This window comes from Cydia fagiglandana, chromosome Z (assembly GCF_963556715.1).
Source record: "Cydia fagiglandana chromosome Z, ilCydFagi1.1, whole genome shotgun sequence".
NCBI classification, from domain to species: Eukaryota; Metazoa; Arthropoda; class Insecta; order Lepidoptera; family Tortricidae; genus Cydia; species Cydia fagiglandana.
Window position 1 is genome coordinate 17,943,499 of NC_085959.1, and position 72,089 is coordinate 18,015,587.

A 72,089-nucleotide genomic window follows, 5' to 3' on the forward strand; every position below is an offset into this window, starting at 1 on the left:
ATCTTAGAAATCTTCGAGATGAATGTTTATTGCAAGCAGTCTATGTAGAATGGCAATTGTAAGATACGGTTCCTGAACACATCAAAGAGAGCTCAAGCAATGTATGCATGAATTCTATAACAATCACATAAACTACTAATACCTTACTACCTATAGCTTGAAGAATAAAGTAAACCTTTATGAGCTAGTGTGATGAAAAGTTATAGATATCAAAAATATATAGTATTCGTATGCATCAATAGTAAGAAAGCTCGAGTCGGTTTAAGCTTAATTGCACCTACTTGGCAGCAATGAACTGTGGCAGCAGCAGATGTACCTCTATGTCTTATTTTCATAAAAAAAAATACGTATGCGATGGCGCTGCTACACCCTGTCGCTTGCCGAGTCGGCGGGTATTTTAACATTTTTATCATATGTTCGCTTTTGACAACAATGTACCAGTGCCGTGCAGTTCGACATAGATTAGTGTGTATCCCTGAGTGAACAAGGGAAAAATGGGACTTAATTATTTTTTATATATGTATAGGAAAAAAGGGGCAAGATTAAATTTTAATCCCTAGTAGTAGTATAGTGGAGATATTATTGAACGAAATACATTAAATCAAACGGTAGAAATTAAAAAATTAACACTGGTTTACATACACAATTAATGGGCAACTATTTAATAATTACGGCGCGCCATGTTATTTACCTAACTTGTTTTACCTTGTTAAAATTCTATCAATAAGGTCCGGTAGTCCGCACAGGGAACGAACTAATCGACGTTAAATAATGTTAAATATGGAGGTAGCAGCTGTCAAACCATAGACAACTGTCAACATTTTCATACAAGCAAATTTTAACGAACCATACGATGACGATGACATTGGCAGATAGTTTGGTGGCTTGAGCCTTTAACTGTTGCGTATATGACTGTTGACTCGTAGAAAATGCCTTATAGTCCGCCTCACTTTAACGTGGAATGTATTGAACCGCTTTTACGCAACGAACTAGAATAACTATCTAATAAAATAAAGTGTCTTGAAAATTTATATTTATATATATTTTATAGGAAAATGAATTAGGATAATTTCGCTCAGATTCCCAAGTACTTTCAGGGCCCACTCAATATTCCCTCGCAACCCACCAATGGGTCGCTAGTTTGGGAAATGCTGCACTAGTATACATATAGTTCAGTTCGTCAGGCTCGGCGTCAGGTTTGCCGGGTCCAGACGCATTGCTAACACGACTGAGGTGAGTGAGGGCTGCGTTTACAGCATTCCGAGGATATTAGGCAGGGGGCCTATTTATGAATTTCGTCACTAGAAAATCGGTGGAAAACGGCGAAATGCTAATTTTTGAAATACGAGCGATCAAAACTTGGGATCTAGTGGTATTGACCACTGGATTTCAAGTCTATTAGTAGATTTTAAATGCCTAGTAGTAGTATAGTGGAGATATTATTGAACGAAATACACTACGTCGAGCGGTAGAAATCGCCCCCTTGGAAGCCTTGACTGCCTTTAATAATTACAACACTATAATTAAAACTTACATAAAGTTGCAAAATAGTTATACATAGTTCCTTTTTTTAGCATTAGTAAGAAGGTGAGCGATCTTGACATGTCTTTTAATTTAATAACGCTTTTTTTTAATCAGTTACTATTACTTATGAAAGCAGAAGAATATAAAAGATCGTATTTATTAGATTCATAATTGTTAAATATTTGCCGTAACTTATATTTAAAACGTGTTTTTCAATAAAAAGGCACATCAAGATTTTTACCTTATTCCTAATGCTAAAAAAACGAACTATAGGACTTAATGATGTATTTTTTAGGGTTCCGTACCTCAAAAGGAAAAACAGGAACCCTTATACATAATATCACTCGTGCGTCTGTCTGTCTGTCCGTCTGTCACAGCCTATTTTCTCGAAAACTACTGGACCAATTGAGTTGAATTTTGGTACACATATGTAAATTAGTGACCTAAAGTTGGACATATTTATTTATTATTTGAAAATACATAAGTTCGAAGTTATTTAAGAAAATAGCCGAAAAATTACCACTTACCCCCCTTTATCTCCGAAACTACTGGGACTAAAATTTTGAAATAAATACACAAAATAGCTTTACCTATAGATGACTGGAAAGCCTATTAGAAGCGTGCAGTCAAGCGTGAGTAGGACTTATGTACGGAACCCTAAAAACGCCAGTCCGACTTGGCCGGTTTTTTCTTAATTTTGCTCGAGGCTTTGCTATGAAGCTTATTCTTCAATAATGTGGCACGTGGCTGAATTTAACAGCTTTTAAGAAATCATTTTGCTTATCTTGCCTTATTATTACATACTCCGGTTTTTCGGGGCTTATAACGTACCAGTGCTAGTGATTAATTAAATATCGACTAAGTACCTAAATACTTATACGAATACCGCGGTTTCGGTGCCGAATACAGGTTCCTTTCGGCGTCTAGACCCTGCGTCCGCGGGGGCCGCGCGCTCTGAGTATCTGGACACCTTTCAAAGAGGCACATGTCACACATGGACGCAACTGGGAACCGGAGAGCTGGCAGCTACCTTGCTTAACGCATCAGTCTGGCAGTACAGCAGGATTAACGCAGGCAGCATCTTCTGGACCTTGTCGCAGGGGCCTTTTTTAAATGTAGTTTAGTTTAGTGTAGTTTTATTTTGAATGGTCTGTATTTAGATTAATTGTTGTTTTTATTTATGGTTTTTGTCGTGTTTTTGTCCCTTATAAATATAAGGTAAACGTAATAATGCTCGTCACGGTCCTAAGCACATGACATCTTTAAACTTGAGTCATTGTTAATAGAGGTGACAGCAGGGTGTCATCTATTGGGCATTAGCATGTCGAGCACTAGTACGTTTACCTTTTAAATAAAGTCAATTGCTTGGTATCGATCGCTATCTGAATACATGAATTGCTAAATCATAATAGTACATATATATAGTTCATCCTTGAATGAACTTTCTTAATTAAGAGCGTGAGCTCTTTCATTTGCAAACCGCTTTCATTTATTTCTTATCGCGACTGTAAATATCCACCACGTGACATTGACCGAATCATTGTGTCAATCATAAAAATTACAACGAGTAATTAATTTTGCACAAACTAGGATATGCATTAATAGCACAGAATAACTAATTGTTAATAGTATTTGTTTTTTTAGTAAGAAATTCGAAATTCGGGTTAATTAGCTTATGTAATAAGACAAAGTGTGATAAACGTTCAACGCAGATGACGCTGCAATCATTTCGGTTGAGCCTCCATAAGCTCAAGTTCTAGGTTTAGAATTGACCAATTTCTTGTTTCTGGATTGATTGCCAACTGAGCGAAGTAGGCTACTACCTACCTTCCGTAGGCTACATACTTTTTTTAGGTTTCAAAATAAAAGACAGTTCAAAACATATTTAATCTCTAGGTTTTTTTTAATCCAACTGGATTGGAGTAACATTTGTGCATTACTTTGACAGTAAAATGATGCAGATAGCTCAAGATTAAGTAAGTAGTTGAGAGAGGGGGAGGCCTTGCCCAGCAGCACTAGGCAAGCAGCTAACTCACAACCTTCGAAATTAACGCAATTAAAATAAAATCTGCCAGAAGCCTTCTTAAGATATCTTGATTTAATTGTCATACAGTTGTTCATTAACTGCGGGACACTTTTGGTAAAATACCTCTATCTCACTGCCTCTATCACATTTTAGTTACCTACTTTTTATAATGCACCGTTTGCATAGAATCATGAGCTAATCTAATGTCGTTGACCTAATGATAAATTGAATTTCGTTATCTAATGTAACATTCCGGACAAATGGTTGTCTATATTTTGTATAACTCGAATTAATGAACGTTTATTTTTGTATCTGTTACAAATAATTAATTAATTAGTCTTCGTTATGGTCTTCCTACGCGTTACGCGTAGGTGTACAAATTACGACTTAAGTCGAAAACAAGGTACTCGTACAAATTCATTTTACTTTGCTATAGTTCGTTTTTTCAGCATGCATTATGTAGAAAGAAGGTAAGCGATTATGATAAGTCTTTTAATTGAAAAACGCTTTATAAAAATCTGTATCTATTACTTATGAAAGCAGAAGAATATAAATGATCGTAGAAATTTGCCGTGACTTATTTTTAAAAAGCGTTTCTTAATCAATCAAGTCAATTAAAAGACACATCAGTATTGTTTACCTAAATATGCGACGCGAGAGGTAGATAAAATATATGTATTATTATACATATTTCTATTCAGCGTAGGCATCTGTCTTCTAGATTGTAACTTCAGTGTAGGATGATAGCTTTATAACAATGTAGTACCTACTTCTATTTAATAATAGTAATTCATATTGATAAGTGCTTACGTAGGCGGATTTACGCTCTAAGAATGTTTTTAAGTTTATATACCTTTATATATACATATTTATTGTATTCAATATTAATATACCTACCTAGTCTTAGCTTCTTAGATAATTTAGTTGCAGACATTAAGTAGTATTTACGGATATATTTAGTGGGGGATGGGCCGGATGGGATGGAGGGTGTGGGCAGTAAGAATAATAAGTAGAATAGTATTTTGTCGATGTTTTTAACACCTTGAGCAGATGTAACTGAATTTTTTTATCGGTAAAACTTTATATTTAATTCTCCTACGTATTACCGATGTAACTTTTACAGTTTAAAAATTGATTTTAGGTACTATACTGCAAAACGTAATACAAGACCAAAAAAAGTAAGACAATTAATGTTGCCACATTTACTATCGCGTCTTGTATTTATGTAAAAATAAGTAAATAAAAGTACTTTTTTTTAATCGTAGGAGTAACATTACTTATAAAAAAAATATCTAAGCAGGATTATTTATCAAAAGGAATTTACTATTCTACAAACAAATTATTGCAGTGGCAACATTGTGTTACTTTTTTTGGTGTTGAATTACGTTTTGCAGTATATGTATTTAGCGTGCTCAATACCCGTTCGTATGCATATTGGCTACTTATAAATAATTTATCATAAATTGCAATTGATCGCGGGACTGCTTCTGTGTAATATGAGTCAGCTATTGTATTGTGATTCAATTTTTCGAATGAATTTAACTTTTCTGGATGATTTTAATGCGCAAGATTAACAATTTTCAATTTATTTATGTAATCTAGTGGTTTTTAGAGTGGGGTAAATACGTGCAAAATTACACAGGCGGGTTATTTTGGATTCAGCGGATTAAGTTTAATAAAATTACACGAAACTGAGAGTACGCGGCTATAACGGCATAAATAATCTGCCAAATTTTGAACGCAACAATTTCATTCGTCTCGGTGTCATGCCCGATTACTTACAGGTATTCACACGCTACGTGTTTTTTTCATACCGACAAAGTTTTTGTTCAAATGGTAAGTTTTTTGCTATTGTACCTAGTAATGTAGCATTTGTTTAATTCTTTAAATGTTCCTTAAACAATTTTTAGAAAAAGAGTTTTTTGTATAATTATTTTTTTTAAACGCTATAAGGAATATTAGGCAAAAGCTCTGCGACGGTGGCACCTTAGTGGCACATACAGTAAACAAACCACATTGACACATCACACGTCACGTCAATCACATGGCCTATCGCGAAACAATAAAATCGAAATTTCGTTATCTAATTTCTCTATTACTCTTGCATATTCGAGCGATAAAGAGGCAGATAACTAAATTTCGATTTTCGCGTTTACCGATAGGCCCTTGTTAACAAACCGCCTTGATGCATCAATGTCATATTTTATTGTCTGTGAAAACGTGTCAAAAAACAGTTTAAGGCACAGTTATATAAGTTAGTCTATAAATTTACTGAGTCGGTAGTGCCCTTAGAGGATATAACCAACGGAGACGCCATGTCTATAATTTTCGGTCCAAAATAGTCTGCCGTTTTTTTGCGGGGGAGGGGCACATCAAATGTATACGTAACGTCAACATAGCCATGTCAGATAAACGTCAGTCCATACATGTGTTTGACATGTGGTTGACCATTGGCCGCCTTTTTTCGACAGAGGGGAACGCCTGTTAATGACCACTCCGTTTGGTTATATTCTCCAAGGTAGTGCCGCACTCTGGCAGCAGAACATTGCAGTATTAATATCCCTATTCGGAGAAAACAACATTCCTGCATAAGTACTTAATACATTTACCGGACAAAATGGCAACTTAAGTCATAATATGGTAGGTACTCGTAGGTAGGTAGTTTTTGTTCATAGATTTTATTAATGTTTCTCATGACGCTGAAGACGACTGGTTGCGTTGTTTATAATGTTCGCTTTGAGCCCACGCTTCTCGCGCCGATGTTCCAAGAACGAAGCGTTTCATTTGCGAACTATAAATAATTATGTAGCTTTTATGTACCTACAGTCACCACACGGGATTGCTATGCCATGTAGGGTTCTTACTACTTATATTGGAAATTCTATAGCGTAAGTAGGAATTGAACAACCACTTTAACTAGGACCCTAAATGGCGCAACAATCGCGGAGCGATTGTAGGTAGGTATATATCATTTTGTCCGAAGCATATGGATAACACGAATTATGACTGATATCAGTTAAATATTAAATATTAATAGTTTGCCCGTTTTTAAGAACAAAGTTCGGCATATTTTGTTTTCTAGTAATTGATAAATTGTTTCTAGTTACTTGTATATTTTGCATTGTTTTCTTACTTTATTTGTGTGTAGTATTCACAACTATACCTTCGGGTAATTTATAATTAAGTAACCTACTACCTTTATTGTAATAGTCAACCTAGTAACATATGAAACTTTAGGCCTATTAGGTAATAATTTTTGTAAGACTTATTTGTAAAAGGCTGTTTGTTTTCTAATAAATAAAAAAAAAATATTGTTTTCTTTGTGTTGATTGTTGGCTTAAAATATTTAATAGTTTAAGGATCAAAGATAGTTGACATAAGCAGACCCGGTTATCAGTGGTGAAATTTTATTGAAATGCAAGCACTCACTCCCCGACCGTGCGGGTAAAATTCCGCAAGCTATTTGGGTAAAAGTACGCATGTGTGGTAATTGTTCGCATCAAGAAAATTTCAATGGAACTGTCAATTAAAAATAAAGTTTAACGAATATTTATTAAATCTTCTGATCAATATCCACGTACTAATTTAAGAATATTAAATAACTATTATACTTTACTTAAGATATTAAATAGTGCTTGATTATTGCATCAAAACTTGATTTAAATTAACTATAGGGGTCATAAATATACATCAATAATGCGAAGTGTGTCGAACTGCTTTCACTTTGTTCCACGTGCTCACGTGGTTCCAAAATTTCGACACAAAGGACATTAAATCCTGCTAGTAAGCACTTCGCTCCCATCACCTTTGCCGGTGAACAGCACACCGCGATCTCTTACCCACAGCGTACTTTTACCCCGAATGTTAAATATGTGCAGTGCCAACTTTTGCATTTTCAATAAAATTTCACTACTGAATCTGATGGGGTCTGGACGTAAGATTTATGGCTATGGTGTGAACTACCAATAAAAAGTTATGATTCAATACTTCGAGCAACAGCGGCTTCCGACACGTCATTCAAAAACAATACTATATGTAATTTTGTACGTATTTCCCTAATTCTTGCAAAAGTAAAATGAGATTTGATCAAGCAAAGTCGAATAATTGGATAACATGTCAATGAAAATGTTAATCGCTCCGCTACCATATTAAAATTCATCTCTTTAAATCCTTAAATGCTTTAAGTAGTTAGGATGCAGCATACATATAGGTACATATAAGTGACATTTGATATTATTTAATTTCATTAAATTTGCACAAGAAATACTAAGTAATGTTCATATTTACAATCGTATTAACTAAAGTTACTTTAGCGGGCCTGTAAGAAATAGAAAAGCGGCCAAGTGTTAGTCGGACTTATGCAGGGTTTAGTATAACTGGGTAAAATACCAGAATATCATAGCTATGGGCCCCTATTCGACATGTACAACTGTCAGATTTCGCGTCCACTTCAATTCAACAGTTGAAGGAATCGCATGTTCATCAAGTGCGGATTATATCCTTTGGTACAACCAATAATTCAACAAATATCAACTTTATTTTATTGCTACTTTAAGGTTTATAATGGTTTGGTCTGGTTGTCACCTAATTGTGGATTGCTAATGTCAAATTTTGACACAGGATGGTTCAGATTCAACGGAAGTCCAACACGGGACATCAAACGTCGCTTGTCGAATAAGGCACCTGTATAAATACGAAAAATAACCCTCCTTTTGCGTTGCCGTAGTCAGGTAAAAACTAATCTTGAGTAGGTACCTACCTAATTAAAAGGTACAAAATTAACTTTGTCTTGGAAACCTTTATCTCTACCCACATAGCAATTACCCTAAATAAGCTGTTATACACAAACATGAGTTTTGATGGTTTTTTTTAAATTATTTCGGTATAAATTTTCAATATTTAATTTTTTTAATGTATTTATATAATGCCATTATAAATAACGTAAATTCCCTTTAATTCTGTAAAAATGCCATATGAACATTACTAAGCTAGGTACCTATAACTGATGACACTATATTTTCGTAACCATTAGGATGTAAGCCAATTCCAGCCAGTTTAACACATTCAGCACCAAGAACCCGACTGCCGGGTACACTGGTTGCAACTACGCGCTCCATACGGCAAAGACTTGGCTACGCGCTACGAGCGTAACCCGTAGCACTTAGTGGCAATGAACGTGTTAATTAACGCTATTTTTAAATTTAGGACGAAAATGTGTATGGGTATTACTGGGCTGCGATTACCCGTAGTAGGTACTGGAATTTTCTTTTTTATATTGGTTTTTAAGTAATTTACCAAGAAATTATCACCGGCGGGAATAGGATTTTTTATGCTTTAAATATTAATTGATGTTGCAAACAGTGAAAGACGTTTTTATTTTTAGATAATTTTACGTAAAATTTAATCGAAAGTTATTTATTTAGTTATTCGGGTTATAAAAATACAGGGGTTAAGGATTTAAATGTTATTAAAACGCATATATATATCCTTATATCATACCATATAGTGTACATTTTTATTTATAGGTTTTGTGCTATGGATTATTAATGTAATAACGGTGGTGACGCAGTTTATTCATCGCTGTGCTCTGCTGATTTGTCAATTTACCCCCTCATGAAACTTTACGGACCTGATTTAGTTAAATTAGGTTTTATCCCTTTCTTACAAATACCATATGTTATGATTCAAAATGACAGATAAAGACAAACGATTCATAGCTAATTCAGGCCAGAGCTATAACCGCGAAAATCGAAGTTCGCAAATTGCGGGGATTTCTCTGTCACTCTAATAACGCCTTCATTGGAGCAATAGAGAAAGATCCCCGCAATTTGCGAATTTCGGTTTTCGCGGTGGCCGCTCAGTAACGCGTTTATAAATAACGCCATTAACCTTTATACAACATGGATGGATTATGCATTTGTATTTATAAATGCAAAAAAAAAATAGAAATAAATAAATATTTATTATAAATAAGACAATTTTATTTTACACAGATCGACCTACATATCTACTCGTAGTCCCACATACTGTGGGCATAGCTCAATAAGGCTTGTGTTGTGGGTACTACTTAGAAGACGACAGACATTACGTAAGATATAGTAATATCTTCGAGCAACACCGGCTTCCGACACGTCGGAAAGTAATATACTTAGTTATACAAATATTTGTGATAATTGTTAGCTTTTCGGTTGCAATGCCTCTCATTGGCCTACCACGAATTTTTTGATGTGTTAAATTGTTTATTTATACCTTTAATATGCATTAACTTATATAAACAAATCAGAGTAGCCATTAACAGGCGTTCCCCTCTGTCGAAAATAGGCGGCGAATGGTCATACAGAAAATATTGATTTACCTTTATCTGACATGGCTATTTTTACGTTTCGTATACATTTGACGTGACCCTCCCCCGCAAAAATCGGCAGACTGTTATGTACCAAAAATTACAGACCCTGGCGTCTCCGTTTGGTTATATTATAAATCGTCTAAGTTTATGCTACATAAAATTGTAGAAATTAAACAAAAATTAACTAAAGGCGAAAGATAGTGATAACGTCTGATATCACCAGTGGCATCATAGGGTTAGAAAGAGACTTGAATGATCTTGTATGAAGCATATTATGCTCGAATTGCTATTAGATTTTACCCAGGCGCTGTACGTACTCCATCTGCTGGTACTAATTCCACGCAGACGAAGTCGCGGGCAAAAGCTAGTATATAATATATAAAGAGCATTAAGTAGTTCTCGAAGCTACAAAATAAATGTAACGAGTACAAATCATATGGGCTCCTTAAGAATCACCGTTTAAAACTGGACCAATAAGTTGTACTTAAGGACTACAGTTACCTAATTTTATGGTAGGTACAGGAACTAAAAAAAATACTGCAAATATTTCAACTGTGTAGTACAGGTAGGTTGTAGATACAGTCAGCGTCATATAGTAGGTATTAGCATCCTAAGTCTTCAAATACTTCGGTACACCATATAATTTGTATGTCGTACCGAACTACATAATTTAATACTTTGGATGCTACGTACTACACGACGCTGACTGTACAGTTGACGTCAAAGATATGTTTACACTTTTGCTCCTCACTCCTTTTTATTAAGGCGAAAAATGTAAACATATCTTTGACGTCGACTGTACAATATTTCGGAGCCCGCTGACAGATAGACAGATTAGACAGGTTTTCGTCTGTTCTTTTGAAATGAAAGACAGCATAAGGTTAATACATAAAAATTAAATATTAATTAACCCTTCAAGTGGCGCCACCGAAAATGCGAAAAGTAGTCAAGTGGCGGGGCCCCGGTGGGTGGTCAGCGCAGATTAAGAAAATTTTACAAAATCGTCCATTTATGCTTTTCTATGTTTGAAAGTATATTAAATCACATATTGTTAGAATCAGCGTTATATAGGCTATTTGAATATAGCAATTAAATTATTCAAATGTTTATACATTTGGCCAGACGTAATCAAACTCCGGAAGAATGACAGTTTTCCAGCTTCCTTGACCATAAAACTAATTGATTATTGGAGGTAATTGCTATTTAATTATCAAAGAAAGACTTTTATCTTTAAGATTAAATCAATAAAAAAGACCTAAGATACAATTTATTTTAAAAACAACCTCTTAAAAAACGAGATTGACCTCGGACTAGGCGGTCGCGCCCGAATCAATGGTCCTCACCAACAAATTTTATACCAAGTGTTTTTGTGTTTCTTATGGTAAGCTATCCTTCTCTAACTCGCTACCTAATTTTGGGCGCTAGAAGAGCGTAACTATACTTAAATGCGTTCAATTTTACCTCTAATTACGTCAACACCTCATTAACCACTCACTGGTGGATGACAGTTTACTGGTTTTCGCATCGACCATTCACGGGTTGACCGCCACTTGAAGGGATAAGTATTTTTTGGAACAATTAAATTCATTCCGTAGAATCAGTAGCATTTTGTAAATGTTGGCCCACGTCGGGCTACGGCAATAATAATTCACAACTGACAGGGAACTTGCAAATAAATATAGCGATTCTCGTGTGCCGGGATTGTTTTTTTCTACTTAATATAATAGTTTCCTCGTACGCGAATCCGCGTTCCGTCATTCGGGGGCTTACACCAGTAGTGTAATTATAATTATGATTAAATTGCTCGGGAGTGCTCACGGCATCTTTGACTAATTGACACATTCTAAAGAGCAAGAAAGAGAACGTGTCATATCAAATATCGGTTTTGTTCGAAAAAAGAGTAAGTTATATTTAAGTGATTTAGTTATTAAGCATGATTAAATTCAAACGAGTCTGCCATCTATTTACCTACATTCAATATGGGGCATTATCTATAAAAACCGGGCAAGTGCGAGTCGAACTCGCGCACGAAGGGTTCCGTACCATAAAGCATAAAACGGAAAAAAATGCAAAATGAAAACGGTCACCCATCCAAGTACTGACCACGCCCGACATTGCTTAACTTTGGTCAAAAACCACGTTTGTTGTATGGGAGCCCCATTTAAATCTTTATTTTATTCTGTGTTTAGTATTTGTTGTTATAGCGGCAACAGAAATACATCATCTGTGAAAATTTCAACTGTCTAGCTATAACGGTTCGTGAGATACAGCCTGGTGACAGACGGACGGACGGACGGACGGACGGACGGACAGCGAAGTCTTAGTAATAGAGGGTCCCGTTTTACCCTTTGGGTACGGAACCCTAAAAAGAGTAAGTTATATTTAAGTGATTTAGTTATTAAGCCAGGATTAAATTGATACGAGTCTGCCATCTATTTACCTACATTCAATATGGGGCATTCTCTATAAAAAGGGACCTTATTGTCGATGGCTCTTACGCCGCACAGCGTCACGCGGCATTGTAGTTATATCGGAGCATAGTTAATAATGGCGTAAGCGTCACCTACAATTAGGTCCCTTTTCATAGATAACGTCACATTAGTATATGTCACACTAAGACGATATGACGACCGTAAATCAGTTTAGTATGTGGTTATAACTATGACTGTCTTCTATATCTAGATAAAGATAAAACACATGCTATAATCTGTGCACCTATTAAAGGTAATTTTATTGCCACATTTTATGTTTCAATCAGTATCTGCTGCAAGAAGTTATTAAAAATGAATTCGTGTCTCTTGTTACCAAGGAGCTGTAAGCATTACGGAGTATAGGTACCCGCGGCACGCTTCGAGGAACTCGGCGAAAGTTAGTCCCCAGCGCATTTCAGTGTCAATATTGCGCCGCTGCTGGGTATAAGTTGTCGACATGGATAAACTTATTATGATATGTCCTGGACTCAACTCACGGTGCATCTCACGCACACAGTGTATTTCACTCGCACCAATCATCGTGAGCTATCGTCACGGTCGTATCAAAACAAGTTGAAAACCGTAACAAGAACTTAAATCTGAATCAGCCTCACGGTATTACGTTTACCCAAAGGTAAAATGAAAAACCGAACGATTACCTATAAATAAGGTAGGTATAAAGAATACAGCTTTCTTGTAGGACTACAATACTTGACCAGTGAGGAACTTTCTCGATGCGTTTTAGATGCTATTCATTGTATAGTCAGCAACTCTTTCCCACCTCACCAAAACCAGTAATGAAGTAGGTTCGGTGGTAAATGTTTAGATATTTTCTTTAGATATTTTGGAATATTCGTTTTTAGTTAAATTTAGTTTTATTCTAGAGATAACTTGTTTTTTTTATGTACCTAGGTAGGTACTACCTATTTACAATAATTGAGGTTGTCTGTTTTGTGTATATTAACAATATTTTGTTGTTTATTGAAATATATGAATTGAATTGATAATCGAAATGATATTCACTAATAGGGCTATATATAATATCAAATCGATGGAAAAAAGAAGAACAAACTTGCGCTTATGTGCAGTAAATGCAGATAAACTGCGGCTTAAGTATAAAAACAAAGAGGTTAACTAACACAAAAATCAAGTTTATTGGAACATCCTTCATATTATATTTTTAAGAAGTTTCCGTGTGTTTTTGCGTCGTTTGTATTTAACTATATCTTTATAAATAGGTAATTTTGATAGGCAGGTCTGTCCTGGGGCCCTAGCCAAGTGACAATCGTTGTTAGGAAAAGCCAGTAGAAATGAAAATAGTCCTGTGACTTTCCGTAGCATCTGTCTCGTATATTTTTATTTTCGATCGGCATTTTATCGATGTACGATTGTCGTCTGGACTAGGCTTCATGAATCCGAAAGTTACGGTGATTGCAGTTTTTAAACCGAAATATATTGCTGGGACTTTGTATGGGTTTGGGTTGGCGTATGCAAACAAGGAGTTTGTGTTCGCCTGTATGAAACTTGTTGGTATTTTATATATGCTCACGTTTTCATAACAGTCAGCCACAGACTACAATTTTGACAAACAAATACATGTAACACTTAGTTTTACGTTGTACGTTGGTGAGTAGACAGAAATGTTTAGCAAAGAGTATTGTACGATGCCCGCCGACCGGCCGGTGTCAAGCCGAGCCACATAGCAGCACATTTTCATGGCAGAAGCGATGGAGTCCGACAGGACGGCTCCTCTACACGATGGACCAACGCCGGCCACTACAAGGGACGCATTTATGCGTTAGAGGGAGCAAGTGATATTGCTATCTCATTCTACCGCATGGCTGCGTCCCTTGGAGTGGCCGGCGTTGGCCCATCGTGTAGAGGAGCCAGGAGAAGTGCACGCGCGCGCCGACTCCGCCAGTTCGGTTGGTATCGTACATATGTTTGCAATAATTTATAATCGAGTTACAATAAAAATCGCATTGCATTCCTCTGTAAAAAACACAATCCAGTCAAAACAAAGAAACAGGTAAATATAGTAAATCATAAACAAAAAATATTATTCTCAAACATGCGCGGAAATATAAGTAGTGATTACGTTGAGGTTAATAGAATGCTAAACATCATTTTTGAGGCGCTTCAGAGAGATGCGCCGGTATTGTACATTAATACAACATTACCGGCCCACTTCGGCAATGACATTATACCTGCGCGTGGTTCAGCGCTGTACTTTTACATGGAACTTTTCGGTTATTAACTATAGAAGTTGTGCTTCCGCGCGTTTTTTGAGAAATATCGGAATAGCGATTGCTATGCAGCCCTGTGGTACAAGACTGCCTCTACACTCGCCTATTTATTTCTCTCAGCTGGCAACCCTACAATCTGACCTTCATGATACCTAATGCAGGCAACTACTATAAATGAGAAAGTCACAGAAATCGAAAGTAACCGTAACAGTGGTGATAATAATTTATGTACTACTAGACGAACAATATGCAAGGATTGTAAGGATAAATTAAATTAAAATTGTTTTACTGTGATGTGTACCCATCCCCATCTTGCCCAAAGGAAAATAAAATTACTTAGATAGCTTTAAGTAGGTTCAAATCCTGTATCAATAAGTACTTATACATATTTAGTAGGCGAGACGAGGCTACAGGGACAGTTTGACAACATTCACCGTACCTGCGACGTGGTGTTAGTGTTAGTATCGGGGCGCGGATGGTATTGGGGTAGCGAGACGAGGGGCCTACCTGAGCGAGCCGCTGCCGAGGCGCAACCGCGCGCCGCCGCGCCGCTCCTTCCGCGCCACGCTGACCGCGTCGTCTCGCCAGCTGTCGAAATCCATTACAAAACCCATTCAAATACCTTGTCTTTATCATATTAACGTCAGATTATATGTAAATCTAATTCAGTCGCTGCACATGACATACAATATAAACCCTTCCGTATAGATTTCGATGAAGTTACTTGTTGCACTTGTTATAAAAAATCAAAAATAGTTGAAGTGTTTTTGTTAGTTTCTAAGTCCGTTTTTCTAAGAATTCCTAACCCTAGCTATCTGATGACGTTAGAAAGTTATATTAAATATTTGTTTATTCGGAACCATTGTCTACGTTTAAATATAAAACTTCAAACAGTAGGTATGTTAAATTTAACTATAAGGTACATCGCATGAAAGATACACAATCGCAATTGCAAAAATGAATATTCAATTCGCACGATAAGTAAAACACAAATCTTAACACATAATCTTATTATATAGTTAGTTAAAAGTATTATACGTTAGTAAATGAATGCAATGAGAATAAAGAATAATAATTACCTGTAGAGTGTTGTGGCCATGATGGTGTCGGTGGTGCTAGACCAGGACCGGCTCGCCGCTGTCCTCGTGGACTCGCGCCGACAGAATGCGGATTATATCTGTAACAACCAAAGCGCAACCTTTACACACCTGCTGGACAAACCCTTTACACTACACATTTCATGATAACGGTCTCAATTACACATAAATACGCATGGCAAATGCAGCGGCTGAGCATAGACAGTAACACTATTATAAGAACAATTCGCATTGAGCAATAACTTAAATATCAAAATAATTTTGTACCACTTATTAACTAAACAGACTATTGTTCTAAAAACACAGTGCAGTAAAACTTACCGATGAGCTCGAATTGGTTTAAGAATATGTCGTAATAGTCAATTTTTGCTATCAGCAGTTCCATACCTGTTGACAGAGAAAAGATCGTTAAACAACTGATCAAACTGAATGACATAGAATTTATGGTTAGCACCAACACGGCACAGTTTCAACAAGTGACCACGCATGAGGTCGCCTACGCCTGGAGGAGGGAGTGAGACAGACGTGGAACGGGGGGTGAGTGGAAGGGACGGAGGGAGGAAGCGGTTTGCGAACGCGGCGCTGTCGCTACCCTCATTAAACTCGTAATGTTATTAAATAGCACTTGTCTGCCTACCCTCGCGCATTGCTACAGTGGGTGAATTAGGCTACGTTTTTACATACGTACATAAGTACCTATTATATAATTTTATGTCAATTGTGGATATAATGACAACCGAACCCCTGAATTTTACACTAGGGCTACTTTATTTTTTCCTAATTTAGATTAAATTTATAGTATTATATAACTATAATTACTTGCATGTGGTGTTTACCAGTAATTAGTTATACATTCAGCATGTTGTCATTGTTTGTATAGATGTAAGCTTCAATGTAATAACTGTTGGTGAACCTATAAATAAATAAATAAATAAATAAATAAATAATGTGTATTTACAAAAATAAGGTACCTTCCCATTTTTTTATGCTAGCTTTCCTCTTTATCCACAATGGGCACTTTACTGTAGACTATTACAAACACCGTGGCCGTCACGGTACCTATATATTTAAATGTATACATATGATTGTTGTTTGTTTTCTAAATACATTTGAAAAGTTAGATTCATGTCACTACAGACAAACACATAATACCGTAATAAAAGAAATAAAAACATCACATTGACCTATAAGCTCGCTTACAACCAAAACGTCAATATTTACAAACTAAGCAGTATTAGTGTTTAAATGAAAATATAAGCTCCCGTAAGACAAGTATGCCATTTAATTTCTAAGTTATTAACAATAAAGGTTATGTATCCAAGTTCTGGCGAGTATTGGAAAAGCGTGCGGTTTTTGAAGATCGATCGCAGCGCGCACGCGCGCTCCGGCCGGGCGGCGGCGGCGGCGGCGGCGGCGGCGGTCGCCGCGGAGGCGTTCATCCCGCAATGAGGTTGCCATATTGCTTGCTCATTGTGGCGAAGTCGGTTATTGGAATTATAGGCACAAACTAATGAATGACATTAGACTTCATTTACTTAATTAAAAATACTAGGAATCTATTTTCTTGCTGAGCCATCGAGTAAAGAATAGTTTAAGTTAGGTATGCAATTTAATTAGAATACATAAATAAATACTCGAGTACAATCAAGAAGTTTAATATAAAAACAAGCACCTAAAGTGCTTCGTGGAGTTAAAAACACGTAAATATTTTTCATTTAGAACAAAAGACGCGATAAAAAATTGAGTGTTTATGTAAGTCTTTCTTGGGTAAAGGCCTTCAAAGTTTGAAAATATGTACCTAACTCGCTTTCTCAAACTAAGTTAAAACATATAATAAATAAGTGATTGTTGTTTAAAGAAAAACGTCAACTCAAGTTAGCCAGACACAAAGGGTGTTTCATTTACTTTAGAAAATACTATATACCTATTTTGTCATGCCATTGTGTGTTCGTGTTTTTATTACGTCATATTTTTACGAGTAGAACCTGTTTGCTTTGAAATCAATCACGGGAAGCGTAATTGGGTTGACTCGGGCGCGGATTGAGCAGGGCCTATTCGACTTGCCATAGTGACAGGTACCAAATAGGGATGTTGCTTGTATTTAACCTTTATGGCGTTGATGACACTTTATTAGTTGCATTGACATGGCGGCGAAAAGATTAATAGTTATTTGTTTTACAAGGGGGCAAAGTTGTTGTTTAACCGCTCGTGCTAATATTGATACCCGAGCAAGCGAAAGATTCCAAAATTGAAAAATGAAATCTTGAGCGTTGCGAGAGTTTCAAAGCACGAGGGTTAAACAAAATTTGCCCCCAAGTGAAACACAAAATTTTTCACCACACCAACCCGAACCAAATATTAAATGTGAAATATTAAACAAAATCAAACCAAATCAAATCCAAATGAATGTTATTAAATATTTATCATCCAAAATCATTATTTAAAAGTCAATTCTACCAGCAAACATAAGAAAACAACACAAAATTTGCATTTGATTACTTTGCCTCACATGTGAATAAAATGCAACTTTGCTATCAGTTTTTGAAGTGCAAAGTAAGCCTTTCCGAGCTGGTGTGGTGAAAAATAAATTATTTGTCTGACTAAGCTAGGAGGTCGTTAGTTGGGCCCAATAACCGTGACAAATTTTATTATTGTCACCATTGCTGCATTGCGTTTATCGCTCAAAACAACTGCGCTTTAAGTTGTAAACACCAACGCATGCAAGATAAGGTTATATATAATCATGTACATAAATAATAGCCGTATCATTGACGAGCATGAATGGTCGTAGCAGCCTTCATACACGCTGAGTGGCTAAAGCTCTCTACAGCGATAACCTCCGCCCCGTCCATATCTGACTGAAATATAAGTACATATGCATCAATTCAAGATATGCCTACTCACACCTGGCAAAAACGCTTTTAGTAAAACCACTGTTCAATATATTAAATGGCGAATACTATTTTACTTAAATACCTAGGTTAAAAATTAACCCACAAAATTCGTCATTTAAGTATATAAAATAAATCTTTTGACATTGACACCTGTTACCGAAGCTGGACTTGATACGGGTCCATAAGAAGAAGGCAAGAGCCTAAAGATTGACGTAATTAGGGCATATATTATTTTTTATCTCGTATGGTATACGTGCATTTTTATTAATAAGTTAAAAGCTGCGTAAATACGTTGTTGTATCATGGGCATGCTATTTAGCATAACCAAACAATTGAAAACTTTGACATTATGTAATAATTATCATTTCGAACATCGATCGTCCGGGTTGGTATTTTGCGTTTAGTAGGAAACGAATATACTCATAATTCAACAGTAAATGATAAGCCCTAAGGCAAGAGTACACGTTCATAGGAGCCTTATTAGACAAAATTATGTATATTTTTTATTATCTTATAATTATTATTTAATAATAATTATTATTTAATAATTATCTGTGTTTGAGAAAGTCACTTAATTTTAGCTCAGGAATGCACCCATAAAATTAAAAGAGTTTTAAAAACCACAGTGTATAATTAGATTAGACATTACGTTAGTGGTAGTAGTAGAGTTTGAATGAATGGCTAACACAACGCGTCGATCATCATGAGGAATTGACATTATAACGAGACTAACCCCCTTATTTACTAAAGTTGACTAAAGTTGACAAGCCGATAAGATGAAAAGGACTGGTATGATGGAAAGGGACAAACGATTATTATCGGCTTGTCAACTTTAGTAACCGTTTATGAATATGGGCCTAAGACACTATGCAAATCCTATAAGTCGATTACGATACCCTGACCTCGGGTAAAGCTAACGGGCCTCGGCGGTGCATTCGCCGCGGGTTCAATGCCACTCACTTTTTCGCCAACCTTTACAACCGCCGTCATTCAAGCCCATCTGCCGTGCCGGCTTCATGCAGCGTTTACGCTGACCTTTTTATGAACGTCAAACGTCACCGGAACACAAGTCGAGGTGTGATGCCGCAGGTATATGAGCAGGGCTCTCATGCATGCAGCTCAGCATGTACCTATACGTTTGAAGACATCTTTTAAATACACCATATTTTTTCAAACAATTTATGAATATTGAATGCCTTTAAAATTATAAGTATTTAATGTTAGGCTGATGTTAGGTACGTAGTCGTTTTTTCACGCCGCACGAATAATAATGGCGATACAGTTCTACTAGTATGGTATATTTATTCGAAATCCTCCTCATTTATATTATTAATTTTAGTTTCTTAAATATTTTTACTTTTTAGATATTGGGGAAATAAAAAATACTTATCTACTTTTTTCCCTTTTTTTATAACTTTTGATATTTTTTGTGTGCTCATACACGCTTCGAACACATTTTTCTAGACATCATGACGAATCTAATGAGTTATCACACGTATTTTTAGGAGAAATACCTACCTAGTCTTTATATTTTTCACCGTTTTCAGTTTCTCGAGTAGTCTATTAATTCAAATCAAACTCAATTTGTTAAAAATAGGTACCTACTATCATTGTACTTATTGTCATGTAAGTATAGGTTAATGACTGCTGTATTACATTGTTAAGGTATTTTTTATTGTAAACTGTTTCTCGTTAAGGCCGTGGGTTCAGGTTCTTCTCTTACTCTCATTGAGCGTAAGCGACAGGCGTGTCCGGGAATCGTGGATATCATGTTTTTGAATTGCTTATTTTAGTAAGTTTTTACAAAAAGCAAGTAATCGATGAGTACAATCAAAAATAAAGCTGCTTTTTTTAGAAGCAATTTCATATTTTAGCTTTTGTGCAAAATATAAGGAGCGTTTTAGACCTACATTATTATTATTTTTTAATCGAGCGAAATTCAAGAATTCAGGCCTCGAATCAGATTGTTATTCATATTTTTTCGCAACCGTATTGTGGTCCTAAAAAAGCGCTACGAACTATTAAAAACTCTGCTGTCTGCCCTTAAGAATATAAGTAATAAAAATCATTACTTTTCATTTTTCTAAATTACCAAAGTACTTTTTCTGACGGTACTGTTATGCAGGTTTCTGTAGCAAGCTTGACTTTGGCCTTATCGAGGCAATTGGGAGTGTTGCGTTCATTCACTGCATTTGATAACGTTAGCTTACATGAGATAAGGTTGTTTACAACGCGTCCCGCGATTATTCCAGCACACTCGATGACGCGAACGGGATGATTTAATGGCAACTTGATTGCACAATAACATTTAATAATTAATACTCATATTCACGAGGGCCACAAATACAGTTATACCTTGTGTCCCCGGGGCCCAGGGCCGCAAGATAAATCAGTTTAAAGATGACGTTCGGATGGCAAAGTTGTGCATCTATTCCAGGATTGTCTGGCGGGCCACCTAATGAAACCCAACGGGCTGCATGCGGCCCGCGGGCCGAAAGTTAAGTACCTTATCGCTGAACCTCTCTGACCTGCTAGCATGAGTTGCGTTCTCGCGCGCGAGTCCATACATCTAATGCAACTTCAAGTTGGACTCGTGCGCCGGAACACAACTCATACTAGCCGGTCAGTTCTAACCCTGATAACAAAATGACTGTTCTATTGACCAATCGGTTAGATCGGGCAATCGAACTAAGTACTTACTTCACTATTTAGTTAGGTCAGTATTATTTTTGTTTAAACGTTTTGCATTGTGTAACACATATAGTTTATAAGTGAATAATTAAAAAATGATTAATATTGTCCTTCACTGCCTGAAACACAGGGAATCCTAGTTCAGGCATTTGTAAACTACTTGTCTCTATATAGTCGTTAAAAACAACCACTGTACTATACTTTTCTCAGTAAATTATTTGTATTCGTATTTGTATTGTATTTGTATTGTATTGTCAAAAAGTTTCACGTTAAAATACTCAAGTTCCTGCATATAACTGCAATATAATATAACTACCCAAGACAACTTCTTCTGTAATGGTTATTCAAATGCTGGGTACGAGTACGAGATGGGTGTATTACCTATAACGGACTTGCCATGAATGTTATGAAACTGCGTCGTATCAAACGCATGGAAGACGTCACAGCCGTAATCTATTGACGCACTCGTTGTTTTTATTTAGTAGCTATTAGTAATTGTTCCGACCTACAATAATAATAACTAGGGAGTATTCCTCTGCCGTTGGTTAACATTTTATATTACTTATTTCTTAAAGTACAATGTTTATTACATATTTACTTTAATTACTGTAGGTACCTGCTAATACTCTGTTTAAAACTGTGCATTACATAATAAATGTATATTAATAAATACTAAGAAGGGGGAAAGGTCTTACAGTATGTTACCTGCCACTATGGGGCTGTCCATAAATTACGTCATCGATTTTTGACTCCCCCCCCCCTAAAATCATCCAAAAATCATGCTTCGAATGAACCCGTTTCCTCCTACGTCATGCTACCATCATCCGATGTCCGACCCCCCTAATTTGAAATGACGTAATTTATGAATAGCCCCATTTGTTAAACATTCGTATTAATTTATCTTTATTAATATGTGAGACTATTGAAAAGTCCAAAGCGCATTTATACTTAAATACCTAGTCACCTTTAACTTATTAGTAAATTTTAAGGAAATACCTACTGCTGCAATCTGCTCGTTTGTAAATAGGTACATCTTGTGGTACTTATGTATTATCAAAGACATATGTAACTTCGTATAAGATGAATAAAGTCTAAGAAAAAAACGTGCCTCGGAAATCAAGAAAAAGTCATTCTAGGATAGATGGCGCACAGACCTTTGGGCCCTTTGGCCTATCAGTGAATGAACATGGGTCAAAATGATAATAAAAATAATAAAATCATTTATCCATATACATATATTAATTAGTGTTCCGTACAAAACTTTGTTCACGGAACACTTATGGGATCACTTCGGTCTTGCAAATCAGTTAAATACGTTTTTCTCAGAGACCGTTTGCAATAGATACCTAAAATTTGGAACAGTTATAGCAATTACCACCACTCATATTGTATATAAGTCAAAACTGCTTATTTCTTATTAAAGGGGGAAATTTAGGGGGTTGAGAGGGGTAGGCTGAAACTTTTTTCATTTGTAAGAATCGTGTGGGGTACCATTAGAAAGCTTGCAAAAAATTGAGTCGATGGACTGATTTTGACTTCATTTTAGACTGCAATAGTTTCGTCAAAAAATGCATTTAAAGTTGCAAGTTTTCATACAAAAATTCTCACCTCTGTCCTGGCGATTTTCGCGAAAACTATAGCTAACAGGCAGCTGACCAGTCAATATCCAACTAAAACAAGCATGGAGACGGCGGGAAAATTATCAGGTTAACTCTATCTTTATTAGTTTTTAAACTGCAGCCTGATCTTTGGTTACTTAGTGCTAGCTAACTGATGCTTACACTGGTCATTTATATTAGGCAGTAGTTTTAACGAGAAACATCCTTAGTTAAAACTTTGGCATTGAAATTTATGACTTATGTCATTGACACAAAGTTTAATTCTGCTTGCTTATTTATGTGGGATATTTAAATTTATCTGAATAGCCTACTATAAGTATGAGAGAGATCTACAAAATACGACCTTATTATATTGCAAATAAGTTTAAATTTCGAACGGGCTTTCCAACCAATGGACTAATTATCTCAAAAATCTGAAAAATTCAAATTAAGAATTCCGTTCTTCACTGTCGTTGTTTTTTTTATCACATTAGGACACATAGAGTTAGTAAGGCGTATAGAGATAATAAAGTCATTTAATATTTATTAACAGCTATGGCCTCATCTTATTAGATTTTATAGATTTTATTGAGTGTCTGATTCGTCGAAACAATATATATACACAATATTCCTTTTCATTAAGTACCATTACATTTATGTATTAATTGTATAATTATAATATGTATTAATTATATTTAGTACTTATCAGTGGAGGCGCGTCAAACATATCCAAAGACAAGCTGGGGTTAATTTAGCTTACATATTTCCTTTACAACTCTGCTCAAACGTCCAAAAACAGGGAAGCCGGTGGGAATCGGCTTTTATGGACGCGCCGCCACTGGTACTTATGTATATTTTTGAACGGATCGGTGGGCGAGCAACCGTTTGTATGATTCAGGGCTATAACCACGAAAATAGAAGTTCGCAAATTGCGGGCATTTTTCTCTGTCATTCTAATTACGCCTTCATTGGAGTAAAAGAGAAAGATCCCCGCAAATTGCGAATATCGATTTCGCGGTAGCCCCTCAGTCCTGTTACGAGAAAATAATTATGGAAGACATTAATAGTATATGACAGTTAAATATCACAGTTTTTGGAAACAAAGGTGAAATTGACGAAATATTTAAAGTAAGCCGGACCCGGACCCGGACCCGGGTATGTCCTTAAACTACGTCCAAGACCACCGGTGGACAGGCAGCAGCGTCCCTCAAATTCGGTGTACTCGACTGCGATCGCCAACCCGCCTGCCAAGCGTGGCGATTATGGCATACACCCCCCAAAAGGGGGAGGCCTATGTTCAGCAGTGGACGTCTTATGGCTGAGATGATGATGATGAGATGATAAACGCTACCGTGAGCGTGAACGTAATTTACTTTCTATGCATCTCGCTCGTACTGACATATTAGTGCGAAAGAGATATACCTATAGGAAGTAAATTACGTTCACGATATCGTTTATGTCAATGCCAAACTGATGGTAGCCGTACGGAACACTAAATGCCTCGAGCTATCTCGGGCTTGGCCAAATTATTTTTTTGATAATTTTATACGTGTTTATTTTGAGTTAATAGTCGTGTGTCGATAGATGGCAGTAAAACAGTGACTACAACATTTACTATGACAGGACCCCTCTATACTATCTATTCCTTTTGGTATTATTTTTATGCATTACTTTTCACTTCGTAGCGGATATAGCGTACGTACTATAATTTCAACCAGAAGGTTAACTTTAAGAACACACAGAATATCTGATTGTTATTGCATTGACTCGTTTGGCAGTGGTCCAACATCGTGGAGAGTGACGCCAACACAGTTCTCACTGCCGTCGACTAGTAGAACTTGCCGGAAAACGATATTTTTAACCATGGTAAAATCCACTAGGCATTATATTGTTAAAATGCCGCTTTAGCGGAGTTACCTAAATCTTCAGATGATTTTTAAGGCCAGATAACATTCGCTGCGTTGGCGTACACGCAAGCGACTCTTATAAGCAATGATGGTACATTTCCAGCATTTTTGGTGCAGCAGAGTGGTGTTAACGGAATTGGTATAGATAATTTCAACTGAAATGGTAAATTGAGGTTAATATTAACGTAATTAACGCTAATTAATCATTAGGGTTGAAATTATTTATACCAATTCCGTTAACACCACTCCGCTGCACCAAAAATGCTGGAAAATTTACGATGTCTCTGCTTATATGGATCTGTACCTATATTAGGTACGGATGCCTGAATGTCTACGCACAGGCCCCGGTGTGCACAGGCCTTCAATAAGACGATATAAAGTATTATAAAGCAAAGTGACATGGCTTGCACCCTCGCACTGTTCCAAAACCTATGTGAATGAAATAGTTATATATGGGCGTTTTCAGAAATAAATATCGAAAACCCGATTCTCACAGATCCCGGTGTTTTTGGGTTCTTTCAACTTAGAATCACTAGCATATTCAATTCTGATGATAAAATAAAATGTCCCAAAAATTTGTATGAAAATTATACATTCCACTACGTCACGCACATACAATACAAGTGAAATTTTTTTTCATACTATAACGTGACGTAATGGAATGGACATTTTGGGACATCTTTTTTTAATGGTGGGATGGAGAATGCTGTCGATTCTGAGTAGAATGAGCCCAAGAACGTCCAGATGTGAAAGAATCAGGTTTTCAATATTTATTTGATTTCAGGGCTAGGTTGATCTGTGTATGATGTCCACCAATATAATTAATTAATTAATTTCTGAAAACGCCCATATGTTGCCATTGTTTGGTCCTGAACTGCCCAACAGCAGAGTTTGGATAAGACGGCGTATCGTGCACTCTATGTATAGCAAATCCTATAATATGCCATTTCATTTTATCTCGTTGTTTTTACAATATATCTGATATGGATCCATAGAAACAGTGAGATAAAGTAAATGCTAACCTTAGGCCTTTGCAGATTATGAACGAGAGTTCACGGAAAGTACCATGGATCTCAAGACGCAGTTTTCCTCTAGATAATTACATAAGGCCTTTGTGATACTACAGTCCATGAATACCTACAATAGGGTGCATCTTCTCACACTACAACGAGGATTCTATTATCTTTGTAAGTAAGCGCCATGAGAATTAACCTTCGAATATATATATACACTCAACTTGATTACCTATTTGTTGATTGAGGATAAAATTACATAGTATGCAGTAAATGGTAAGAACAATGATGACAAACATCTCCTTAGAAAGAGCAGTAACCAAAACAAAGTTTGCTGATCATTGATTATAGTTAGTTTTTTAACATTAGAAAGCAGGTAAGCGATTTTGACATGTCTTTTAATTAAAAAGGCTTTTTTAAAAAGCAGGAACTATTACTTATGAAAGCAGAAGAATATAAATGATCGTATTAGATTCATAATTGTTACTAATTTTCCGTGACTTATTTTTAAAACGAGTTTTTCAATAAAAAAACATCAAGATTGTTTACGTTATATCTAAAGCTCACGAAGGGTTCCGTACCATAATGCAAAAAATAGCAAAAAAACGGTCACCCATCCAAGTACTGACCCCGCCCGACGTTGCTTAACTTCGATCAAAAATCACGTTTGTTTGGGAGCCCCACTTAAATCTTTATTTTATTGTTTTTAGTATTTGTTGTTATAGCGGCAACAGAAATATATCATCTGTGAAAATTTCAACTGTCTAGCTATCACGGTTCGTGAGATACAGCCGTGACAGACGGACGGATGGACGGACGGACAGCAAAGTCTTAGTAATAGGGTCCCGTTTTACCCTTTGGGTACGGAACCCTAAAAACGAACTGTAATTTGGTCATTGGTCTCGTACAGGTGCATGCGCTACATTCAATGGCAAAGAAGGACGTGTCACTGAGTTATCGGGTTGCGACAATGGCGGGCTTGTTTTTTTAACGGCTTGTAGTATGATATCAGTCCGCGTGGCTATTGTTCACTACGCTCTCCCTACCTACACCTATCTCCTGTAAATTAACCTTACATTTTAAATTAGTACCGTTTTATAACGTTATGGTGTTAATGATACAAGAAACAGTTTTTAACTTAGCTTCTTCACTATACATTTAGGAAAGAAACAAAGACATTGTAAAATAAGATTACTTAATGTAAAATAAAATTAATTAGTCGGTAGTGACGCTGCCTGCAAAGCAGGAGTTCCCGGGTTCGATCACGGTAAGGGCATTTATTTGTGTGTTTATCACGAATATTTTATTCCTGTGTATCTAAGTGAATAGCGGTCGATCGTAAGGGGGTTCACTCATGGTACGATTCATCTTTACGATCCGGCGTAACAGACTACGAATTAACATGTTAATGAATTACGTACTATTTAATTCGTAGACGATATCGGCAATCGCTACAAAAACCCGCGCGATGAATATCGTAACGTGCGTGTCGCAGCCCACATCCTAATGGCACTTTCTTAGGTGAGCGAAGGTGGCAACATATCGAACGTGGTTCGCGGTAGGCCCTCTGCCCATTGTATAGTGTACGTCAAATATATGTTTACATTTTTCGCCTTATTACAAAGGAGTAATGTCCAAAAGTGTAAACATATTTGACGTCTACTGGACAACATTTGCGTAGTTTGGGTCGATTTGTGTAAGATTGTCCCCAAATATTTATTTATATTCTTTATCAGTTTAGTAAATATTATTATTGTGGGCACTTACCCGTAGACAGTACGTTCTCGAAGAATACTCAATCCGTATTGCGTGACTAGGGCATCTATGTGCAGCGAGTTCTGTGGACAAGATAGAGATACTGTGAAATCATCATAACAAGTTTATGTGCTAGTGTAAATATATATGTGACGAAATTTACGAGAGTAAAAAAAATCGAGTTCTTATAGAAGATGAATTCGGAAAGACCTTAGCTTTATTAATTTTATTGAATTTTAGTCCATGTTTTCAGGTTATCTGGAACGGTTTTGAAAACTAATGCAGCTTGTTATTATTTGTGAAATACAATTCGTAGTGTAATGCGTGTCAAAGAACGGAACAGCACGAGTAGCACTGACATGACAGGTCAGACTATTATGTCCACAATGGGTTTCGTACTCGGCCGTTGTAATTAAGCAGGTTAGGAACAAGTAAGCGTAAACGGATTACACTGGTCGGCCTGTCTGGTGAGTGGTGGGCAAGATTAGTACATTGTGGCTAGGCTTACCAGACGTCAGGAATTTTCCTGACATGTCAGGAATTGGCCGTTTGTCAGGATTGCGGCCAGAATACGAAAATGTCAGGAATTTTAGTGAATTAGCAGACTTTATTATTTGTACCTAAAAAGGGACATTATTCAAATTTACTTACACAAATTCAAAACAAATTAAATATATTAAACAATGTATCAAGCATGTATAGATATCGCTTACGGCTAGCCGCCCAGCCCTCTCCCCAGTCACCCATATGAGCGTCAGGAAAAATGTTCGCAATCAGGAATTTCGTCCGGAAATTCCAAATTTGGATGTGGTAACCCTAATTGTGGTGCAGGGTAGCGGTAGCTTCATGCCATCATGGTCAGCGCACTTTTACAAGTATTATGCCATAACTAGGGCCCGGAATTTTGGGTGCGGCTATTGACGGATTGTAGGGAGAGAGCAACACTTTTTATCGATATTATCAGGCTGTTACTGTATCAATACTTTAAATAGGTTAATTTTGTTAATAAATTCTCCACCACCATCTTTTCTCAAGGTATAAAATTACAGGTACTCACTTCAATAAAGCAATTTAAATGAACTATTACTTTCCGATATTTTTTTATCATCATTGACCGTTGACCCCTCTTGTTACATTGTAATAACGTCTCAGTCGTGTGTTACGAACATTTAAACAAAAAGATATTTTTTATGGATAACGTATGCAACTTATTCTCCTTATTTAGAGTTCGAATTCGTATTTAGTCCGATCTTAGTTTTAAAAGGTTTTCTCTGTTTGGTGTCTTGAAAAACTGTAATTCAACTTTGAGTGTAGATACCTATCTTACTGTAGATTACTCCTAAATTATTATATGAAGGGGCATTAAGTGAAATAATAATAAAAGTTTGTTTCCTTTTTTATCATTTGCAATAAACATTGAGATTTCCTTCCAGCTCGTCGAAAAATAGTCTGCAAATTCATTATTATCTTTCAAGTTTGATTCATGTTATACTTGCTCATTTATGATATCAGTTTAAGCTAAAATTAGTGAAAAACAAAATTGATACATTTTAAAGTTAACTTAGCTTACCACTATATGTCATGTTCCATGCCAAATGGTCCTTAGGTATGCACATGCAGCATAACTATCTTTTCGGCATGGAACGCCACATATCATCCTCAATTTAATCCAATTGAAAGTATTTGGGGAATAGTCAAAGTAATTGTTGCCAAAAAACGTTTCATATCATTTTCGAAAAAAAGAATTTAATAAAATTCAGGAACAAGGGAAATATGTTTGCTTACATACATACAAATGAAGGAGGAGTAAAAGTATTAATGTCAGTAATTACTAATGGATGCAATATTACAGTTAAATTATAACTCCCTTATTCATAAACGTGCTACAAACCTCAATTTGCTAATAATCGTTTGTCCTTATCTGCCATTTTGACTTATGTATTTGTAAGAAAGGGATAAAATATAATTGAACTAAATCATGCCCATAAAGTTTTATGAATAACCGTAAGTGTTTCCTCGAAAGATGACAGTGATATTGGTTCTGAACATTACTCTTGAGTTCTGAACAGTCTACAGAAAAAAAATGTAGGTACTATATTTACTATTTATCGAAAATTACCAACTGTTGGGTTATTTTCACTCAGAATCATAAGGAATTAATAATGGTTTAGAGAAGAAAAAAACTGTCCGGTAACAAAATAACAGTTTTGTGGCGCATTATCACATACAATTTGTTTAAACCCTACCTTCACAAAGCTGACTGCCAAATGTTGTATGAAAAACTGGCGGCCCTTTTTTTTATCAAATGCGTACGAAAGTGACGCTGCTCTCTCAATTTGAGATTACTAAATGAATATACAGCATTAAAGACGAGCTTGTTTCAAATTGAGCTTTACTCGTAAATTGTTAGTTAATGATTAATTCTTAGGCCCACTTGCACTAATCCACTAACCCGGGGTTAACCGGTTAAACCTGGAGTTACCATGGTTAGGCCCACTTGCACCATTCCACTAACCCGGGCTTAATCGGTTAAACTGTTAACACAGTGTCAAATTGTACTGGTAACCATTGTAACTCCATGGTTCAACCGGTTAACCCCGGGTTAGTGAATGGTGCAAGTGGCCCTTACCAGTACAATTTGACTCCAGGTTAATGGTTTAACCGCTTAACCACAGGTTAGTGGGATGGTGCAAGTGGCCCTTACCTACAAGTAATAAGCGTGCACTGGTAGCAAAGTATTGAATTGTTTTATCATCGGTTAATAATTTCCGGTTTACAATGGCTATGGCCGCAGAATAAATAATAGTACTAGGTACAGAAGACTCTCTCTCTAACAAAGCGCGTCTGTTACGATCAGGACAGATATGTCCGCTAGGTGGCGACAGCGCCACGCGCGGCTTATGGCTAGCCACCAAAATTGGTGTGGAACGTATGTACTTTTAGCTACCTGTAGCAAAGCGACGAAATCGCGGAGTGAGCCACGCCTGGCATGGCGTCGCGTCAGGACTGAGACGCGATGGAGTCGATCTAAACTCTCGCATCGTAGCGTGAAGTTAGGCACAATAGGCACATGGCACATCACATAATATGATTGAATTAATGGTATATAGGTACCTAGTCTGGAGCGCGGGCCTTAAGTGGGTTTGAATGAGATCATTTGTGCAGTGCAGCTGCCTCCTAGTACAGCGGCCAGAGGAGCTTTTACACTGGTTGATGTGACTGGACAGTATCGTACCGACGAGTGGTACCGTTGTGTTCGGCAGAGTTTACTGAGTACGAAATGAGAACTCGTCACTTCCTAAGACTGTGGAGGGGATAACTGTGACGTCACAATGATGGCGGTCCCGGATTTCAAAGTTTGGATAATTACTCGGCAAGTTACTATCGGATTTTTAAAAATGAGGTGTCCTGTGAAAGCTGGTGAAATGTAGAATAAAATATGTCCTACAACTGAAAGTGTAATTCAATTAATTATTTTTTTATTTGCAAAAATCCGAAAACTTTACGTTTGTCTTTTTTTTCTCACCCAAAAAACACAATGAAAACGGCCACTTAGATCAAAAATATGTTATATAAATAATTTAGGTAGATGATTAAGCTATACGTTACTTCTTGAATTTTGTGAATCCGATAATAAATAAGTAAACTACGATGATTATACCGCGGGCGCGGCGCAGCAAACTGCGCGCGCTCGGTTACTTGGAGGCGCGGGCGCGACTGAGAAGCTGTACTGTATGTCAAAAACTACCTAATATTTTTAAACGAATGATATATCAAATGAAATATATTTAAATAACCTATAAAACGTGGTTATCAGCCGGAGCTTGTCATCGTAGATATGATTTATTTCGACGTAAACAATAATATATCAATATAAATATGGAGGAGACAGTAGGAGTTACGACGTATAAAAATATATACGACTACCTATATATACATATTTCTTGAGGAAACTTCACTCTTCAGTGTGATGTTCAGTAGAGGATTCCTGCTCCATCTTTGCATTCAAAAGCTTTGATACGTCGTCTCGTACATCTGGAGCTTGTCATCTACTCGTAATACATAGTATATAGAAATAAACAAAAAACATCCATAGACGTATTCACTTTATATTTGATGAATAACGTTTATTGGTGAGATTTATAGAAAATAATTATTATATAAACCAAATTCATGTTAGACCCGTTTATAATGTGAGTTAATACAAATTCATGTTATTAAGCATAAGTATCCTGGCAAAAGCGATATCTCTATCAGTTAGAAAAAATGAAATGTTGTAGATGTAGTGTACGGACGCCCCCCGGCCGGAAGCAGACGGGCTGTTGATCACGTGTAGCGACCATTCAGCCCAATTCCCTGAGGTTGGAGCTGCAGGTTACTGTCCCGGCGGCATTTCCACACCATCCTCCTCAAATCTTTTTGTTTTCCTGCAGAACATCTTTAAGTTCGATGTCCTTTAGTTCCGTTTTCTTTCAGTGTGTCTCTGCCGAATGTATTATATCGCGGTGCCGCATACATTCTGCTAGAAAGGTAGTAAGTACAAGCTATTAGTCTCCTCATTACCACAGTGTGGACAGGAGGTGTCTCTACTAATTTCCATTATGTTAAGAGGTCTGTTGAGTCAGTAGTCTCAGATCAGACTGCCCTTATATACCTAGTTTCAAAAGATACCTGGTTCTGCTGTGATCTACACCTTAAATCATCATCTTCGAATGTGCTTCCATCTCCATCCATTTACCTTTTCTATGACTCATTTCGTAACATCGGCTGACATAGGCAGAGCCGGTTCCGGACCCATATATTCCGTTCCCTTTGTCCTGGTACCCATGCCACCGTGACACTTCTTTGTTTGTCTATCGAGTTAAGCTCGAGATTTTCTTACGAGAGAGGAGTTGTCCGATATTTTTTAGTGACTTTAATGCTGCCTGGCTATCTGTATACATATATTAGAATAGCGCCTTCTTGCTGCACACTCTCTTTAACTATACGTGCACAGCGGGCTATTATTGCACATACCTCTGCTTGGAACACGCATATCTGCACAGTGATATTGATATTTGCTCTCCTAATTTAGGGATCACTATGGCGCTCCTGCTAGTTTCGTTGAGCTTCTTCTTGAGCCAATCGTAAAGCAGATGGTCGTCGGTTGTCTGACTTCTACCTTCCAGTTGTCTCTCTCCTACATTGTACCCTGTATTTCTTATCAAATATCTCCTGCCTTTTATTAGTTCGGTATTGGCCATCAACATCTCAATTTTTTATAGTGCCTCTCTTTGTATCAGCGCGTGTCTCTTGTCCACGTAGCTTTTTCATTCCTTACGTGCTTTCACTCTATATCACTATTCAAGAGGCTCTTTTCTCCACCCCATTCCAAGCTTCAAACCTAGCATTACCTACAATTGCATGTGTCGGGGTCGCCCTCATATCCCCATATAGCACCCTGGGTAGTACATGTCACCGCCTTGTAGATCCAGCGGATCTTTCCCAGCTTCAGCGCCCAGATCTCTCCCACTGCCCTTTTTTATGACATAGTGTTCTTATGGCTTTTGCCGTCTGCTCCTTGATGTGAGTTTTGTATCTGATCTGAGCGTCTGTCTAGAGTAACTCCCAGATATTTCACCTCATTCACTATTTCTAGTTCTATACCTTGCATCTTTTTATCCTTCTATTAGTGAATAGCGCTAGCTTTGTTTTCGAAAGATTGAGATCCAGTCCTCTCTCTCTACACGTAACATTATATCTCTTACGACCTAAAAACCGTCCCTCCCACTAGTAACACTAGCTCCGTCGTCAGAGTAAGCCTGCCTGCATGTACATACCCCCTCTGTTGAACTCTTTCACCATTGAGTCTAGCAGTAGGCACCACAGCAGAGGGGACAGACGCCCTCATTGTGGGAGCCCTTTTCTTGGACTAATTGTTTAATCTCTAATCTCAGCTGGGAGGCAACTTTCGACTTCGAGCCTTGACAATAATGTACTACTTATTAATAGCTAAAATACTTATATGTGCTTACGATGCTTAATATTTACTAACCTTCAAGTCGCTAAAATATATCTTGTGATGATAAATTAAGTAACTTTTTAGGTCTAAACGCCGTAAACTGTTTTTATTCACATTTATTAGATTACCTTTTCATGCTTGGCGTATAATACAATGAGCCAATCGACACTGAAGTGACTACTTTTTGTATTTTTATTGTTTGCTTATTTCTATATCTTATTAGATGACAAACACTAGTTTATAACCACGTTTTATAGGATATTTAAATATATTTCATTTGATATATCATTCGTTTAAAAATATTAGGTAGTTTTTGACATACAGTACAGCATTCTCAGTCGCGCCCGCGCCTCCAAGTAACCGAGCGCGCGCGGTTCGCTGCGCCGCGCCCGCGGTATAATCATCGTAGTTTACTTATTTATTATCGGATTCACAAAATTCAAGAAGTAACGTATAGCTTAATCATCTACCTAAATTATTTACATAACATATTTTTTATCTAAGTGGCCGTTTTCATTGTGTTTTTTGGGTGAGAAAAAAAAGACAAACGTAAAGTTTTCGGATTTTTGCAAAAAAATAAATAATTAATTGAATTACACTTTCAGTTGTAAGACATATTTTATTCTACATTTCACCAGCTTTCACAGGACACCTCATTTTTAAAAATCCGATAGTAACTTGCCGAGTAATTATCCAAACTTTGAAATCCGGGACCGCCATCTTTGTGACGTCACAGTTATCCCCTCCACAGTCTTAGGAAGTGACGAGTTCTCATTTCGTACTCAGTAAACTCTGCCGAACACAACGGTACCACTCGTCGGTACGATACTGTCCAGTCACATCAACCAGTGTAAAAGCTCCTCTGGCCGCTGTACTATCCCTTTAAAAGTTATGTAATGAAGTTTTTATAAAACTTCGTACTTTTACTGAGATAGCACCAAATTATGTAATTACATACCTATATAAAAGTTAATTTACAAAAACTTAGTAATCATTTAGTGAGCAGTTGAGTACTACTTTGTTTAGTGTATCCGAGGGTAGGTTACCTATGTAGGTATTTAAAATGAAGTGATAGGGAGCCAACGCTAGTAAAGTTGTCATTGTCAGGGTAAATAGGTTGTTATTATAATTTTATTAATATAATTAATGCAATGATCACGTCATTTTATCATTGATAAGTTTGTACTTTTATCCATGGCTACTTAAATAACTTATTTGATATTTTTAGACTTTTACTTATGATTTCTTTTTTGAGTTTTATATGTTTTTCGAAAAATCACACTCCCATGTACTCCTCAGTTAAATGAATAATATTTTTTTATACGGTAAAATATGTATATAGTACTTAATTCGCATTAAAACCTCCATAAGCCAATTTTACTTTCTAAATGTTTCTATTATAACTCGAGATATCTTCCTAGCAGCATCCTTTTCTGTGCTTGCTGAGTTCCGAGGGGTGTCGTTTGCACAATGCCAGCTGTTTTTTATGTGCTTGCACTTTTTTCTCAACATACCTGAGCCGCTTTTACCTGCCGACTAAAACCAATTAAACTGCTCTTTTTTACCTTAAAGTCCATAACGTCACTTCGAAAGAAAACATAATTCAAATGAATTGGTACACATTCCTGGCGCTGCCCACGATCAACACGATTTTACCAGCTTGAAATTAATATTGACACTAACCAGTAACGCAAGAAATTATATTTAATTATGCTATTCGAACTGTACCTACATAACTACATACTTTCTGTGGAGTTGGCGGTCAAACCGGATGTCGCTAGTCTCGAAATCGTTGACGTAATTGAAACAATTACTTAAATCATTTAATTAGGTATTCACTCTAATTATGAATTATTTGTGGCATAACGAGGTCTTCATGACAAAAACTTTAATAATTTAATATAGGTACCTATGGTAGGTAATGTACACTTGTATTTAAATAATCTGGCGCGATACCTCTGCTGCTCGAGCTGCCCATTTAGGTACATAAGTACTGCCCATAACAATAAATAATAGTTTAAGGTATGCAACAAAAAAGTAGTAGGTAAGGTAAGGTACCTATCCTTTTTACATTTTAATAGTCACATTCACTTGTGTCGTTTTTTCCTGAATAGAGGAGGTTCTAGTTTGATATTTTGCGTACCAATTCCAAAAAAACCGTATGATTCGGGACATTTTGATATTTTTCATTAGAACTAGGTAGGCAAGTAGTGTGTTTTTATTCATGATAAACTAAAATACATTTTATAAATATATATTAGCTACACCAAACTTACAATAAAAGGTAACCTAAAATTAAAACTACCTACAAAACTAAAATTAAACCTAAAAAAAGAAAATAAAACTACCTACAAAACTAAAACTAAACCTAAAAAAAAAAAAAAAAAATATCTAAAAATCTATAAAATATCGAAAGAGCCCCCTGAGGCATGTGTTTATATATTGTTTATATATTTTATAACCTTTATTAAGTTAAATGTTTCTAAACGAAGCTCATAGTCGCTAGTTGAATGACGAATTTTACGTAGACTCTTGACACGAACTTCCACGTGGCATCTTATCCGTCGACAGTTTAGAAAACGTTTGCTTCCCACACAGCGTAGTCGGATATTCATTCACAACAGTATGTTACCGTTCCAATGCAAGGTAGATTCGCGGCCACGCGGCCAAGTCAGCGATGTTCATGCTAAATAGCGGGTGGCGTGCAGCGCCGCTCTACTTGGCGTACTAGTAACGGAACGTGGCGTGGCCGCCGCGCTTGCTGGACCACTCGACGGATCCCGGCTCGGGGGATCGCCGCCTGTGTGTCCTGCTCCAACTTTCTCTCACAATTTCACTTGTCTACTATCTGCATCACACATTTTAGAAGAAATAACGCAGCTCTAATCAATTGCCTGAATTGACAGATACCTTAGTTACACGATTAACATAAAGGTTATATGTAAAGACGAACTAGTAGGTATCTCTAATGCTGCCGATTATCTGAGATGATGTGAGAAAATTTTTAACGCCTCTCTGGTCATATCCTCATGTTTAGACATAATAAGATGAATAATAAGACACTGAATAAGATGTAAAACATGGATTGACAATGCTTAACATTGAACTCATATGTGGCTGATCTGTACGCACCAAGCAGGCAGGTGTTAATGAATACTTCCCGAAGTAGTCGTGACCATTGGGTATTCGTAGGTAAGTAGAATACTGAATAAGTAAACCAAACATATTTAAGTCAAAATGTAAGTAACTCTGTAATATTTTTACAAATAGAAAAGAAATACATGTACCTAATATACGATAGATTTGGCAGTTTGTTCCAGGCGCCACTGTTGTTAATGCTTTGTACATGTAGGAAAGGTAATTTAGAATACTTACCTATAGTACAAACTTTGATAACAAAGGACTGTCTCATTTCAATCATACGAGATGAGTATAGTTTTCCTGGTTCTTACTGACTGTAAAATTGGTTTAACCAACTATATCTAAGAAGTCGTAAGTATAATATGCATTGGAAACAGTTGCAAATGAGACGGTACAATGATCCACCGGCCGGAAGACCAAGCACGAATGCAAAGCTTCTCATTTAGATTCTGCCATAGAAACCCAAGTCACGTAGCTCCACACTTCACGATACCTGTGAGCGCTCTCAGCCCAGCAATGCTAATGATTACTATTGGTGTCCATAATGTTCATCTACCGTAGAACTTCATTTTGTCATTCGAAAGATCTCTTTTCTAAAATCCATTAGGTTTGAGAAGGCGCAATTAAATTATATACGACGGAGCATCGTGCATAGGTACCAAATATTGTTAAGACATAAGTTTTAAAGTTTGCTAAATTAGATATTTTTCGAAACATTCTTCTAATTTTAATGTCTTGACTTCTGAAAAATAGATTTACAGGAAACGGATCCCTCGTAAGCAGTAGGTCTACATTATTCTACCAAAAGTTTCACTCATGTTCGCAAATATGTAGGTTAGTAACTATTACGCTTAGATTAATCATTCTCCAAGGCCATGCAAGTTTAAATGACACAAAAATTAGATATTTACTCAATTAATCAACTAATCAATGATGTCATCTTCCAAAAATAGTGTTGCTCTACATTTTCACTGCCTTTTTCGTTTATATTTCGTGCTACTGGGAAACCAAGTATTTTGTGCTGCTTAGTCGTAAGTTAGAAGTACTCGACAAGTATTCGACATGGGCACTTTATGTCAAAGTAATATAGGTTACATTTGAACGGCGAAGATTTTTCTTTATTCAAATTTAATCCTTGTCACTTTAACATAAAGTGCCCATGACGAATACTAACTAGTGCAGCGTCGAGCACTAGTACTTCTACCGTACAGTACCAAGTAGGGAGTGCTCCCGGTACTGGTTTTCTATACAAACACAGTACCGGAACCGGGAATTCCCGGTTCTCGCCATACAAACTCAGTACCGGGAGCATTCCCTAGTACCAAGGGCCCTAACCACAATCGACGGACTGGTCAACGGTAATCAGCGGGAAAGTATTAAATTTTCTATAAAATCAAATTTAGCGAAACGCTTAACGGTTTGGTGTAACCGACACTTACATAGTATAGGTATGTAGTTTTAAAAGTTAGTAACTGAGTAAGAAATTCAGAATATAACGAACATATTCGCAAAATGAAGCATTTGACTATAAATCAGTCAATCATTACAAACATTGTTTTATGTTGAAATAGCCTTGTAGTGAAAATAATAACTGAATTTTGAACAAATAATCCGGACGTGGCACGCAAACGGGATACGATAGAGCTAGATAGAGACGGGCTTTCTTCGCATACCTCGTATTGCGTGTGGAAGTACGCGGCTGAGTTAGCTCCGTTACACCCCACTTCTCGTGAGGCCTGCGATCGCACACCTAATGAGACTACAAAATCAACGCAAAAAATTTATGCATATTGACGACAACAGGATGAATGCATGAACACTGAACAGCTACATTGTACCTACGCATCAGTTAGAAGTAAGATTCAACTGAATTGAAACGTTAGAGTACGGCAGTGTCGCGATTATTGATCAAACATCAGGTGCGTAGGAAGCCGACTAAAAGGGCTCAGTTGGCCGAGATCGATGTGTCGCGGGTCGCGGGCCGCCACGTGACGAAACTACGCTAAGACTTCCGAAAAGTCGACGAGACGAGGTGCGCAGCTCCCTCAGATAAAGGGGCTGTTTCGGGTATTAAATAGGTGCCGAATATGAGATGTGTCTGCTTCAGCAGAGAGCTGCGCGCGCACCCTCCTCCGTCGTATTGGCACTTGTTGATGCTGTAGGTATTATGTGTATTTCGCAGCGAGGTACGAGCAGGTATCTGGGTAATTTATCTTTGGACTTTCTGTCTGTTTACTAAGAGAGAAATATGCAGACGACTTGTAATTTGTCTTTGATATTCACGATCGATAGTTGTTGTTAATAATACCTGTAGACTCTCAGTAGGACTAGAAGTTAATTTGCACATGGGTACATCGACGGCCGAATTATTTTGTATAGTTGTACCTATTTGATCGTGTTTTGATGCGACCTAATTTAAGGGTGTTGTTTTGTGTTGAGCATTGACTTCCAACAGCTCGTTTGGAATGGATATTTTTCCCAATTTTCTTAAATAACTTTTTTTTTTAAACATAAACAATTGAGATTCTCACAATAAGCCCTTTCTTTTGCAAAACTTTGTTTTTTAATATTCTAATTTACTTGCTCCCCAAAAGTGCCCTCTATGTTTAAAATTAATTAGTTTATGTAACCTACATAGTTACATACATAGCCGTCTTAGGGTCACAGATTGATGTACCAAATTTTAATTTGTCCAGTAGTTCCGGAGCAAATCGGCTGTGACAGACGGAGAGCAGACAGAGAGACGCACGAGTCATCCTATCCCTTACAGGTTTTCTTTTGGAGTTACGGAACCCTAAAAAGATAAAGTGAAGTTTGCATGATATAAGTACGTGGATCTCATGTCATCAATATCGCCCGGGTGACCCCAGTACCAACTCATGTGATCGTAATTCCACTAATAAGTAGAGTGGCCTCTTTACTCCGACCTGTGCCGTACGCTAACAGCATGCTAAGGGCGTTAGACGAGCGCCTCGACTGCCCGTTCATCAGGTACTGGACATAAGTAGTCATTGGTAGGCCTAAGTAGATATAGGTTTCTAACATAGTGTTAAGTCTAAAATGTTACTAATAAAATAAGAATCGCCATTGGCGGATTTGCCCTAATAAGGCACAGTAGGCCCGGGCCTAGGGCGGCAAGATATTTAGGGGCGGCAAATTGAGACAAAAAATTCGCTGGTGATAACAAGAAATAACTCAAAATGTAGTCAATATCATAGGTGCTAAAAAAGGCCTAGGACGGCAAAGAGTGCAAATCCGCCACTGAGGATCACTTTTAGTATGAAATAAATATTTTTTTAAAAGACATGTTCACTCCTGATGAACACGCATATTTATCGATAGTTATTTTGGTTAAATAAAAGTGATAGAATTGTTGGAACAGTCAGCACACAATACGTGGTGAGGTAGTAATTCATGATGCCTCTGCGAGGCATATTTCACGACAGCGTAGTTGCGTCTCGCGGTCGGTCTCCGCTGTCAATGGCTGTGGAGTGTTCAATTGTACACACACTATCAGTTGCCTGTTCCATTGAAAATAGTAGCCTATTATGCTATAAGTAGATCAGATCTAATCGTCAGTTTCATTCATTAATAGGTTGGTATTGATAACAATATTTTGTTTCACGTCAAGACGTTTTTATAGCGGTTTTTATTATTATTCATTAAGCCCATGGAACTTCAATTCTGATACGTACCTATACACGCCAAAATGCGATTGTAGAGTGTTACTGGTTCATCATTCGCTTGCCCTTTTACCATCATTTGGGGTCGGCGCAGCATGTTTTTTCCTCCATACATCTCTGTCGTTCGTCCTCTCATCATTCACCTGCTTTCTTTTCATATCATCACTCACGCAATCCATCCATCTTTTCCCTGGTTTTCCTTTCTTCTTACATCTACCTTCATTTCTAATACCTTTCGCGTCACGTATATGTATGACTTTCATCCCTCCGCATCATACTCGTAGGTACCTATGCCCGTACCACGCTAGGCGATTTTATCTTAACCTTAATATTCAGTTATGGGTGCAACTTTCAGGCTTCCTCCATATTCATTCTTTATTTTATCCATTCTCGTCACGTCACTGACTTTATAATCTCCTACTCACATAAAAATAGAGGTTTTAACGTTTAGTTCATTGATATGTAGTTAGTATCCATGATGTTGTTAAGAGATTCGTGTTGAAACTATGTATTTCGTCGCATACATACTGCCCGATTCAAAGTTTCAAACTTTAAGATACGTCAATTAATAGAAACGATATGGATTAGATGTATCACTGTCATAAGTGACGTTTTTGTTTGAAGAAACGTCATGTTTGACACTGACATATCTAATCCATATCGTTTCTAGATCTATTAATATTAACGTATCTTAAAGTTCGAATCGGGTAGCTAGTCATTATTTACTCTATTGTTGCTTTTTCAAATGTTGGATAAATATAGGTGACGATATTGTATGCTATAATGTACCTAGGTTTCAGAACGATAGGTGCGTAGAGTTGATATAAATGAGAGGAAGATTGAAATGATAAAGGTATGTAGCACGCGAATCAGCTGTTTTGTCGAGTCGAGAGGCCCGTCGAGGCGGCTGGTCATTGGCACGAGCGCGGGGTCTTCGGCCGCGTCATCTCGCGACGATAACTGACCTAGCACTAGACGCATCTCTACTGAACTAGGGGTCGCATTGCACCTGGCGACAGGCCGCGCCGACCGACGCTAGTTTTTGTGTTAGCTAGGTAGGTATACGGTGGCGGCGGTTTATTTTTATCGTACGCGCGCAGATGGCGCGAGCGCAGGGGTCGTACGCGCGGCCGGGGGTGCGACTGTGCGCCCTGCGCGCTGTGCCCACGGCGCACATCCGAGTGCCGGCTACGACTTGTAAACAAACCGGGCGAGGGCAATGGCTGCCTGCCACTCCCCGCGCCTTGCGCACCGAACGACGCCATTCAACCGGGAAGTTCACGTTTTATTTTTAGATTACCAAGTATCATGCGAAGCTTATGCTCACACACAAATACATCAAAGGTATGAAAATACTCAGATAGTAGGTACGTAGGTACCTACATCTACTCATTCGAAAAGTCGGTTATGTTTAAATATGTCGCTGCCTGGTGGAGATAAATTCTATTGATAAATTTCGGTTCTACTTGCGATAAGATCTCATTCGCTGGTGTTTTATCAGTACGAACGTATTACTATACACCTCCAGCAAACAACTATGCCCAAATGCTCTCCACGCAAGTTTTGTGCATTGTTTGCCAGCAAGCGATAAGATAACCGCAGATATTGATATTATTATAACGTTGAGCGTTAAAATTACGAAAAGGGTTTAGTAAAACGCACGGCTGTGAAACTCCTTGGCAAGTGAATACCCACCAAAAATATCAGGAAATAAAACTTGAAACGAGTTTACTATTAAAACGTGTGCTACGCAGACAAAAGAACGGGTTTCCCGAACCCACTGTGCAATATAACAAATTAGTGAGGGGTTGAAATAGTGGCATACGAGGCCAGGTGCAGCAACTGGGGTCAACACCCGCAGCAGCAAAGCAAATATTATATGCCGCGGCAACTTCTCTGTGTTACACGCACGCTTCCGCTTGCTATCGGCATTGACATTGATGTGGCGCGCGGGCCGCCACGACGCTCAGGGGCCAAGAGCGCGGTGCCGTTTCTGAGAATATTGTTGTCTTCGGCAGCGTTGGAAGCGGCGGCGGGCGGTCGGACCAGAGTCAATGACCCGAGGGCGAGGAGGGCGCGGGAGGGTGCGCGCGCACGCAGCCGCGCCCCGCCTTTATTTATTACGCTACGCGCGGCGCGCTCGGCGCCGGCAACGCTCGCCCGCGGCGGGGCGGAGGCCGCATTCCGGGCGGCCGGCGCCGCGGCCCGCCGCCGCCGCATGCTGCGAAAATAACGCGCCTCTGCCGAGCCGGTAGCCGGTACCCTTGCTGTTAGCTATCATATAATCACACTTTAAAATTAACTCCGAACTTACTCAGAAATGCCGTCGACTCCTGAGCACGTGCGTTGGTTCGATGCACCACTCTGTCTCTGCTCACAAGCACCAAAGTCACTGTCCATAATTGCTAGCGTTTAAGATACGACCTATTTCAAGTAGGTACTCGATGAATTCCGAGGCTCTACATATAAGTCAACACTGAAGTTCACATGGCGCGAACTGTCGCGTCGTTGCGGCGGCATGGCCGCGTCAGTCTCGATGGCGGTATGACGCATTAGTGAGCGCGCGGCGCGGCCGAGCCGAGTGCGCAGGCAGACGGGGTGATGGAACGGGCGCGGGGGAGCCGGCGGAGCCCCCCGCGGCGGCTCCGTGCTGCCCTCTGCGTCGGGCTCATCGACCGCACTCGCCCTCGCCGCACCATGGCACTGCTTCCACACCACTCTCACTGTGCCGCAAAACGACGCGTTCCCGCCGTGCTGGCCGCCCGCGCCCACTAGGGCACCGCCCGCCACCCGCTTCCGCGCCCGCATCATACATGTCCCATTTCTCCGACCATACACATCCAGCGTCGATGCGCAACATCGACAGGTGACTCTCCTTCTCCAACGTATACCTACTAAATGACATACTACTGATGGACGGACAAAATAGCTCTATTTCATAAAATCCATTAGGAACTCTACTACTACGTTTAATACTAAGACAGGTATTGTAACTGGCTAGTAGTAGGTGATGATGACTGATGGCTGAAAGTTTTAGCCTAATTGTATTCACGAGGTGTCGAAAAAAAACAGGCGAGTGAAGTAGTAGATATGTAGTGGAATTAGTAGAGCGAGCGGACAAGCTCGGGAAGCGCTTACGCTAACGGGCCGGCGTAGCCAGGAGCGCGCATCGCGAGACTGCGTCTGGCGGATGAGGCATATCAGCGCGGCCTAACTCAACTTACACCTCTTATCACAGTAGGACGACCTATTTCTTGCATCGGCTGTAGTCGTATTGAAGGAGCTTTGAGGAAAAACTTAAAGCATTTAGAAACTGGAGATGTCATTTATTTCGCTTGTCTTTACGAAACAGTCCACCGATCTATGCGGGGGAGGGGACGTCAATTGTATTGCTATTTCTACATGATTTGTACGTATCGTACAAATAGCCATGTCAGTCCATACAAAAGTTTTTCGGCAGACGGTTACCTAAGCTCTTAATGGCCACTCCAGTTATTAAATGCTCTAAGAGGAAAATAGTTATTTGTTTTACAAGGGGGTAAAGTTGTTGTTTAATCGCTCGTGCTAATATTGATACCCGAGCAAGTGAAAGATTCCAAAATTGAACCACGAGCAAAGCGAGTGGTTCGAAAAATGGAATCTTGAGCGTTGCGAGGGTTTCAAAGCATGAGGGTTAAACAAAATTTGCCCCGAGTGAAACACAAAATTTTTCACCACATCAACGCGGAGCAAATTTTAAATGTAAAATATCAAACAAAATCAAACCAAATCAAATCCAAATGAATGTTATTAAATATTTATTATCCAAAATCATAATTTAAAAGTAAATTTTACCAGCAAACATAAGAAAACTACTCAAAATTTGCATTTTATTACTTTGCCTCACATGTGAATAAAATGCAACTTTGCTATCAGTTTTTGAAGTGCAAAGTAAGCCTTTCCGAGTTGGTGTGGTGAAAAGGATCTTTTCTCCAATATGTTCGAAAATATTTCTAATATGTTTAAAATAAATATTGTAGCGAAAATAGGGCGGGAAGTTCATCTTTATAGGCATATAGAAATAAAAAAAATAACCATTATATAACTCTAAAATGGATTTATTTGTTTTTGATCTAACGACCAAGAAAAACTGGAACGATTTTGATAGCACATGCAATGCAAGTGTTATTTTAAACAACAAACTTCTAAGATGAAATTGTGGCGTATGAATAACACTCGCACTGCGTGTGCTATCAAATGCGTTGCAGAATTATCTTGATCTAATTAATATTAAGATACTTAAGTCTCTAGAAGAATAAGAAGAAATTTATTTTAACGTCACAACATATATAAGAATCCATATCTTACTCTACATATATAATAATCCATATCTTGCCGCATCCAAAAATATACACCTACTTAACTTGTAGCGTCGCTTTTTGTACATTATTCAATGAACTTGTTTTTTACTGCTCGACGCTTGAGTAAGTACGCCCACGAATAAAACCGAAGCGTGCGATTGTGGCCCATCCACAGACAGACATTTGGAGCAGATTGCCGATCCACTACACCCGGTTGAAATCAAAAGTGCCCAGATGACTAGCTTTTTTATCTTCGATCGGAACATCTTTATAAATACAGATTACTCTCTCATCCAAATTGTTCCATTTGCCAATAGGAGATTTAGGAACCTTACACACTTGCATTTTTTTTTTAATAAATGCATTCTGTTGCTTTACCGTTAGATACATTGCCTCTGGACTTAAAGGTATTACGGATTACGGAATTACTTAGCTTAAAAAAAACATTTTAAAATGGTGAGGCATAAAACTGTTACTTTTGTTGTTTAGTCATAACTGTCATAAGTTACGAGTACATATTGCACAATTACGAGTATGATTAAATAGGATGATAACTAACGCTGAGAGTTAGTAATTTAATTGTATAGGAGTATCGTTTGTGGAATTTGAAAAATACATATATGTAGGTACCTACATATATTAGTCACAGACAGGCAGTGAATTTAAGAAGAGGAGGGTTCCTACATATCCTCGCACAGGAAGAGCTGTGGGTGTGAAAGGTGTATATTATTTATATCCATATTTTTGTTTCGTATGATTTGCAAAATCTCCTGATATAAATAAACACAAAAAATGTTTGAAGACCATAAACTACCTCTTTCATAGGTCCTAAATTGAACCTAGGGAGATAAATTTTGCCTTATAAGCATTTTTTTATTACCGTACCGCGCTGTATTTGTCAGCATAGTTCCTACTCATAGCAAATCCCCAAACATACGCTTTACTGACGTTTCAGTATATCTAATATATCTTAAGTACGATATTTTAATTACATGCAACGTTCAAATGTATGTTTAATAAGTAAATATTTTCCTGCCAAATATAGATTTAAAAAGTAGGTACATATACTCGTATGTGATAGGGTCTCCTCTGAGTTTCATATTTGTCTATTGCAAAACTCATATTAGTGACTTACATCTGTAATATTAAGATGATCAATCAGCTTAATTTATTATGATGAAGGGCCATGAGCTATCCGACCATAAGAATTTTGTGATTTGCCTACAGATTTATAAAATATACCACAGACATATAACACAATGCGTTTGAAAAGATTATACTTATGTAGAGTCGGACAAAGCTAAAGCGCTTCACACACCTCTCGGAGTAATTAACAACGGAGACGCCATGTCTAAAATTTTCGGTACAAAATAGTCTGCCGTTTTTTGCGGGGGAGGGGCACATCAAATGTATAGGTACGTCATGTCAGATAAACGTCAGTCCATACATATGGTTGACCATTGGCCGCCTATTTTCGACAGAGGGGAACGCCTGTTAATGGCGGCTCCATTGTTAATTACTCCGAGACACACCTTATTGAATTTAGTAAGTAACTGGCGACAGGGACGCAGCTATACGTTGAACACGGTGGAGATATCTGTTTCTCACTTCTATGTATTGCTGCGTCCCTGTCGTCACTTACTGAATTAAATAAGTAAGGTGTCTGAAGCGTTTAACTATGCATGGCATTTGCAATGACCAAGTGTACATATACCGGGTGTGGCCTGTAATACGAGCAAAAAATTAAACTGTAGGCTGTACTCCTCATACTGACCAACATTTGTTCAGCGACTTTTAAAAATAACTTGTGGTTGATTTTTAATACACTTTAAAGTTTATTCTAAGACGCAATGTATTGCGAATTTTGTTATGTTTAAGGCGTGACAAGCAACGTCAATCACAATGATATGGCGTGGCGATGGCGTCCATTGAAGATAATGTTTATTTTGTATGAAAAATGTCTAATTACATAATAATTTTTAGAAGTTGTTGAACAAGTATCACCGTTTGACGAGTACAATCTATGTTTTAATTATGTTACAGGCCACACCCGGTATAAAAATGTCAAATTTCTATTCTATATGAAAATATGACGTTCATAATGACACTGCCGCGCTATGTTCTGTCAAAGTCGGTGCAGAGTTAGCCTAGACGAACTCTATACAACGTGTCTCTACTCTCTGGACATTGACCGAGATCCCGAGTAGAGTTTCTTCTCAGGAATGTTCTAATAATGGTAAATTATATGATTACATGAACGTATCGAATATATATTTTATAAAAGTTAAATTAATTCATAAAATCATCATAAATAGGCCGAAGTAATAAATCGTAAAATTAGTACCGTAAAACGGGGTGAGTAGGTTTCGCGGGGAGAGTTGGGTTATGAATGGGGAGAGAAGGTTTGAGAGGGGGGTGAGAAGGGATTTTAAGGCTACTGCTACAAAAATAATGTATTCCAATTTAAACTGGCGCTATAGTAATACGCATAATAAAAAAATCGATCCAACAATCTTCCAAAATCACCTTTGTATGAAAAACCCTCTCACCCCAAATACGAGGCACTACGGGGTGAGGTGGGTTTTCCTCTTTATCGTCAAAGTTATGAAATGGAACTACCCAAAATAAAATACAAACTAAAATACAAACGTCCCAACCACTTATTATATACACCATTCAGTTTTCACATGTAAAAATAAAATTTTATCGAGGTTTGAAAGTCAAATTTCACCCAACTCACCCCATTTTACGGTAGGTAGTAATTTCTCCGTTAACACTGTGCCGTTTGGAATGAGCCTTTTATTGTACCTACTTATGGTAGAAATGCCCTAATCGACACATCCTCATTTATGTCCAGAGAGTAGGTAGAGATACGTTGTACACTATACAAAATGTAGGAATTATGGCCTGAATTACAAGTACTGAAATAGATAGGAGGTCTAATAAATATTAAGTAAAAAATATATCGTTATCTAAAAAGTAAAAACAGGTTTACACCACCGCATTCTTCGAGCAACACGGAAGGGAGGCGGCATTCGCACTATTTCCCCTCTGCCGAGGTACAAGATTAGCGCGTCAATCTAATCTAGCGCGGGTAATAAAACTAGTTGCACTTGGATTTTTCACTAGACCGAGTCCAGACGCGCGCGTGAACACTGCTGCACAAAAATGCCTGTTTGCTCGGTTTCTTGTTATAAAAAGAGGTCGGCCACACCAAATTTACAAAAAGAAAGTGTTACATTTCACATGTAATTTTTTTTTTACATATTATACGTTAAATTACATTTAAATACAATTATTATATTTTAGTCTCAAGTAATTGTTGGATTTATCGATTTTGCTCGCTCAGTACAAATTGCGGATCGGTCGAGCGACAAATCCGACTTCTCATCTCTCAGAATACAATGACATACTTCAATGAAAATGTGTTAGTGTGCGTGTTGTGACACTAGTCACTCGTCCGTACACAAAAAGAGATCGAGGTTTGCAAGATTTGTCTTTGACGTGTGTCATTTTCTATGTATTTGTGTCGTCATTACAGATTGGATTTTGTATGTAAGTGTGTGAGAAATGCGACTGTGTGCACCTTTCCCCCCGCGAAAAATGGCAGAAAGATTTGTACGGCGAGATATCGCTTGGGCCCCTCCCTTCCGACGTGTCGGAAGCCGGTGTTGCTCGAAGACCGCATTACATAGTGAAAGATCACAATGGGAACAGCTAAAAACTTTCAGATCGGCCTAAAACTACGTAGCAGGTTATATATTCCTCTTCGAAGACCGCAAAAATATATATGTCACGCGCTCTTATGGCTCTACAAATAAAATCGTGTCAGATATTTTTGAGGCCTTCGTTGTGTAGGTGTAACATATTATTGCATGTGACTGTTCTTAATGCATTATTGATGATAAGTTTCAGCTTTTTTCAGCTGCATCGATTGACCCCGAATATTATTTGCGAAGGAACCAGTGATATACTCGTAAAGGACGTGATGATATTTATGATTATGTAAACAAAGATGATAACAACTGTGCATATTATTTTATTGAGTAGATAAGTATTATCAAGTGACAGCTTAATGACGCTGAGTCACGCTCAGTGGTCAGGAGTAAGGACTCTGTTAGGCTCATACAGAGAGCCTACCGCGAACCACGTTCGATTTGTTGCCTTCCTGTCACACTTACGTACTAATTTACAAATGCAACCGAGAGGCAACACGTAGATAAGTATTATCAAGTGACAGCTTAATGACGCTGAGTCACGCTCAGTGGTCAGGAGTAAGGACTCTGTTAGGCTCATACAGAGAGCCTACCGCGAACCACGTTCGATTTGTTGCCTTCCTGTCACACTTACGTACTAATTTACAAATGCAACCGAGAGGCAACACGTCGAGCGTGGTTCGCGGTAGGCCCCCAGTTCAGACGCCAGTGACGCCACCTATAATCGGTTCTGATTCATGGCAAATGATATAATGATGAATGAAATTACGTCGCGTCGTTTGAATGTAGTGTAGCGGTAACACACCGGTGACACTTAAATAATGTAGTGTAGCGGTAACACACCGGTGACACTTAAATAATGTAGTGTAGCGGTAACACACCGGTGACACTTAAATAATGTAGTGTAGCGGTAACACACCGGCGACACTTAAATAATGTAGTGTAGCGGTAACACACCGGTGACAATTAAATAACCTTTAGAAAAGTTTTCATTCATAAGACATTTGGTAGGATGAAATGTTGCTTGTTCGATCCTTCAGCGAAAATTAAGATAGCAAACAAATTAATTATGCCTTTATATTATGCCAATTATTCATTTATTTGAGTTCGTTTAATTTCAACGGTGCATTCCTGAGCTTCATTTTAATAATTTTCCCAAAGAAACCGGTATTACAAATTAGCTTACCTAAGTCCTAATTAGCATTTTGGAGATAATCAATGATTTATTTTTATATGATATAAAAATAAATCATTGATTGCCGCTACGGGCGTGTGCACTGCCTTAGAGCCTGTTTACATAATGAGGGTTTTCGGGGGTGAAAAACCATCTGGCTAGGTCTTATATCTAGGAAAATGTAAATTTTTGAGTTTTTACATGTTTTCCGAGCAACGCTCGGTTTACAGATTCTAAGGTACCTCGAAATTGGTAGGATGTCATAGTTCAATTGTTTGGTAAATTTAATTAATAAATTCAGCAATGCTATTACTTAATTACTTTTTACGAAAAAATTAAAATATAAATACAACTAGTTTCCTTAAATATACCTACTTAGCCATATCCCAAAGTTATAGAGCTTTTAGAAGAAGCTTTTTCTCTGGAACAGTTGCACTAAAAAATTGCTATTGCAACCGGGCTGAAACGTCGGAAAAATGGTAAAGTAATGAAATTTAATCGCGTTAGACCCGATTATGACATTATTTAAATTTAAATATGTTCAAACATAATCAAAAAATATAATTATAAACGTTTGTATTTTAAGAGTAAAACATGGTAAAAACTCGTTTATATGCGTATAAATTACATACCTAATTGAAAAAAAGCAATAAGTCCCTTTATTACAATCCATGACTCCCGGGGGAACAATATAGGCATTTGTCCTTTTGTACACTTGATGCAAACATGTCTACAAAATAAGAAGCGGCTTACAAAATACACCTACGCACCTACGTTCCAAATTTTGTTCAAATACCTTACCTATATATTTTTCTGAGTAAAATAGATAGATAGATAAAAACTTTATTCCAAAACATTATCGTGACAAAAAAAATTGAACTTATGATAAGAATAAAACTAAAACTTATGTCTAAGTACTATACTAAACTAATTACTGACTACATCTACATACTAGGTTTTTTTTTTGTCACGACTGTGTAGTCGCGAAAAGGCGCCGACTCAGCATGTGCTGCAGCATTGCTGCCACAGCGCTGGTATTCTGCCGGAACCTAGCAGTGCGCGCACAGACTCACGGTATGATCAACCACCAGTGAGAAAAATCGCTGTTGCCTGTGACACACGGACTGACAGACGGACGGACAAACATGACGAAACTATAAGGGTTACGTTTTTGCCATTTTGACTCCGGAACTCTTATAAAATAATACCGTGAAGTATCATGAAAAAAATGTATAGGTAATTATTTAATTGATTACGTTACGAATTACATAGCTAATATCGTTTATTTATTGAAACTGCAGTAATCAAACTTGTATTGTAAAATTATGCTTAGTGATGACACTCTCGGATCAGAAAGAAACAACGTTTACTGGCGTATTCTGGGATTAGTGAAGAAGCACTTTGATCCATTAAGCTCGAGGCTATGACACGGTGCGTGACAGCATCGGTCTGGCACACCGCATAACCTAATTGATTACGAATGATGCGGAGTCTGAGTATGCGACATCGCATAGACGTACGGTAGCAGTCCAGCGTGCGTAGCCAACGTGCAATCGTTAACGCTCCGTAGCGTATCGTAGTCATCTCTCTCTATCACTCTTCCCCGCTAGTGCGACAGCGACAGTTTGGGTTTCGTTCGCTACGGAGTGTTAACGATTCCACGTTGGCTACGCACCCTGAGCCGGTCGAGATGGCGATAGGGACGGCATGCGACGCCTACGCATGACAAACAGAAATAGCTGTGCGCGCCGCCTATCCTGTGACTCAGCACAGACAATGGGTTTGGTACCCCCGCCTGCGACAGCTTTCGCGAATATCAAATGATCGTTGCAAAATAGTATATATTAATTTAATCACAAAATATTAATAGTTACTTGTTTTACAAGGGGGCAAAGTTGTTGTTTACACGCTCGTGCTAATATTGATACCCGAGCAAGCGAAAGATTCCAAAATTGAACCACGAGCGTAGGTAGTGGTTCGAAAAATGGAATCTTGAGCGTTGCGAGGGTTTCAAACCACGAGGGTTAAATAAAATTTGCCCCCGAGTGAAACACAAAATTTTTCACCACACCAACCCGAAACAGATGTAAAATATCAAACAAAATCAAATCCAAATGAATGTTATTAAATATTTATTATCCAAAGTCATCATTTAAAAGTCAATTCTACCAGCAAACATAAGAAAACAACTCAATATTTGCATTTGATTACTTTGCCTCACATGTGAATAAAATGCAACTTTGCTATCAGTTTTTGAAGTGCAAAGTAATTTCCGAGGTGAGGTGAAAAAATATAATCATAAGGGTGCCGTTATGGAACGCCACATTCAGTTACTACTTAGATAACTAGGTATTAAATTAAGGCCTATATATGCCATCATATCGCCTAATTTACTACATGCATATTTTTTTCGGAAGATAACAATCGATTCTACCATCTTGTGAGATTCAAATGTTTCTAAATAAATCTTCCATCTATTTGTACTACAGAAACTTCCAAATTGCGAAATAATAACGAGTTATAATGGCCCATACAAAAAAACATGCACCCTGTGACGTCACAACACACGACTGTACCAAAATATAGGTCATGTATGCAAATACGGCGTAAATAAGCGTTTACATAAGTATGTAGTAAGTGTAACCATACATTTTTTCTTGTTATTAGGTACATAATAAATCTGATAAGTGTTAACTTTAATATACATAGGGAATAAAATAAAAGTGTACGTTTTAAAATTTCAATAAATAATAATAAAAAAATATCTAAAGTAGGTAGGTAAGGTAACGGGCCCGTTTCGGCAGGTTAAGGCTCTTGAGAGTTTGTATATATTTTTTAAATATTACTAAGGCTAGCAATACCTTGAAAACTTTTGAGTAAGTTATATTAGTTCTTTGTTAATAATTTAATGTATAAACTGTAGGGTTTCAGTTGAAACTTTCTTTGTATACGAATTTTTTCGTGAACTTCTTATTTGGCTCCCATTTCGTGATACAAATTTAGCTCAGCTCCTACATAAGTTCGTGAATTCGTGTCCCCCGTTTCGGAATAAAGTATTCTTAGAGTAATTGGTGATAATTTGCTGATAATCATTTTAAATATTTAACGGTCTTACCTACTTACGAGTAATTGTAAGGTCAAATATAAAAAAAAAATTAAAAAAAAATGTTAAATTGAGAGCTTGCTTAAAGTTTTTTGTACTCGTCGACTTTAATGGTTGAATTAAGACTTTGCAAACCATATGGGTACTTTTACTTGATTAAAAGCCAAACTATATAAAAAAAAAGAAAATAACAAAAAAATTACAAAAAAAAACTATCTTATACGTTAAATATAAACATACACAAAAATAAATCAAATAAATTGAATTATAAATAAAATTGTGCTAGTAGTTAATATGAGAATATACGTGGAATATACCTTAAAAATTTAACTCGGGTCACATTCAAACTCGTTTTATAAGAATTCTAGTGAAAAAAACATGTACCGAATTTCGCTCATACGAAACTTCATGAAATAAATTAATTGTTTTCTAATTTATTTTTTTAATTATCTTCGTTGTTATATTTAAAAACAAGCACTCAAAATGTATCTAGAAAATCCTTAATTCGTTAGTGGCACGAAATAGGAGACACACGAAAAATAAAATGACCGCTATTTAGTGAGTCGATTTATTGCAATTTTAAGGTATTTCTATGTATTTATTCAATCTTTTTTCTTATCAATTCAATTACTAAGGAACCCACGGAAACACTCCCAAAAACTTTTATTCTAATCCTTCCTATAAGCTGAGGTTCGCGGCCGTCTGACAGTTTCGAGCGTCGTATTACTCTCAGTTTAATCACTAAAATATTGGTTATTATTTTATTGAAGAGATTAAATAATACAGATTTTTTTCATATGTATAATTAGAATAAAAAATATTTAAATTCCTTATCATTTGCACCAAAAACAAAACTAACGAAATAACGTACTAACACGAAGTTGGGGCCCTTTACATTATGTTGTATAAATTTCGTGTTGTTGAACGTGTTTATTGAATATTAAAAAATATTTTACAGTACATACCGGGTCGGGTGTGGCCTGTAACATGAGCAAATAATTAAAACATAGATTGTACTCCTCAAACGATGACACTTTTGTTCAACAACTTTTAAAAATTATGAAGTATTTAGACTCCCTATTTTTCATACAAAATAAATATTATCTTCAATGGACGCCATCGCCGCGCCATATCATTGTGATTGACGTTGCTTGTCAAGCCTTAAACATAACAAAATTCGCAATACATTGCGTCTTTGAATAACCTTTAAATAAAGTGTATTAAAAATACAACTACAAGTTATTTTCAAAAGTCACTGTACAAATGTTGATCAGTATGAGGAGTACAGCCTACAGTAAAATTTTTTGCTCATATTACAGGCCACACCCGGTATATGGTCCTATTTCCCCGCACTAGTGCGTGAAATAGCACTTTTCGTGCGCATGTCAAAAGTATAAAGGGCCATATGTAATGTAAAACGTTGTACGATACACGTGCGAGTAGGTAATTCGCAACTCGTATCGATTTAAAGCACTCCCTTCGGTCGTGATTTATTTAATTTATCGCCACTCGTTTCGAATTTCCTCTTTTCCGCACTTGTATCGTAAAGAACTATTTCATGCATATAGCTCATTCGTGCGAGACGTTGTTTTTCGCACACATTACTGTCCCGGTTCGGCATGGTTCGCCGCATAATTTGAAATAAAAATTCAATAAACTAAGACCGGTCTCACTCTGCTCAAGCAACACATTTATATGGAAATCTTAAGAGGGCCGACTCTAAATTTGTTAGCTCTGCTGGAAAGGATAGGTACAATCCGGTTCGGACATCTTCTTCGTAAATCGTAAATATACTTCTCATATACTCGTACCTATAGATATTATTACTTAAATAGTTAAATTATTGCTTTGTTTTCTTTTTCTAAGATATTCGGATTAGTTATTGAATTTATTAAATATATAACTGAATCTATTAATAATAAATTAAGTACCTACTATTACTCCTTTATATGATGAAAGTTGTACATATTTGATCTAGTAGATCAGCGGTCGGTAACCAGCGGCCCGTGAACCTCTCACTTGCGGCCCGCGAGCCTCCCTGGCTATTTTGTTTGACAAATGACAATGTCTGATAAAGTCATAAATATTACCAAAGTGCGGCCCGCGTCCACTTCGTTAACTGCTATGTGGCCCTTGGTTGTTAAAAGGTTGCCGACCGCTGTTGTAGATCATACAAAAGTTTTAAGACTGCTTAAAAAATAGATATGTACAGTCGCCATCAGATATATAGGAGCAGATAAGGCACTCACAAATATCTGACCACGCCGCTATTGTCAAGGCGATAGAGAGCGCGTTCAGATATTGTGAACACCATGGCCGCTCCGATATATCTGATGGCGACTGTAGTTGCGGAATCAGAAGACAAACAAAAATGACTGGCTCAGATCTTATTGCAATGCACCGAAATATGAAAATTTGTCGAAATCGTAAATAATATGCATAAATTAGTATAGGTACAGATCACTTTTGCATACAGTCGTTTCCGGAGTACCTCAGGGAACTAACTTAGGCTCACTTTTAATATTTATCATTGGATCTTCCTAAAGCCGCAAATCATAATTTTTGAAGATGATACAACCGTCGTAGTCGGGGAATACTCGGTTTTGTTTGTTTGCCTGAGACTCTAAAATGACAGCGCCCATGACAAACCAAGCAGACGGTCAAAACTCGACAACAAACTATTTACACTCTGAGATGGAGATCGTCTAATAGAAAAGTTAATATTTTCTAGATGACATGGGTTTAGATGTAATTTAGCCTTGATTGAAAGTAATAGGCAAGATACTAAATTACAATTACATTACACAATTGTATTTTTTTTCTACATTTTTATAAGAAAGTCCGCGAGTCAGTAAAAAAACCGGGCAAGTGCGAGTCGGACTCGCGCACGAAGGGTTCCGTACCATAATGCAAAAAAAAATAAAAAAAAGCAAAAAGAAAACGGTCACCCATCCAAGTACTGACCCCTCCCGACGTTGCTTAACTTTGGTCAAAAATCACGTTTGTTGTATGGGAGCCCCATTTAAATCTTTATTTTATTCTGTTTTTAGTATTTGTTGTTATAGCGGCAACAGAAATACATCATCTGTGAAAATTTCAACTGTCTAGCTATCACGGTTCGTGAGATACAGCCTGGTGACAGACGGACGGACGGACGGACGGACGGACGGACGGACGGACGGACAGCGAAGTCTTAGTAATAGGGTCCCGTTTTACCCTTTGGGTACGGAACCCTAAAAAACGGTCGTCATGATATTTTTTTTACTTCCAATATTATTTAAGTAAAGGTTACAGTTAATTTTAAAACTATGCCAAGTAATGTAAAAGAGTTATAAATAAAAACCGGGCAAGTGCGAGTCGGACTCGCGCACGAAGGGTTCCGCACCATGATGCAAAAAACGGTCACCCATCCAAGTACCGACCCCGCCCGACGTTGCTTAACTTCGGTCAAAAATCACGTTTGTTGTATGGGAGCCCCACTTAAATCTTTATTTTATTCTGTTTTTAGTATTTGTTGTTATAGCGGCAACAGAAATACATCAACTGTGAAAATTTCGACTGTCTAGCTATCACGGTTCGTGAGATACAGCCTGGTGACAGACGGACGGACGGACGGACGGACGGACGGACAGCAGAGTCTTAGTAATAGGGTCCCGTTTTACCCTTTGGGTACGGAACCCTAAAAAAGATCCAATATAATAAATGGATCTAAAGTTATAGTTTTCACCTAATTTTCATTTTCTTATTGACTACTATTATATTGCTCACAACTGTAGGTAGATATTATTGAAATTGTTAAGAACAGTGGTTCGTGTAGGCTACTTGCGAAGAGCGTGGTGGCGAAGAAAAATAAAAGCACTGCGCTCTATGTTACAAAAACGTGAAAATTCAGTTTTGTAACATACTTAATCACGTCTTTCAACACTTTAACACATATTGCTCACAACTGTAGGTAGATATTATTGACATTGTTAAGAACAGTGGTTCATTTAGGCTACTTGCAAAGAGCGTGGTGGGGAAGAAAAACAAAAGCACTGCGCTCTACTCGTATGTTACAAAAACGTGAAAATTCAGTTTTGTAACATACTTAATCACGTCTTTCAACAGTTAAATAGGTAACTCGTGTGGTCCATAGCTGCCAGGCCGGCACAATTAAAGCTGTGGTGGTTTTATATGCTTAAGTACCTACCTTTATGTATAGGTACATATTATGGCCAAGGTGTGCGTGCATATTATTTTTAGTTACGTATCCCTAAATAAGTGATATAAACATGAAAACACACGAAATTGCTGCTTCTCTAGCAAAATCTCATTAAGTACTACTTAGTTACTCGTCTTATTATAATTTAACATGAAAAACTACACTACCACATACAGAAGTCGTTATCTCTATTATTTGTACTCGGAGCAAAGTTAGCAAAGCAAAGCATACCTAGGTATTTCTGTGAACTCGGTGCAGCCAAGATCGACTGGTCCGCCGCCATTTTCACTCGCCGTGATTCCGTTACTCAAATATTTCTCGAGGCTAGTGCTCGGCAAACATACCCCGACACACACTACATACTAATGATATGCTAATTATTACGACGGACACATATTAATTTTACGCTCACATAGAGGCAATCAGTCCTCCAAGTCCACCGACTGCTTGGTAACGGTCTGGGTCTTCGAATAAAGGAAACCCACATAACGGAGCGCAATATCCGTAGGTACCTAGTTAAAAGCTCGTACCTAGATAGATGTATTGACAAGTAAGACAAATATATTCTAGATATACCTAAATAAGTAGTAATATACATACGTAACAAAAACCCATAAGAAACGTGTTGAATCAGCACGTCGGTACGGCGTACCTGCCAATATAATCCCGTACCTACAAAAAGATGCTGAGTGTCGGTTGCTGTTGGCAATATGTTCTATCAATTCTACTCCGAGTATTCGCTTTTTATATAGTCAATTAAAGTTAGTGGAAAAAAGTCGGGCTAATTTTGCTGGATCTCCAAGATCACCAGCTGCCAAAGAGCTGTGTCACCAGGTCACACAGGTTTTTGTACCATTTTAGAATGCACATCTGCATGTCCGTATCGCAAAATATACGACGTTAAATACTTATACACATGTACCTATGTACTTACAAAGTACTTAAAGAATTACTATTCTATACTTATTTACGTCACATCCACCCAAACCTTCGTGTACATAGATGAGTTAAAAAATATGTCTAATGGTCGGGTCAAAAACATTCTGTGTTCGCGTCTTTCCTGTAGACATACACAAGAGTTAAGGGCTATAAAGGTTAATTTTCTTATTTAACCCTTATCCACGTGAAAAGGTCCTCCTTTTATTTAGAGAACTGTGATAAAATCATTACTTACATGCCGACAAGCTGTTAACTATTGCCCACAGGAGAGAAAACTAGCGTGTTCGCGCGAACTGTACATTTTTCTCTCCTGTGGGCAATAGTTAACAGCTTGTGGGCATGTAAGTAATGATTTTATCACAGTTCTCTGAATACCTTTTCACGTGGATAAGGGTTAAATAAGAAAATTAACCTTTATAGCCCTTAACTCTTGTGTATGTCTACAGGAAAGACGCGAACACAGAATGTTTTTGACCCCGTCAATAGGTATAAGTGATTTGAAATCTACATATACAACAATGTTAAGGGCCTATAGTGAGTAGGTAGGTACGCCAAGAAGCTGGCAAGCAGCTGAGGGAACGGCCTGTGAATATTTGCACCGCGCGCGGCGACTGGTCCCACGACATTCCCGCCGGCCCACCGCCCGGCCCGCTCCATTATCAACCGACTCTCATAACAACCCAATACTGACTTACCGTTTAACCGAGATGGTTTGTGAGGCACTTGCGCGGTGCAGGGGGGGAGGGTTGCGGCTACTTAAGAGCCCACGCGCACAGAGAGCGGTTTGGAGTTCCGCGTTCTGCTGACCGTTTGAAGTTGAGTGTCATGTCACAGAATAAATAATAGTACTAGGTACAGAAGACTCACTCTCTAACAAAACGCGTCTGTCACGATCAGCACAGATATGGCCGCTAAGTGGCGACAGCGCCACGCGCGGCTTATGGCAAACCCCAAAATTGGGGTCGAACGGATGTACTTTTAGCTACCTGTAGCAAAGCGACGAAATCGCGGAGTAAGCCACGCCTGGTCATGCGAAATTTTGCGTTCTATTTTTGTTTGCGTTATGGTATGTTCGACATGTCTCGAAGAAGAAGTACCTATTGCTTTTGTGGTATCTAAAAAAGCCGGTAGGTGAGAGTTCGTTTAACTCGCGCACCCAGGGTTCCGTACAAATCTCATCTATAAACACAAACTACTTTTGACCAGAAGTATACCTATTAAGCATTTTTATGTACAACGCCATCTATGGCCAAATCGGCAATCGGTATGTATCTTGGTTTTTCAGGGATAGGTAGTTCTTTATTAGGTGAACCGATAAACACTCGCAAAGGTTTCAAAATTGCAAATTCACGTCGTCAAAGGCTTTTTATACCTAATAAAAAAAGTTGTCAATGTAGAGACGTGATCATATTTTTCCTGTAATGTTTATAATAATGTTATTTATGGAAAAAAAACATTATTTTTCATTGGTAACCACTGCGGTCTGAACGCCTGTTGTGTTTATTATAATAATTAAGAGCTACCTACATTGAAAAGAAAGCAGGAATCTGAACGCGGAACGCAGAACTCCAGTCCGCTTTCTGTGTGTGCGGGCTTTCGTCATCCGTCCGGGTTTTGGCCGAATATGGGCCCGATTCGGATTTTGAAATAGACATCTATAAGACATCACCAAGATACGATAACGATATGTTTAAGTTCTAACCTGTCAAATTTGACATTTGCGCGATTCTGGAGATACTCTTGAACGATTTCCACATGATATGAAGATCCAATTCAGTTGCCCGAATTGCGCTGCAAAAGAGAACTAGTTGATATCTAAACTATAACGTATCTAGAATGGATCTAGTACGTGTCGTCTCTTGTGAATATCTTGAAGTTCGAATACGGCAGTATATCCGGGCTTAAAGTTTTGCATACCGTCTGGACTTTTCGTAACCTTTCATTGTAGGCATTGACATTGAGAAACTCAGTTTAAATTATGAATAAACAACATACCGATGCTTTCTATTTTAATGTTTAAAAATCTTAATTTATTCCATGAAAATATATCGCCTACTAATTAAAAGTAGCAAATGTATTTACATATACAGCGATATAATATTTTGTTGCGTTGTCTTCCTTTGGTAGAATAGACGACGTACCTAATTTATTTTTTGGTAAACACATGGTAGGTACGTATAGCAATGTACAAATTGCAGAACATTCCCAAAAAGCGGAAACGTTCTCGAGAATGTTCTCAGAACATTCCTGCAACTTGGAAATTATTGTTTAAACAAGAGAATATACTTGAAATAAAGTTTAGAAAGACATAACTTAAAACTAAATGTTATTATGCATATATTATTGTCTATTACAGTTAGCTATTTTGTTGATGTGATAAATTTACCAATAAGTTGCTTAAATTCTCACTGTATATTAGAGAACATTTCGACTTTCGAAAATATTTTCCAAAAAAATTTTTTTTGTTTCATTAGAATCTAGAGGCCTCTATCTCCCGCCATGCCAAATCTCAGCGCGCTCGGACCAACTTGAAAAAAATTAAAAAAAAGTCGGCCATTTTGATTTTTTTTAATGCAGATTGTTTTGTCTCGGGACCCTCTATGACATTTGGTCGAGCACCCCCCACCTATCACGCACCGTTTAAAAGTTGCCATACAAAATAAAAGTGGCCAGTTTTCCCGCAATTGTAGCATTTTTCCTAAAAAAAATTTTTCATAAGTATCTAGGGGACCCCGACATTCCGTGACCAAAATTTCAGCGCGCTAGGACAAAATTAAAAAAGTAAAAAAAAAGTCGGCCATATTGAAAAAAATGGCGGCGTCAAAAACTGCCAGGGTCCCTCTATGACATTTGGTCGAGCACCCCCCACCTAAGTCTGACCGTTTGGCCGGGCCGTCATACATTTTTCTGACCGGAAGCGGACGACCAAAAGTCGGAATTTTCTGGGGGTAAGGACTACACCTAAACTATCGTGAATATTCAAGGTATAAACTACGATAAATAAATAAATTCTCGTTCTCGAGAACATTCTCAGAAGTTACCGAGAATTTCTCATGTGGAAAGTTTCGCAACTTTGGAAAGTTCTCGTGCGTGCATTGCTAGGTACGTATAGGGAATGCAGTCTCGATCACGCGAGATCTCGGAACTCGGTGATTTCGCTGGCAGGAAATCTCGATTTTCGCAATTTTCTTCGAGAGTCTCAATACTTGCATATTTTTTGAGATCTCAAACAAGATTGAAAGATTAACGCGTGTGAATTACTTACTTTCTGCAACCAGTGCCAAGCATATTGTTGATAATTATTGAGAAAAGTTTGTGTTTGTGTAGGTATAAATGTTACGTTTGTGTATGTGTTTTATTTTAGTTCCTAAATTAATGATTTTGATATTTTGTAAAAGACGAAAAAAACTTGTCAGCGTATTTTTGGGTCACCTGTATGTAACTGCAAAAATCTTTGAAAGTACTTTAGCAAACCAACATTTTAACGGTAGGTAGTACCTATATACGTGTCCATACTCCAGGAGCTCGGCATCTCACAGCGTTTATCGACCGTAGCACAGTCGCGCATACTGCAGTACTTTGGCCACGTCTCTAGGCGAGATAATACGACTCCATAGAGCGACTGGTCGTACAAGGAAGAGTGGAGGGAACCAGATCGCGCGGCAGATCACCTATGCGCTGGACTGACCAAATAAAATCCGCAGTGGGATACCGCGTATCTGACTGTGCCAGACAGTCTGCCAACAGGGAGAGATGGCGTGGCGGGAGATCGTGCGAAGAGCTGTGTCCGCCTCAACTACCGATGCGGACGCCTCAACGTGACCACGACCGCTCTGTCAAGAGCGATACGACAGAGAAGCAGAGAAGAAGATGAGTCTCGTACCTATATAAAATAATGCTCGACATGACTCAACGCAGTTTTTACATTGGAAGAGTTTTGGTAGTTGGTCAACTTGTACATGTTATGTTTTATGCGATGTTGTCGGCAAGATATATGAGCGCGGGATTCACGCGGACTGAAGCGCCTGAGCTTTTCGTTACTCGCAAAGCTTTTACGGAGCGCATCGTTGCAACCGAATCAGTGTATTTATCTGGTCTCCCCTTGTGCGTATTTGTTATGAATCTCGGGGTCCGACATGTACTAGGAATGAACTGGCTTTCGAGACCATATGTTCAGTGAATACACAAGCTGCAAGCGTGGGAACAGGCCGCAGCGAGCCGCATGCGAGCCCGAGGCGGTCCAGACAACTCGCGTGTAAAAAGCAGTTCCTTCATTTACACTGTCATGACTTTTAAAAGGCTCGCTAAAATAACGCTCGTTCCGTATGTCTGGGGTTCTTTGGTGTAAGGTTCACAAATATTCATAATTACATCAGATTTTTTACAAGTAAATCATCAATTAGGTACTTAGTATGCGTGACCATAAGTTAGCTTTATATTTCTTTTCATTTCTCATGCTCTGAAAGAGGGTCATTGTTGTTCTAAAAGGTGTGCAGAAAAGGATACGTTTCTGCACTAGAGCATTTTACGTTCCAAGTATGACATGCAGTTGAAATTTGGCTTTAAATGGATTTGTTATACAATTTCCGTTCAATTCCAATTGAAAGTAGTTACCCTCAAGATTTACTATAATATTGTCTACTTTCCCTTTTTTTTTTAAATCACATGCGTTTTACTTTCTTCGTATTAGAAATGATAAGTAGAGTGTTTAACTCGGGTGAAAGGCATCATTTCAGCCTTGGACTATTGGCGCTCTCAGTGCGTTCGAGCACCAAACTACCTCGGCAGAAATGGGTGCCTTTCATCGCTTGGTTAACAATCTACTATTATACCGCCATAGCAAGATATAATGAAAAAAAACATTAATTTTAAATATACGAGTAAGCGGGTTCTCATATCAAATGTTGTGTGTTTTTGTAACAACCATCGCTATACAGCGGGGGAATACGGCCAGCCTTCTGGGCACCTTGCCCGTTGACGGCGATCTAGGGCAAATTTTTTATCTATAGTTTTGTAAGTTTTATTATGTTTGTTTGTTTGTTTATTTCTTAGTTTTTATCAATAAATGCACCATAAAATATAAATTAAAGAATTCCTATATAAAACACAGGGCTTTGTCGGCGTGAAAGTAAGATGGAATGGAACCCTTGAAGCATGTTTGACTTCCACTATCGCGGTCGATTGTGACGAGTGAGCAAAATGTTTTAAATAAGTACCTACCTACTTAGTTAAACTAGTTTTCGATATCAGTAACAAAATTGTCTATATTTGTAAGTTATGTTATAACAGAAATATTTATACCTATTAGTACCTATCTGAAATACTAGCTGTACCTAGATGCATACATGCATACTACTAGCAGTGATACCGATATTGTTAAATCGTTAGGTATACAACGAACACACTCAGCACAGTTCACTTTTTTAAGTCAGAATCGTCAGAAATATTTAATTTACAGCAGACTTTAAAAGCCTATAGACACTAGAAAGAGTTAGACAAAGTTAGAATCTTATGTAGGTCTTCCTGAGATTTTTATTTTGGTTTGAAATACCTGAATAAGCTTATAAAACTACATTTTAAAACTTTGATTGAATTAAGATTTCATTTTACTAAGAACTTCTTTTTACAGCGTCTGCAGTATTCTTTGGACGTCTTGTAAATATCTTTACATACTGAAAACTGTTCATGAAATAAGCACAATAATGACAGTAGGTACTAAATTACAAAATAGGGCCCGATTCGGATTTTGAAATAGACATCTATTAGATATCTTTTAGTCATCACCAAGATACGATAACGATATGTTTAACCTGTCAAATTTGACAATTGTGCGATTCTGGAGATACTTTTGAACGTTTTCCACAGGATATGACTTAGAGATCCAATTCACATCTAATAGATATCTTACTCTATCTAACGTAAAAGTGACATTGGTTGCCCGAATTGCGCTGCAAAAGAGAACTAGTTGATATCTAAACTATAACGTATCTAGAATGGATCTAGTCCGTGTCGTCTCTTGTGAATATCTTGAAGTTCGAATACGGCATATAGTAATGCTCTGAACTTGTGTAAACAAGCAGGAATGTAGGTAAATATATTATTTTATTTATATTGCGGTCGACGGTGGGGACCGCGTCGATCCAATGCGCCGGCGCGCCGGTGGCTCGGCAAAAACAGGACATACTCGTAATGTTTTATTAAAAAGTTCTGAGCTTGAAAATATCACCCGGCCATTACCTTGAAGGCTACAGATGCATCACTTTGGCATAAAATAACGGAGAGACCCGCTGCAATTCAACACTGTAGGTAATCGTTTATGTATGAGCAGCTCGATGCCTTTGCTTGTGTATTTTCAGAGGCTGACTGGTTCTTGTGATAATTTGAGTTGTTTATTATGAATATAATATGTTGCTACTGAAAGCTACAGCAAAAACCATAGGGAAACACACGAACAAACCTGCTAGATTAGTTTATGTCATATTCAATAAGAGGGAGAGTCGCAATAAGTAGGAATATATTAACTTTACAGATTAAAAAACCGGCCAAGTGCGAGTCGGACTCGCGTTCCAAGGGTTCCGTACATTAAGTCCGAATCACGCTTGGCTGCACATTTCTAATAGGTTTTCCTGTCATCCATAGGTAGGTAAAGAACTATTTTGTGTATTTTTTTCAAAATTTTAGACCCAGTTGTTTCGGAGATTTAGATATTTTCTTAAATAATTTCTAACCTATGTATTTTAAAATAAATATATAAAAAAATATATTTGAAATTTTCAAAATGAGCTCTTTTGTTCGATATAACACGATATAGTTTGAAAAACTTTATTTTTTAACTTCCTTATTTAACCCCCTAAAAGTGGCCCCCATGTTTAAAATTAATTTGTTTACGTTATACTATATACATCTTTGGGTCACTAATTTACATGTAGATATGTACCAATTTTCAACTTAATTGGTCCAGTAAATTCCGAGAAAATAGGCTGTGACAAACGGACAGCCAGACAGACGCACGAGTGATCCTATAAGGGTTCAGTTTTTTCCTTTTGAGGTACGGAACCCTAAAAAGAGAACTTTGTACACTTTCAACAGTGAAATGAAAATAGAAGGAGCTGATGGTACTTATGTATACATATTATCTTTAAATAACAGATCATTTCAAGTTTTCATTTGACAATTAACCTCTTACATCTTAGTAAAGTACCTACCTACCTATTCCACCTGTCCAATTTCTTTGTCCAATGTGTATTTTTGCTTAATGAGAGAGTGAGACGCAATGACATTGAACAAAGAAATTGGACAGGTGGAATACCACCCTTAGGTACTACTTGACATGATCTTGGAGAATTTCGTAGGTAGCATGACTACTACATACACACGAATACATAATTCGATTGCTAAATGAGTAAATTGCAAAAAAATTACACATAGGTAAGTCTAAAGTTAATTGATTCCATTGTGTTACCAGAGTTAAGCCATTTATATTTAAGATAGATGCTTGAAAGTGTGTTAACGTATGCTAATAGACTTATATGTATACGAATTATGTAGATACAATAAGTACAATACAATTTACATAATTTATTTTCTTAACACAAATGAATCAATTAAGTTAAGACTAATCACAGCTTCAACTGCGCTTAATTACGTACTAAATTTTTTGCAATTAACTCAAATAATAATTGAAATCCTGCGCAAAAGTTACTTATCCACACAAGAAACGGTAAATAGGAATATTTAAAGGACTAATAAATACATATTTGATTTCAGCTGGCAGCAACAAAACGACCGATAAATAATTTGGTACGTACTATAGTTCGTTTTTTTTAGCATTAGAAAGAACTCCACAGAAGCAAGCGTGCAGTTTTTATCAGGCTCTTTAATTGTTAATAATTATTGAATTATCTAATGTAGCATGGTCAATACATATAATTTACTTCAAATTATTACCGCTAAAAGTGCCGGATTTGGAACCACAAGCTTACTTCTGCGAAGTTCTTTCTAATGCTAAAAAAAACGTACTATAGCTCTTGCCGAAAAAAAGGGTGTACTTTTGTTTGGGCCAAATACCTTTCGCTAAATTTCACTTCCCAAAAAACTTATCGCATAGTTTCAATTCCCAAAGGAACCTTTAGCAAAGTTACACTTCGCATATCTATAATTTATTTGGTCATATTATCATTTGGCATGTTTTCACTTTGTCAAATGTTATTAGGACAAAACCTTATTTAGCAAACGTTTTGGTTGGACTGTAGCATATTTTATTGAAAAAACTTTTCTCTAAAATAAAAAATGGCCGAGTTAGACGCCTCTAAAGTGTGATGTTTTAAGGGGAGCTGGGACTTTTCATCGAGAGTGGTGTTATTATGACATATATTTTAAATGATTGTAACATATAGGACAAGTCAAAATAGGCTACATTTATTCGGAAAACTTTTTCTAAAATTGAAAATGATAAAATAAAACTTGTCCAAGTAATTATTTGCTAAACAAGAACTTGCCAAAAAAGACTATTACTAACTGAAAAATTGCTATAAGTTGTTTTGCCAATATTTTTTTTGGGAAATGATAATTTGGGAAACATAGTTTGGGATGTGATACTTTGGGTTTTTGGCTCATTAACGTTTAGGCCGTCTAATTTCTAACCATAATATCTGACAGTACAATAAATGCAGTCACACCATACATCACCATCGAATGGCGGCTCCTTCTGTTCGGAAGTAGGCAAGTGTTCTACCGTCTCGCCAACAATGCCAACACGTAAAGCTTACCGTTACCGTATGCCGGTGAATCACAAATAGCACAACGAGGCATTCATTCATTATACACACATTACCACGGTAATTAAAATAGAGTCTGTGCGGAAAGAGAAGAGTCGTGAAATGTAGGGGAGCCCATACATTCTACGACTCTTCTCTTTCCGCACAGACCATACCTACCTATTCACGTTTAAGTGAATATCAATTACTTTACCTTAGCGTTAGGTACCTATGTCAAATGTGCTTATAACTCATAATTAAGGTAGATACGGGAAGTAGGTATCTGCTGCATATTTTATGAGTGTTAAATATTGTGAATGGAATGTGGCATAGTTTAACCAATATTTAATAAATAAAATAAATAAATAAATATTCTTTATTTGCTTAAAATATGGTACAATTAGTTTGAATGGTTTAGTCATCATCAAAATTGATCAACCGTTGTAGAGATTGTTTAAAGGTAAATTATTTATTTTGCGTGATAATCTGTGCATTTTTTTGAGTTCAAATTTTAATTGTACGATAAAGTATGTAAAACAAAGTCTTTTTATCAAATATTAAAATTTATTTTCATTAAGTCGTTAGAACTTTTTTATGTCCTACATTTTGCATACTCCACTGATTAACAGTCCGTCGGACGGTATCGGCCTATCAGTTAGGACAAAATTTTGACAGTTCCAAACAACTGACAGGCCGATACCGTCCGGCGGACTGTTAATCAGTGGGCCCCTTAGGACGTGAAAGGACAGAGAAAATAGAGTCCAAGTTTTTCGAACTTGTATTAGGCTCCGCCTTTTGAAATGACATATGAATATGAAGGTAACTTGAATGTCATTTTGTCTCACTCAGTGAGAAAAATCGAATTTTGCTCACTGTTTTTCAATGTACCCTTGTTCGAGCTGCTGAAGTGAAAATCTCGCCTTTAATTCCATGTGCCCCCATACATAACATATATTTAATCATTTTAACTAGAATCTTAGTAGCGGTTCACAAAATACTTTTACAACTATTACGTTCCCAATTTCATTATAATTATTATATATAGCCGGTCACACATTTTGTTAGTAGAAAAAGGCGCGAAATTCTAATCTATCTATCTATACCGGGTGTGGCCTGTAATATGAGCAAAAAATTAAACCGTAAGCTGTACTCCTCATACTGACCAACATTTGTTCAGCGACTTTTAAAAATAACTTGTGGTTTGAATTTTAATACACTTTAAAGTTTATTCTAAGACGCAATGTATTGCAAATTTTGTTATGTTTAAGGCATGACAAGCAACGTCAGTCACAATGATAATGGCGTGGTGATGGCGTCCATTGAAGATAATATTTATTTTGTATGAAAAATAGGAAGTCTAAATACTTCATAATTTTTAAAAGTTGTTGAACAAAAGTGTCATCGTTTGAGGAGTACAATCTATGTTTTAATTATTTGCTGGTGTTTCAGGCCACACCCGGTATATATAAATGCAAGTGTCCTGACTGACTGACTGACTGACTGACTGACTGACTGATTCATCAACGCAGAGCCGAAACTACAAAAGCCAGAAAGTTGAAATTTGCACACCAGATTGCATTTATAAAGTGTACAAGAGATAAGAAGCGATTTTGAGAAATTCAACCCCTAAGGGGGTTAAAAAGGGGATGAAAGTTTGTATGGAGTTAAAGTTTTCTTTTAAGCTAGGAATTTGAAACTTCGTAAAAAGATATATTATTAAAATACAAGAAAACTAATTTCAGCGTTTTTGAAAATTCATCCCCTAAGGTGGTGAAAAAGGGGTTGAAAGTTTGTATGCAAATCAAATTTTTTTTCGAGTGCTAGACTTGAATCTTTGTATTTAAGGATATTATTAGAAGACAGGAAAAGTAATTTCAGCGTTTTGTAAAATTCATCCCCTAACAGGGTTAAAAAGGGGTTGAAAATTTTAATCCATTACAAATGCTTTGAAACTTCTTAGAAAGGCATAATAGCCGATTACAAAAAAAGTGATTGCAACGTTTTTAGAAATTCAACCCCTAAGGGGGCTAAAAAGGGGATGAAAGTTAGTCTTCGGGTGCAAATTTTATTTTAAGCTAGGAACTTGAAACTTTGTAAAAATGTATCAAATTCAAATATAAGTAAACTAATTTCAGCGTTTTAGAAAATTCATCCCCCAAGGTGGTGAAAAAGGGGTTGAAAGTTTGTTTGGATATCAAAATTTTTTTCGAGCGCTGGACATGAGTCTTTGTATTTGGGGATATTATTAGAAGACAATAAAAGTAATTTCAGCGTTTTGTAAAATTCATCCCCTAACAGGGTTAAAAAGGGGATGAAAGTTTGTATGGGGTTGAAGTTTTCTTTTGAGCTAGGAATTAGAAACTTGGTTAAACGATATATTATTAAAATACAAGAAAACTAATTTCAGCGTTTTTGAAAATTCATCCCCTAAGGTGGTGAAAAAGGGGTTGAAAGTTTGTATGGATATCAAAATTTTTTTCGAGCGCGGGACTTGAATCTTTGTATTTGGGAATATTATTAGAAGACAATAAAAGTAATTTCAGCGTTTTGTAAAATTCATCCCCTAACAGGGTTAAAATGGGTTTCAAAGTTTGAATCCATTACTAATGCTTTGAAAATTCTTAGAAAGGCATAATAGCCGATTACAATAAAAAGTAATTGCAACGTTCTTGGAATTTCAACCCCTAAGGGGGTTAAAATGGGATGAAAGTTCGTCTTCAGGTGCAAATTTTATTTGAAGCTAGGAACTTGAAACTTTGTAAAAAGGTATTAAATTAAAATAAAAGAAAACTAATTACAGCGTTTTTGAAAATTCATTCCCTACGGTGGTGAAAACTAGGTTGAAAGTTTGTATGGAGATCAGATATTTTTTGTGAGTGCGGAACTTGAATCTTTGTATAAGGACATAGGTACCTATTATGAGAATACAAGAAAAGTAATTTCAGCAACCAACATCAAAATCCACTTGATTTAAAACTTCATACAACTTGCTAAAAACCGGGCAAGTGCGAGTCGGACTCGCGCACGAAGGGTTCCGTACCATAATGCAAAAAAAAAAAACAAAAAAAAGCAAAAAGAAAACGGTCACCCATCCAAGTACTGACCCCTCCCGACGTTGCTTAACTTTGGTCAAAAATCACGTTTGTTGTATGGGAGCCCCATTTAAATCTTTATTTTATTCTGTTTTTAGTATTTGTTGTTATAGCGGCAACAGAAATACATCATCTGTGAAAATTTCAACTGTCTAGCTATCACGGTTCGTGAGATACAGCCTGGTGACAGACGGACGGACGGACGGACGGACGGACGGACGGACGGACGGACGGACGGACGGACGGACGGACGGACAGCGAAGTCTTAGTAATAGGGTCCCGTTTTACCCTTTGGGTACGGAACCCTAAAAAGTACTTAATTTCAACATTGCTTGGATATGAAAATTATAGGTACAAAAGATGTAAAATGTTGAAGATAAGATTCCACGCGGACGAAGTCGCGGGCAACAGCTATTTTTCTATGCGCCGACCCTTAACGAATACATTTTTTTTAATTGCCGTTATTTTCCACTGAAGGAAATGGCTTGACAGACTATACATACGGACGGACGGATACTCCGGACAGACGGACATGACGAAACTATAAGGGTTCCATTTTTGTCATTTTGGCTACGGATCCCTAAAAATGCTCTCATCGTACAAAGATGCTGAGAGCTTTCCCTCGCAATTCAGACACGCTACGAGAGAAACCTGCATTTAGGACCATATACATATTACGTTTTTGTCCTTTTGGCTACGGAACTCTAAAACATTAAATTACGCTGCTGGATATCTAGTTAGGATAGGTCAGGTTAGATTGAATAGTTGCAGATGGAAAAATCCTGCTTGACTCGGGAGGACGTGCTTACGGCACGTCATATAGAACTTATTTTCCTAGTTGTAGTGTTGTAGATGTGTACTTAGATGCACACAAAGAACCTTTTTGCTTCGTATGTATAAAAGTACATTCAAAAAAATTTCGGCATGTTTGCTAAGAAGTGGCGTTTGCTTTTGTCCGTCTATTTTTAGTTGTTTATGTCAGCGCTGAACGCCACAGCCGCCACAGGTCCGGGGCTCTTGGTGTCACATAAAATGCAACGATGTACTAGGATAATATGGTCGCGAGGCGGTTGACCTTGCTTGGTGTTTACGTCGCGCGCGGTCGCGGGCGCGTCACGGCCGCGCGTTGCACCGAGCCGGGACACAAACAACCTACATACCCATACGTTAACGCATCGGCTTATAGTTGGACTGGGACGGCTCGAGTATGCAGGACGCCCGCTCCAGCCCGCCCGTGTCCGGTTAAGGCGCGTCGCGATCCCATCAGCCGACATCGATGCCATTGAACTGCGGCCTTATAGCCATTGTGAGTCGTTGTCGACTTATTCGGTTGCAGGCACGTCCATGCATGTTATAGTGACTAATTTAACGTCCTAAAAATATACTAATACCTAGGTGAGTACCTAAAGTTTATACCTGACCATCATTTATTCAGTTCATACAGTTCGGACGCAATTACATCGACACTTTCATAAAATTTAGTAAAATGTGGGCTTGGTGAAGGTGATGGAGCACATGAGCTTTCTTTCTACAGTCAGCTCAGCATCAACTAGTGCTCTCGGAATCAGTCATACAGATAGGAATACGACCTCGGTCAGCAAGCCGCGTATAAAAGAAGCCATAATTATGTTTCAATAAAGTAAAAAAGGGAACCTTAATTATATGCCAGTTTCATTGTTTTTTTTTTTAACGAATTATAATTAGGGACCTTATATCACAATCGGATTAGGTCTAACCTCAAAATCTCTAGAAGACTCCTGAAATTTGGTACGTATATTCACATATGTTAATTTTTAAAGGTCTCTTTTTCATGTCCACACTATTTGACATTTGGGGACCTCGAGGTATCGCATCCATCTTGAAAAATGTGTATCCTGGAGAAATTTGCGTTTTACTCTAAATCCACGTTCTCTATGGAAAACCGGCCAAGTGCGAGTCAGACTCGCGTTCCAAGGGTTCCATACATTAAGTCCGACTCACGCTTGACTGCACATTTCTAATAGGTTTTCCTGTAATCTATAGGTAAAGAACTACTTTATGTATTTTTTCAAAATTTTTGACCCAGTATTTTCGATGATAAAGGGGAAGATAATGGTAATTCTTTCGCTATTTTCTTAAATACCTAACTTAGAACTTATTTATATTAAAATTATATAAAATATATATTTGAAATTCTCGTATATATTTGAAACACGTTACAGTTTGATAAACTTCATTTTTTAATTTTCTCATTTAGGCCCCCAGAAGTGCCCCCCATGTTTAAAATTCATTTGTTTACGTTACATGTCCGGCTTTGGGACATTTACATATGTGTACCAAATTTCAACTTGATTGGTCCAGTAGTTTCTGAAAAAATAAGCTATGACAGACAGACA

General features: G+C 37.5%; 1 long non-coding RNA gene across 1 annotated transcript; it reads right to left on the reverse strand.

Moving 5' to 3' along the window:
• Positions 1–15,692: 15,692 nt before the first annotated feature.
• On the reverse strand, positions 15,693–43,292 carry LOC134679325 (uncharacterized). The gene is made up of 4 exons (XR_010100317.1): positions 42,708–43,292; positions 27,581–27,651; positions 16,032–16,097; positions 15,693–15,790 (listed from the first exon to the last, which is right to left on the reverse strand). It is a non-coding gene; the product is annotated as an uncharacterized LOC134679325 (long non-coding RNA).
• Between the last annotated feature and the right edge of the window lie 28,797 nt (positions 43,293–72,089).